Raw genomic sequence first — 70,326 nt, 5'->3', positions numbered from 1 at the left:
AGCTAGGCACTCTGTGACCGCCAAACAGAACAGGGGGATTGGATTGTAGAGTTTAAAGAGAACAGGAAGTGAGGAAATTTTTAATAATCTTGCTCGGCTCATCTACAGGCTCGTGATAAAGTGCAACATCATGAAATAATAATATAATATAATTTTTATATAAATAGTCTATAATTATTTCTTAAGTAATATAATGTCGCAAGATGCGACATAACATGAGAAAATTCGGTTCTTTTATACCTTGTATTGGAATTGGTGTGTTATAATTGTAGCCGTAAATATAATATAATTTTTATATAAATAATCTATAACTATTTCTTAACTAGTATAATGAACGCAAGATGATACATAACAAAAAATAACATGATAAAATTCGGTTCTTTTACACCTTGTATTGGGATTGGTTTGGTGTAATTATAGCCGTAAGATCGGTGCCTCTCATTATGCTCAATCACTGTCTAAGCGAGGAAAAAAAAATTTATATAAGAAATTTTCTTGGTTCAACTTTCAAGTGGAATCTCTCAGCTGGACAAATTTTGACTCTTGTACAATTGCCTCCTCTCTTTCTTTTGCTCAATCATGTCTAAGCGAGGAAAAAAAAAGTTTCTTTTGCTCAATCTTTGGGATATTTTGCGAGTTCGTTTTGCTCAATTTTTTTTTTTCTTCGTTCACTTTATCTTGTCCTTCATACTCCCTACACAAGTCCGTATTATACTCCTAGAATTCAGATCTCGTTCACGGGAGGAGATTCTGTGCCTTGGTCCCGTGTTCGTTTAAATTCTTAGGACAACACACTATATCATAGTGCAATAAGATACATAAAAAAATTATTATTGCATAAGTAATATTCCAGGTAGTTGTTGCATAAGCGATAGTAAAATTATTACATAAGTGATGTGAAATTGCTGCATAAGCAATCGAAATGACATACAAAAAAATAGCAATCAATAAACTTTCTGATTCCTTAGATGTCGATAGAAGTTCGTTTCCACAATTTTCTAAAATTAGAAAAGATATAAACAATGGCATCAAGTTAAAAATCACAAACAAATGTGCCATTACACAATTGGGGATTCAAGTTATTTTGATGAAATTAGGGCTTCAAATTGTCTTGATGAAATTAACACGATTATTTCCAGGTAATGTATGATGAAAAAAAAAAAAAAAATGAGAAACTTTCTTGACAAGAGTTATGAGTATTCTTTATTTAGCATATATATATATATATATATTTTATATATACACATATATAGGTCTTAAACACCGCTGAAGGCTTCCACAGTGTTCTCTGCTCTGTGGCCCTCTTCTGTGTGAAAGAACTTGAGTAATTCAACTTGATCAAATGGCTTTTATCGCAAAGGGTGTTCATCATCAATTAGCTCTTCCGGGGCTTGTATCATCTTGCTAACAAACGAAAATAGTGCCATGGAGTATCTTGTGTTCTTTACCGTTCATGATCACTCGATGGTGGACACAACATATTCTGTCATTTGTTCATCCCTATGCCAGCAAAACATACATCTATTTTTATCTCCATCGAGGTAAAATTCTTTCGACAAAATAAAAAATAATCCCCAATTACCATCAGTAACGAAAATATATTCTTTGGTTAAAAACAATTTCATTATACATGTAACATTTTTTTACTTTGGTTGAAAGGAGGAGAATAGGCTTGTTTTATACATATTTTATATTTAAAATTATATTTGTTAGTACTTTATGATATTTTATTATATTATTATTATTATTTTCAAAACAGGAATGTTAGGAGGTTAGTGATTAGTTGTTAAAGGAGAGGAGGAGGGTGCGATGTTTGAACACGGACTCGGAGTAACACCGTATTTTATTTTAAATAATAAATAGATTTTTATGTCTTTTCAACGCTTTAGTAATTTTCATGTCATTAGAGGTTATATACGTCATTTTACACATTAATTGATGAAATCAAACGTCAGAGTGCATCTAAGTGCTCAGATAGTTTATAAAAGGATAATAGAAGAATTTTAGAAGTGTATTTAGCAAGCAAATTTCGTTTTTGAAATTATTTTGATTGCATAACTTTTGACTCAGGCAGAAAGTCATGTAATGGTGCAAACTCCGCAATGGAAAGAAGACTTAAAAGCCGTCAATTTGCGGCCCCATTTTGACGTTTTCACGAAAAAAATAATTAAATTGTTTATTGGTTAAATGTTTAGTAAATTAATTTTTTTTATATAAAAATAAAAAATACAATATCCGTTTATGCATTTATTATAGAGGTGACAACAAAGACAAATATTAAAAAAAAAAAAATTATTTGATTAGGAAATATATATATATATAAATAAAAAATAATTTTTCTTTTTTATTTGTGTCCAAAAAAACCTTTTAAGGCATTGTTTATGCTAGCCAAGTAATGTCTTAAGGCTCTCTGATTCAATTGTGTTAAGGGAAAAATAAAGACAAAAAATAACCAAAAAAGTTAATTTCTAACCATTTTTTCACCCAAACATGTCCTTAACCCAATTTTGGACTACTGCTATAGATTTAAAAAATAATAATAATAATTGGCAAGAGGGCCCGCCAAATGGGTCGCCCTTACGGCAACCACATAACAATTGAAAAATGTTGCCCAAATTTGACGACCACCAATGAAGTAGATTAGGTCGCCAAATTGGGACATAATAGCCTAATTTGGGCTCTATTCGATATGCTCTTAGTGGTAGTTAGGTTTAAGAAATAATTAATTTAAGCTTGATTTTTATAATTTTCAAAAGTAACAATGTTTAATCTTATGTTTATTTTATTAAGTTGAACACTTAGGGTTTTTAGAATTTTATAGCTTATAAGTGAAGGAAAATTTAGTTTTAAAAATATTTTTATTTGAGTTTTAATGATAAAATTTGTGAGGGCAACAGAGACCTCTAGATTGCTACTCTTACTTAGGGATTTGATAGATGAATAATGAAATATTTATAAATTTAATGCTAGTAGAATCTGATACCTTAATGTTTTTCTCCGTTGATTTCAACAACGTTACTATTATTTTATTTTTGCATGTTTATAATTAGGATTAAATGCTGTCTCACACCTTTAAGTTTGAACTTATTGCTCTCATATTAAATTTCAGTCATTTTTACTCTCACAATTATTAAAAGTATGAAAAGATATTTTTACTATTATACCCTTAATTTTATTAACTCTCGTACTTATGTCAATGCAGACATATGCAGGTAAAATATGAAATGACAATATTACCTATTATTAATTTAATTGTCTGCTTCCAAAACCAAAACCAAATCAAACAAAGTAAAAATAAAATCAGGTTGCTACGTGACCTAATACGGGAATCGGCTGCCATGGATCTTTTGACGCCGAGTTGAGATGAGGCGATCAAGGAGCGATTTTCTCACTGCAGTTCTGTCCTACATCACCAACACCACCATGCCGCGCATCATCGCCGGTAAGTTCAGTGCACCGCCGGACTCCATCGTCTCCGGTAAGTTCCGTTCTTCACCACCGATTGGTGTCCCTGTTCAAATCGTGCATCACCGAACAGACTCTTTACCCGTCGTTCAGATCGTGCGCGGCCGACTTGTTTACTCGCCGTCGTTTAGTATTGGGGCTAAATCGGACGCATTGAAAAAAATATTGGTTTGCATTTTTTTTTTTCCGACCAGTTTAGGAATCGAAGTGCGCGAAACAAAAACCGACCCTGAAATTATACTCACAAACAGTCCAAAGCAAAAAAATCCATGGATCAATCTAAACCATTCCAATCAATTTTTGAAAAAGACAGAGTCCAGTGGAGACATTCTAGACCATACAACCAGCTTGATGGACTATAATAGTTTGTGTGCAAGAAGAAATTCATTAGATAGTCACATGTTAGTCACATTAATGACTGGTATTGTGAAGCTTGTGCTATAGTGGGATCACTCCTACTTCTATTTCAATTGTCGGCGTTGAATCACAATGTGTGTGTATATATACGTATATACATATATGTGTATATAAAGGGAGTTAGGAGATTTGAGAGTCTGAGAAGATAGCAAATGGAGAGGAGGATGAAAGGAGATAAATGCAGAATGGCGGCGGTGGTGGTATATGTCATGTGGTGGGGGTGAGTGGTGGTGATATATATATATATACACACACACATATATGTGAATATATATATATATATATATATATATATATAGGGTGGGGTGATCGGTGGTCGTCTGGATGTCTCCTCTTCTTCTTCGATGTCTAGATGTCGCCGCTTCTTCTCCGCCATTGAATCCATTGCCGACGATGGTGACGGTTGTGTTGGGGAGAGTTGAGGGATGTTAATTTTTATGGCTTCGTCGGGCTCCGTCCTGTCCCGCCCTGTTAATAACGGATATGGGAATATTTTTTATACCGTTAAGGCAGGCATAGATACAAATTTTGTACCCATCGTAGGTCAAGAGGCGGGTAAATGATCAGTACACATATCCTAGGGGCCTCGCCCCGCTAAGCATATAATTATATTTAATATATATATATAATATTAATAATTTATTTTAGCGGTTTACACAGTTACCATTTCTTACAATCCTAATTTGGGATGTAAACTTGGTATTAAATTTGTTTTTGTTTTAGTTATGGTAGAAGTGTTAGCACATAAAAGAGGTGTAATTCACAAAAAAACACCACAAAGCCATCATCTATACATGCTTTTCACATAGACAAGTCATAACCCTAAGACATGAATTTTCAATTTTCTCTAAACATCACTTACACCTCATTGAAGCAATTAATTCTCAAATTTAGCATGTCTAGCACAAAAAAAAAAAAAAAAAAAGCATAACTCACAATGGAACAAGAAGAGAGTGGATTAAGATGCCCCTACCTCAAAAATCAGCAAATCCTAGAAAATGGGTCCTAAATTTCGAAGTTCAAAGGGTGCACCAAATCTAGAATTGTTGGTATGGATGCGTAGAGCTCGACACAAGCTTCGTTTTGCCTCAAACGGCACCCAAATCTACCAAGAGATGATGAATTAATCAAAGATTCAAGTTGCAAAGGAAAAAGAAAAAGAAAAAGGTAGAGAGATAGAGCACTGGCCGAGAGAGAGGATTCAGCGGGGAGAGAGAATGAGCATAAAAAAAAAGTCTCTAAACCATATGTTTGAGTGGGTGGTGGGTCCCGCCGATTTTCTTTTCTTTTCCCTTTTCTTTTTGTTTCAAAATACTCCACATATAAACAAAATGCACCACATACATATATAAGACACAAACATTACATTCTCTCCAACTTATAAGGATTTCGTCCCCGAAATCAAGACATACCTGAGGAAGAAAACAACGCTGGGTACTTGGACCGAACCTCCTGTTTGAGCTCCCAAGTAGCTTCCTCGACTCCGTGGTGTCTCCAAAGGACTTTCACCATTGGTATCGTCTTGTTCCTCAACACCTTCTGTTGTGTGTCAAGAATTTGAACTGGTCCTTCCTCGTAGGAAACATCCTCATCAATGTCCACATCTACCCAACTCAAAATGTGAGATGGATCCGGTTCGTACTTCCGTAACATCGATACATGAAAAACATTGTGGACCCTATCCAACTATAGTGGCAAAGCAAGCCTGTAGGCGACCTCTCCTACTCGGTCCAAAATCTCAAACGGTCCAATAAATCGTGGCGACAACTTGCCACTTTTTCCGAATCTCATAAATCCCTTCCGTGGAGAAACCCGTAGAAAAACGTGGTCTCCCACCTCAAAAGATAACGGTCGTCTTCGCTTATCCGCATAGCTCTTCTATCGGCTCTGGGCTGTAAGTAACCTCTGTCTTATCAACTTAATCTTCTCAGTAGTCTCGAGTATAATGTCGGGTCCTAAGGCGGCTGTCTCACCTACCTCAGTCCAACAAACAGGAGACCTATAAGGTCTACCATACAACGCCTCAAATGGAGCCATCTGGATGCTCACCTGATAACTGTTGTAGTAGGCAAACTCAATAAGTGGAAGGTGATCCTCCCAACTACCTCCCAAATCAAGTACACATGCCCGAAGCATATCCCTCCAAAATCTGGATAGCACGCTCTAACTGACCGTCTGTCTGTGGATGGAATGCCGTACTAAGATGTAACGCTGAACCAAACGCTGCTTGAAGTCCTTCCCAGAACTTCGAAGTGAACTTAGCATCCCTATCTGAGAAAATGGTTACTGGAACTCCATGCAACCTTACAATTTCCTTCACATAAAGAACACCAAGCTTCTCTGCATCATCTGTTGCCTTAATAGGCAAAAAGTGAGCCGTCTTGGTCAATCTGTCAATGATGACCCATACGGCCTCATTGCCCCTTCTTGACCTTGGAAAACCTGTCACAAAATCCATAGCAATATGCTCCCATTTCCATTGCGCTACAGGTAATGGTTGCAACAAACCTGCTGGCCTCTGATGCTCAGCCTTCACCTGCTGACAGGTAAGGCATCTAGCCATAAACTATGCAACATCATTCTTCATCCCGCTCCACCAATACTGACGTCTCAAATTGTGATACATTTTAGTACCACCTGGATGAACTACAAAGCGGGAAGTGCGAAACTCCCGTAGGACGTCCTCACGACAACATGTGGGAACCACCAACAAACCCCTGAACCGTAGACCCCCATCTGCATGCAAGGCCCAATCTTTCACTGTCTCACCACTAGAGATCAAAGCGTGGATGGCATCTAAGTCCGGGTCCTGTCTCTGTGACTCAATCACTCGTACAACAAGAGTAGGCTGAGCCACAAGACTGAACAAGAATGCTGGCTTACTGTCAACATCGTCATCAAAACACTGTAATCCCATCTCTGCTAGATCTTCAAGCATCTTCCACTTCCGAATAACTAAACTGGCCAAAGTTCCACGAGATTTCCAGCTTAAGGCATCCGCTACCACATTCGCCTTGCCCGGATGATACTGCAAGTCAAAATTGTAGTCCTCCAAGAATTCGACCCATCGCCTCTGTCTGTTGTTCAAGTCCTTTTGGGAGAAAAGGTACTTGAGACTTTTGTGATCTGAAAATACCTCGAATCTCTCACCATACAAATAGTGTCTCTAACACTTCAAGGCAAACACAACTGCCACTAACTCTAGATCATGAGTAGGGTAGTTAAGCTCGTGAGTCTTCAACTGTCGAGACCCATAAGCCACTACTCTACCATCCTGCATCAACACACATCCCAACCCGTCACGTGAAACATCACAATAGATCACATAACCCAAGCCACGCTCAGGTATCACCAACACTGGAGTTGTAGTCAATCTCGTCTTCAACTCCTGAAAAGATGAATCACAGGCCTCATTCCAGACAAACTTGACCCCTTTCCAGGTCAAACGGGTCATAGGAGCTGCCAAACGGGAGAAATCCTTTACAAATCTCCGATAGTCACCCGCTAAACCAAGGGAACTGTGGATCTCAAACACATTTTTGGGTCGCTCCCAAGTCAAAACTGCTTCAACCTTTGATGGATCAACTGATACTCCACCTTCTGAAACAACATGCCCCAAAAACTTCACCTCCTATAGCCAAAACTCACATTTCTCGTATTTGGCATACAATCGGTGCTCCCGCAAAATCTGTAAAACAATACTCAAATGGACCTCGTGATTTTCCCGAGTCCGTGAGTACACAAGATTGTCATCCACGAAAACTACCACAAACTGGTCCAAGTAATCGTGAAAGACGCGGTTCATCAAGTCCATGAATGCCACTGGCGCATTAGTTAAGCCAAAAGGCATAATAAGGAACTCATAGTATCCATACCGTGTACGGAATGCTGTCTTCGGGATATCCACATCCCTAACCCGCAACTGATAATAGCCAGACCTCAAGTCAATATTCGAGAAACAACTGGCTCCCCTCAACTGATTAAATAAATCATCTATCCTTGGCAAAGGATACTTGTTCTTGATGGTGGCATGATTCAACTTCCGATAATCAATGCACAACCTCAACGAACCATCTTTCTTCTTAGCAAACAAGACCGGTGCGCCCCACGGTGACACACTCGGTCGGATGAAACCTTTCATCCTCAAATCATCAAGCTGCCTCTTCAATTCTTCCAATTCAACTGGTGCCATACGATACGGTGCCATAGAAATCGGCGCAGTACCATGCATCAAATCAATAGTGAACTCCACTTCTCGGTGTGGAGGCAACTCTGTCAAATCTTCTGGAAAAACATCCAAGAAGTCACAAACAATCGCCAGATAAACTTCTCCCACGACATCATCTTCTTCGGCTAGAAGACTAGCTAAGAAATAATCACAATGACTTCGTCCACAAACTCCATAAAACGATGAAATGTGGGAATCACTCCGATCTCCCACGAAAAAGAAACAGTCTCCCTCGGGAGTGCATGTAATGTTGTGAGATATATATATATATATATATATATATATATATATATATATATATATAATGCTAAAAGAAAAAGAAATAAAGCAAGTGGGCCCCACCCATGTTTTAAAACACACAAAAAGTGTATAAGGCATTAATGACCCACGACCCAACTGTTTTCTCTCTCTTTCTCTGCTGCATCTTTCCCCTCTCGGCATCTCACTGCTTCTTTTTCTTTTTGCAATCTCAAAGCTTGATCTAACTTTAAACTTTTGGATTTTGGTAGAACATTGTGAAGCAAAGTTGTTAAGCTCGTCAAGGCCTTCAATTTGATAGGAGCCAATCATCATTTGGTGCACTCTAGGGAGTTCAAAATTCTAGGGTTCTTGGGCTTGGATTTGGGGATTTTGGGAGTTTTTACTTCCATTGAGGTAGGGGTGTTCTAATCTACAATTTCTTAGTTTTTTTGTGAATTTTTCCCCTTAAATTTGATCCTATGCATGCTAATTTTGATTATCTAGTTTGTGGTTGAAGTATGTTTAATTAAAATGCTAAATATGTTCCATGTGTTATTTGAATTCATATATATGACTAGATTTATTACGGTGATTGAGCATGTTTGGTGTTGACATATTGTATGTCCTAAGATTATGTATTTTTTAATTTATTTATTGCTTTGAAAGAAAATGATGCTATGGTCAATAAATAAATAAAAGAAATGATTGCTTAGAAATTTCTATTAAATTGTGATAATGATGTAAATGAAATGTGTGAGAGCCTATGGTTGAATTGATAAATCGAAACATGCACATTCATGCATTCATTGGGAAAGAGAAAGGAAAAATATATATATATATATTTTTTGAACAAATGAAATTATTTTGGGGAAAATATTTTTTTAAAGGAGTTTGCGAAAACCGGATGCCTAGGAGGCGCCTAGTGGTCCGTGGTGTTAGTGTAGTCTAGAAGGGATCATGGTTGAGCTAACTAGGCCGGATGCGATGCCTTGGAGGTGCCTTGTAGTCGTGGATAGTTAGTCAACCCTCCATTCGTGACGCCTTGGAGGTGCCTTGGGTCGGATTACACTAACGGTTTTGGAAGTTGAAACGGAAATGTTTCGGAAAATGGGGAGTAACGTTTGCATATTGCACTTTATGACATTGTGGTAAGCTTGTGATTGGGTGGTATTTGTTACATACTTGTTATTGTATTTGAGAGTGTGTGTTTCCTTATACTATGATCCCTTTCACTTTTTATCTATTCCTTGTATGGATTCACGGGGATATAAGAAGTGTGTCTTAGACACTTCCTACTGAGCTTATGCTCACCCCATTATTTCTAACATTTTTCAGGACATGGAAAAGAGGTGGCGGACGACGATCCACTACGATTTTAGACGAGCACGGAGACCTATTTTATTTATTTATTTATTTTGCTATCTTTTGTATTAAAACTCTTTAATATTTTGTAAATGTAATATTAACTAACTCGTAAAACTTTAGTTTAATTAGTATAATGTTGTAAGCCATGGACTTTTAAATTCTAACTACGCTTTTTGGACTGTAACTTGATGTAACCAACGTATGTTCCTTGTTGGATGAGATGGAGGAATGGGATTTTGTATGTATGTAGTCACTTTGGAGATATGATATAATATATGTATATTGCGTTGGGACAGGATATGTTAGATTTAAGGCCCAGTGAGGCCATTGTAATTATTTTTTTTGTATTTCAACAAGTTGTTTAGAGACAATTTCTGCGGAGGTCATGCCGAAATTTTTTATAGATTTTTATTATTATTTTGGTATCCCATTTGGGTCGTTACAAATTTGGTATCAGAGCAATGGTTCGAATATCATTAGGACGACGGGTAGAGGCCTACCTAGGATTGCATGGGGAGTTGAGTTATTTGCTTACTTGCTTAATTGTTTACGTGATGGCATGCTTATATGCTTATGTGTTAAGGTGCTTAATTATTTGAATTACATGCTTATTTGTTTAACTGCTTATATGACTACGTGCTAAGTGCTTAATGTTGTTGTATATGATTAGCATGATCATGTTTATCATTAGTTGGGTATTCTGGGACTATGAAAGGTGCTTATGTGTTTCCATTCTTGTCAAGTCATTCGTGTGAGGACTTCGTTCTCGTGCGTATTTTAGTGTCATCATTTTTGATCTGTTTCCTTTTTCTTATAGCGTCATGGCAACACGAAGGGATCCCGGGGAAAGTTCTAGCTCCAATCCCGTGGAAAGGAATCAGAAGCAAGTTGAGGAAGATATCTTGTTGCGTGATTTGGTCCTACCAAGAGGGGGACAAGCGAGGGGGACTGTTGATCCACCTTTTCAGATGAATAGGGAACAAATTAGGTTAGCCATTCAAGAGGCTATTTTTGATGCATATCGACCGACAGGCGCGTCATCGTCACAGTTTGTGCCACCACCGGCTCCACCACCACCTCCGAAGACAAATGAGCTAGATGATACTCTTTCTCACATTGCCAGGTTCGTGAAGTTGATGCCAACCTTGTTTGAGGGTGGTCCAGATCCGCTTGTTGCGGACAGTTTCCTGGATAGGGTGGAGAAGCATATTAATGCCATGAATTTGGCAACGGACAAGTTGAAGATCACATTGGCGACTTACAATTTTGTGGGCGATGCTGAGATTTGGTGGAAGACCGTTTCTCACACCCATAATCTGGATACTATGACATATGCTACATTCAAGAAGTTGTATTATGAGAAGTACTTTCCAGCGCCAAAGCGGAGGGAACTAAAGAAGGAGTTTGATGGGTTAAAGTAAGGAAGTATGACAGTTATAGAGTATGAAAACAAGTTTAAACAAAATGCACCACATACATATATAAGACACAAACATTACACATACGCTAATTAAAATAATATCTATTAATTAATTACCATATTGACCAAGTCAAAATCCAAGCGATGGAAACCATACATCTCATAAACATTCTCAATTTAGGAATCGAAGTGCGCGAAACAATAAAGCTCTAGAGGCAGATGATCATTGCCAGAAGGATGAGTCAGGCAGGCCAAGACTAAGTGACTTGCAAGGTAAAACAAAGCAATTATTGTATGGTTTGTCTTTGGCTTTACTTATGTGCTGGAGGGCTTATAAAGCATAGTTAGTAAAATATGATACCAAAAAAAAAAAGGCCAGTAACATGAACTGATACTAGCTCTGTCATATTTTGTTCATATTAAAATGGGATATGCTTCCTACCCAAAAAAAGGCATAGAATATGAATGGCATCGGGCAACATTAGTAGATGATAACGAGATTGTAACACAAGGACATATATACGATAGGAACATGTTGTCCAAGTTTCACACGAAAAGTTTAAAGAATTTTTTTGAAACATTGTTCGACTTTTATTTAATTGAGTTTTCGGTAAACTCTGGCACGCCTGCAATTTAGAGTGAAGGAAGCCTTCAGAAGCCAACAATTTTAAATATAGTTTAGGTAAATAATGGGGTTGATCGATTTGGTGGTGCCATTAGAAACTATGACAAATTTACCTTTGTCTAGCACAACTGTAGACATATCATGCTGATAACCAAGGCATATTTAGCAATATTGTTTACATTACTAACTATTTATTGGTTGGAATCTAGGAATTTACACCACCATATGTCTCCGTTCTTCCAAAATTCAAATGTAGAAAATCTAAAGCTTTAACAAACTATAGCATTGACTTTATTTCTGTTTTCATATAATAGGAATTTAGGTAAAAAGAAATGAAAGAACCTTACAAATTAATAAGATGACTAAAAAAAAAGCACTGCGATTTAAAGTGCTTATAATATTCTTAAACATCCTATCCATAAAAATTAGAACCACTTCCTCAAGATGATCATATCTGATGCTTTCTGTACTCAAATGCTGAGAGGAAGAGGCTGATTTGGAGTAATTCCCTATCGTCGTTGGAAATTGAACGCCTTTATGGATATAGCAAAGATGAAAGCAAAAAGAACTGCAAGACCAACATGAACGCCTGCTACCACACCTACAAAATCCTCTTTGAATCCGTAGTATCTATCCAAGTATTGTTTCACTGTTTCTATTTCAACTGTGCCTGTATCGATTGGATCCTTTATATCTCCAAACTGAGACGCAACCAATCCATACAAGGTCCAAGCAACGGGACATGCCCAATAGTACCATCTCCACCATATAGGAATCTTCTGTTATTGGCAAGGGAAATGAGACTAGTCAGTGTCTTGTTCTCACTACTAGTATGTTTATGTATCACAAAGAATAATGAGATTGCCAGAACTTACAGGTCGCGGGATTATAAATCCTGAAAAGAGGTTCCACAATCCATAAAATGCAGCAGCAACGATGGCCGAGACGTGTTGGTTTGGAGTCACAGCCACGGTCATCATGCCGTAGAAGGTGAAGTACAATAGTGTGAAGTACATGAAGAATAAGTACCAAAAGAATTTGGCAACTGTCCATTCAAACCCAATCATTGCATAAACTATAAGACCATATACGGCAGCTTGTGCAAATATATAAGGAAGCTCAATAAGAACCTGCAACGGAAGAAGAAACTTCATTAAGAAACATGCGCATATAATTTAATAATGCATAAGTTTATGGCAAGAGAATAATTGTCACCTGAGCAAAGGCATATGGTAATGCTGAGTACATTCCAGCAGCTCTTTCTCTGTAAAAGACTGTTCGTTCAACAGCCACCACTGGCTGCACCGATGAGGCATTTTGGATCCCAAGGAAGAGAACGGCAGCATACATAGAACCCATAGAATTGATCAGATCTTGAGTCCTTGACCTGAAATGTACAATATTAAAATTAAATTGAAATGGAAATAAGAGGAGTTCGAAGTTGTACAACTGAGTTTCAATTCTCTATTTGTGACTCACCTCTTGGATCCAAGGTCCCAGAAAATCGTCCCAAACATCAATGCAATGAAGGTTGTGAAAAGAAATCTCACTGCAGTATATGGCGGGTTGCGCCAGTATGACCAATGTTGTTTCCACAGGCAAGCCATACATTGTTCGAAGAAAGGCTGTGAATATTGAGTGGGAAAATAAAGATCCTTTGAACCAGGAGGAGGTGTGCTTAATTCTTTGATCAGGGCTTTGTTCCTCCTGAAATTTAGTTCATACAAAATTAGAAGATCTAACCACAAACTTGAGATGTGCAAAACATTCTTCAAAAAGAATTAAGCATGCATGTATAAATATCTCAATCTCATCATGCATATTTATATTAGCTGAACCTGAACAATTCTGAATTTTTGTAGACTTCCGTAAAATCGATCCCCAAAACTGTTTCCTGTGCTGAAGCAGTTACTTCCAACATCCAAGTTGCTGGATTATAACCATCTTTAATTTTACTTACTCCCTCAGTTCCCTGGTTAAAATAGTATGTCATTTGTCAGCAAGTTATTTTTAACCAATTAAAGGCTATTGGTATAATGTACTACTCCTTGTAGTTATTGATTCTTCATTTCATCTAACCTCGAAGTACTTGATTAGATGACAAGAATGGTGACCCAATGGCCCCACATATATCTCTTGTCCTCCTCGCTTCATTAGGAAAAGCTGAAATCCAATGATTTGTGTTTCAATAGCTTGTAAATAGAAGGCAATTCACAGAGAATGCTAACTGTTATAGTAGAGTAACAGTTCTTACCTCATCAAAGGCTTCAAATATGTCAATGCTTGGCTGATGGATGGTGCATACAACTGTTCTTCCCGTGTCTACGGTGTTCCTGACTGTTCTCATCACAATAGCAGCAGCTCTTGCATCCAGCCCTGAAGTTGGCTCATCCATAAATATTATGGAGGGGTTTGCCACTAGCTCAACTGCAATGGTTAGTCTCTTGCGTTGCTCGGTTGAGAGACCACTCACACCTGGCAAACCAACTAGTGCTCCCCTTAATGGGGCCAGTTCCACAAGTTCCATGACCTCCTCAACGAACATCTGCAATAATATACGATTAGATTTACATTAGAGATTTTTTCTTCATCCATTCTCCATCAACTTAACTCCTAAAATATTTGAGAAACTGTGAGAATGAATTTTTATTTCTTCATTTAGGAGAGTCCTCAGATATGCCTACCTTTCTTGTTTCAGAATTGACATCAGGAGATAACCTCAGCCAAGCTGAGTAAATCAATGACTCGTGGACAGTAACATGAGGAGAGTGGATATCGTTTTGCTCGCAGTATCCAGAAATCCGAGCGAATGTGTCCTGTTTTTTTGGATACCCAGAAATTTTAATGTCACCCTCAATGTATCCACCAGTTTTCCTGCCAGCCAGCACATCCATCAAAGTTGTTTTACCGGCACCACTAACACCCATTAGTGCTGTGAGAACCCCAGGCCTGAAAGCTCCACTAACACTGTTCAGAAGCACCAATCTATCTTCAGCACCCTCATTTTTCATTTCCTACAAGTCATATTTAAACAATTAGTGTCATGTTTTTTTGGCTGTTTTTATAAGAAAAGTAATTTTCTCAATTCATAACATACAACACATCAGTTAAGCTTATAGTTACCTGTGGCATGTCAACAGAGTATTTAATGTCATCAAAGGTGAGGGAATGTTGTTCGAATGGAAGAATCATTCCTCTTTTTCTGTTCTGATTGGCATCAACAATGGCATCTGTCCTCTGGGATGAGGAGCCAGATGAGATACTTCTCCTCCTAATTTGATCTCTCTCTGCATATTAATTAAAATCTTATTAGAATATAAATAATATATATAGATTTCAGAGTATGAATAGCATAGTGTAACACAATATCTTAACATAAAAGCTTCATCACCTTCAGGCGCAGTTCGTCCAAGAGAGCTGTTTCCTTGGGATGATAACTGAATGGCTCTTCTACTTTGATCACCTTCAGCATTGCTTGGTTCTTCTTCAGGTATAACAGCTTTAGCCTTATCAAAAGCTGCACAATTTTAAACTATGCTGTTAGTGAATTCACAGCTTTAAAAAGTCTTGAAGTGGAAAAGTAGAAATTACTCACGGTTTAGATAAGTGAGAGCCAGACTGTAACAGAAGTTGAATACCAAGACAAATCCAAACAATGCCCCGACCCCCAGCCAGTACCAGTATGCATCAGGAAAGAACCCTCGAGACTTCATAACTGTGACTCCTAGTGGCTCTGTTGCATTCGTGGGAACCTTTGACATGAAAGTGAATTCAAGCATCAGCTGATTTTGATAGAGCCACAAGCATGAATTGAGCTTGCAAGGACAGAATAGTCATAAACTTACCTTTTTCCAACTATGGCCAGTGAACTCATTTACTAAAATTGCATTCTGCCCATACATCAATGGTGACATCCAATAACCCCATATCCACCAACTCTTCACATCATCTATGGCATCAAATAAAGTAGAAAGAAGCATTATCCAATGTTTCAAGTATGAGAAAAATAGTTCTAAAATATAATTTTCGCAATTTATACCTCTTGATATCATAAAGCCACCCAATGTAAAAAGTAAGAGCAATGCAAATGATCCAAATGTATTTGCAACAATCATGTTCCTGCCCGTTGCTGCAATAAATCGGAACAATCCAGAAGTAGTCTGACTGATAACTAAGAGGAGCAGGTACTGTTTGAAAAATCTGCACAGATGACATTAGAAATTGTAATCATTCGGAGCAAAATAGACATGTAAAACAAATCTAACGAGTTTTTGAGATATTCATTCTCTCTTAGATTCTTACCTGCCGACATTTGGATCAAAACCGATGACATAGTAAGTCATAAACACCCAAACAGCAACCTCTATGAATGTAATGGGGATCTTGAGTATCCATGTGGGAAGAGCATATGCCCACGGGGGATAAAAGAGAAGGCTCCTTTGCTTGTAGAAGACAGGAAGCTTCGCAATAGTCATGGCAATCTCCGACATCCCATTAAACATGACCATAACCAGAGTAAAAAACAAAGCACCAGTGTATATCGCTCCATCAGTTTCATCTTCTTTGTGCATCTCAGTTCGGAAGAAGATTGTCATTGCAACAAATGCCATTATAGAAAGCTAGAGGGAGAGATAAAATTCTTATTAGAATCTACATTTACAAAATTGAGACCAAAATCATAAATTTATGTGTAGCAAAATACATACTTGTGTGATCTTGAATATATAGACAAATGAGTTTCTCTTCATCAGCAGGTATTCTCTTGAGCTGCACGCTTTCAGGAGCTCTTTCTTGCTAACACCATACTTACTAGTTGTCAAAGAAGCTGGGTGGCTTTTGGTCTTGTCAAATGGGGTCGCAAGCTCATCTCCTACTTTCCGTCCAACATGGAATGACTGGAATGCCTCAGCAAATTCGCGTTCTGTTACAAAACTGTATGGCTGATCTTTGTGTGCCCAATACTGCTGCTGATCTTTCTTTGATGTCACCTGTGACAAATTTATATTTGGTAAGACTAGAAACGAGACACAAAAACATATAAGATTCATTTGTGCTTTTTTTTTTTAAAGAAGCAAAACAATCATAACAAAACAGAAACGAATTAAGATGAATGGAAACTTACTTCTTGCAAGAAGTCAGCCACGCCTTTCCTCTCGGGGCATTTGAAACCCATGGATTCAAAAAACTCGAGCACTTCCTCACGGGGACCTTGATAGACAATGTGGCCAGCAGATAGGAGAATAATGTCATCAAACAGATCATAAGTCTCAGGTGCTGGCTGCAGGAGAGAGATGAGAGCAGTTCCTTTGAGAATGTGAACATACTGCCTGAGTGACTTCACAATTTGGAAAGTTGTCGAACTGTCCAAACCCGTAGAAATCTCATCCATGAAAAGTGCCTTCGCTGGTCCAACCAGCATCTCACCTATAATAGATTAGGAGGAAATTTTGTGACATTAAAATCAAAGAAAAATTTAAGAAAATAAAATTCTTTTTTAATGGAATTTTTGAAATTTGAGTTTGCTTTACCAGTTGTAACACGCTTCCTCTGTCCTCCGGAGATACCCCTTAACATTTCATCTCCGACTAGGGTATCTGCACAGACTTCCAGTCCCAAAATCTGTAATTTAAGAGGAAATGAATTGAATTAACTTCCTGCGTGGTATGTTACCTTTAGAATATACATATCTGTCTCTGTGTGTGTGTATTGTGGTTATATTACCTTTAGATTATAATCTGTGACCACACTTGCCTCCTGGCCTTCTGTTGCTGCTGCCTGAATAAGCATAAAAAAGAATGATTTTCTTTTTTCTTTTTTTCTTTTCACAATAAGTAAAAACAAGTTTCATAAACTAAACTCTGGCACTGAAGGTTGATTCTGGTTGAGACTAAACTGAACATGTAATTGAAAGTAATAACTAGTCATGCTTGAAACTTACTGAAACAAAACAAAAGAAAAAATAAAATAAACTAGTCTACTACCATTAAGGATTGGAATGTAAAATCCACAGAGGGTCTAATTGTATAAAAGCTAGTACCAGCATTACTTACTTTCTTAAGAAAAATTTCAAAGTAGCTCCTTTCTTACCTTCATGTAGATGTCGATATCAGGATCAGGCTTGATATTTGCTGCTTTCTCTCTTCTTGACAACTCTGCTAGCATGTCTGCATTTATTTTCGAAAAAAATAATCAACATTCCTAATCTCGCTAAATTTTTTAAGTATACATTCAGATGCAAAAAGAAAAAAAAGGAAATGAACATTTTGTTAACTAACCATATCGGTCTCCAACCCCCTGGCATCTAGCAGAGAATGCCAAGGTTTCTCTCACAGTCATTTCTCCTATATGGACATCATTTTGACTGATATAGGCTGCAGTTCTCTGAGGTACAAACTCTTGCATGCCATGACCATTGTACGTCACCCTTCCAGAAAACTAGTGTTGTTCCAAACGACAAATTTTAGTTCAACTTTCACATTGAAATTTAAACTAGTAATTAGATGAATATGTTTTTAACCTTGAATTGAGAACCCATGAAAGAATTAATCCAGTGAGATTTGTTTAATTACCTTTAGTTCAGGATCAAGTTTTCCGGCTAAAGCTAACAACAGTGTGGTCTTACCGGAACTAGGAGGACCTAAGAGTAATGTCATTCTGCAAAAACCACATTAACCATCAACATGAGAAATGATACTCCATATCTAATCAGAATTCATTTCTTGAATAGGACCGAGCCCGATTCTCACCTGCATGGCTTGATGATTCCGCTAACATCATGGAGGATTGATAGCTTCCTCTTTCTGCTTGGAAGTATATGGAGATAATTCACAAACCCCTTTAGGACATGTAACAAAATTAGAATGAAGAAGCACTTGGCAAAAAACAGAATCAATGAAAACAATAAAATGAGCTAGTGATTATGTTGCTGATTGTAATTACCTCCAGTATGTTAGCAACGAAGTTAATGAAAGTGGGCAAAGCTCTGCCTCCTGCATAAGCTTCTGCATCAACTTTTAGATGCTCAAATCTGACTTCAATTGTGGGCATATCAAGTCCAACTCTGAGAAAGCCATGCAAAAGTAACTGAACTCATTATTCAAAATCCAGAAATATTGCATTTTTTTAAGGAGTGAAGGAGACAAGAGTTTAATTTATTTAGGATATATATATATATATATATGCTTTTAAACTAGCATGACAATAATAGTGCAACAAGACAACAAGTCAAAAATTACAAGCGCAATAATGTTGCATATTCAAATAGTATGTCACAATTTAGAAAAAGGTTGCAATAAAGAAAAATTTATAAACATAAATTAAAGACATTAAGGATCTATTTGGTAATCGTTTCTATTTTGCATATTCAATTTCATATGAAGCGAAAGGAATACTATTTTGTTTAATTATGATTTATTTTGAAAAAAAAAAAAACATGTTGGGATGATTTTTAAAAAGATGTTAGTTACATTATATTAATTTTTTTAAAAATAAATTTCCGTAAAGATTGTATTCATTACCGAGAAACTCAAATAATCATTTATCTCTACGGTATCGAATCCTCACCATCCCCTTTGGAAAGTAAAGGAGATACCATTACGTTGCAAAACCTTTAGTTATATGATAAATGTTATGTTTTTCACTAATTTGACAGCAAAAACACAAAACAAACCGCCATCAAAGTCTAAGTTTATATAATTGTAGTAATAATAAATTTAAAGAACAAGAATATGAATAATAATAAATAAAAAAAACACATATACATCAAGAAGATATTTTTAGAAGAGAGGAAAAAAAAAAAAGAATAAAATAAAATCAAAAAGAAGAAAATAAAATGAAAAGATAAAAAAGAGAGAACTTGAAAGGGAAAAAATTAGGGCTTGATTGATGACGGGGGAAAGTATTTTTTTTTTTTTGAAGAATAAGAAGAGTAAATAGGAAAAGATATGAAGATTTTAGAGAAATTTTTAGACAGGAGCATTTTGTAAAGTCAAACAAAATTTAGGTAGAGGCAACAACTCGTGCATATGGTGTGAACAAGTAAAGGGGTGTATACAAAAAAAACAAGAAAGTAAAGGGGTGTATACAGACAGCGTCGGACCCCACATAAAGTGAGAGTGAACTCAAACATCCCTTGTGCACAACAGAAGATCATAAGCAAAAAGTCTGCTATATATATACATACATTCATACATATATATATATATGTGAAACAAAAATGAAAAAAAAAAATAAAAATCGGGAGATTTGTTACCTATCAATTCGATTCTTGAGCTTCAACAAGAACTTCTCATTATCTTCATCTGCAATTTTGATCAACCTCTCCATTAAGTGCTGCCTTTCATTGAGTCCGAGATTGTTAATATCGACTTCATTGGTTGCACCCTGTGAACCAAATAGAAGCCCTTTCCTCAACCGATTGTAAGTGGGAAGTTTCTCAATGGCAGCCCATTTCAGAGCTTCTTCGTCATCTTCATCCCGCGAAGATCGCGAGAAAACTTCCACAGTACTGTTCCTCAGTATACTGTTTGTTCTCAAGCTTGATCTCAAGCTACTACTTGCTTTATAAAGATCACTACCATCCATCGTCACACATACAAAATACAACTCACAAAACAAAACCAAGAATTTTTCTTCAAGATTTAAGCCAAGAAATGTAACTTTCTACAATAATAATTGTAATGCTATATATATATATATATATATATATATCTCCTCTGCATGCACAAAAGCTGTGTCTTTTCCTTTTGTTAGACAGTTCCAATTATTTGGGCTACGTCAAGGCATAGATATATATAGAGAGAGAGGAGGTACAGATGCAACAAAGAAGGTTGGATTTTTGATGTCTAGAATCTGTGTGGAAATTGGCGGGGAAGTTTCATTATTGAAAAGTAATATATGTATAACGTGATGCCAACCTTTTTTTGACACTTCAAATTTCTCTAAGCAGCCTCCCCAAATTCTTGTTTACCAAAGGCAATGGGATTGAATTGAATGTTTTTTTTTTTTATACAATATGGTATGAAATGACAAAAGTGTTCACGTTCCCAACTGTCTTACATACAATCCCAACAGTCATTAATGACGATGGTGCGCAAGCGAGCTCATTTATATGGTGTTACTAGAAGGTCAACATTTCAATATGGTAATTGGGTGGTGGCTGGAAATTAATTAGACAAATTATTTTACATTATATTATACCAAAAATTAAAGTTTATACATTCCTTTTTTTCTCAATTTAAGTGTTGCTTACGAGGAGTAGTAATTTTTAAGGATATGCATTGTCTTCCTAAAAAGTTATTAATTTTAAACTCAAATGACATATATGAAAAGATGTGAAATATATTGTTTGAAAAAAGAAAAATGAATTATTATTTGAGGACAAAAAAAGGAAGTATGACAATTATTTTGAGACACATGGAATATCATTTATTCTCAATATCTATATTATTATTGAATAATAGCAACCACCAAAGATTTAATGTTAGTATGATGAGAGTTCCAAGTTTAGAAAATAAGGCACTTCATCTTACATGTGGACGCTCCTAGAACTGATCTAAAATTTAAATATTTATCTTTTTCTTATAAATGATAATGACACATTTTGGATACTTTCAAGACACGGGGGAGTAATTTTGTATTTATTCTTTTTAGAATAATGAAATTTAATACAATTTAAAATATATTATGTGTTAATTAAAAAAATAATATAATATTTAAGTTAACGAAAATGTAATTTTAAGTTTCAAATTAGTAATTTCAAACATGATAGTAAGGATTAAATGAGAAAATTATTATTAATAGAATAATATATTATATTATAACTTTGCGACGTATTCTTGTTATATCTATATCCTATTGTTTAAAGATTTGTCATACCTGGATCGTTTTCTTTATTTTTTTTTTTCCCTTGAAATATGGAGTACTTAAATTGATCTATTCCAATTCAACGCATTTTTTATTATCTTAAATCATGTTTAGTCAACAAATATAATTTCTTTTGTTTTGAAATACTATACTTTTTTGATATTTTCAATGTAAATAAAATAATCAAATAGTTTAAAATAAATGTTTATCGGGTCAATTGAGACCTGTTAACTCTCAAATTTGAACCGTAACTAGCACATATTCGAAAGTCAGAGTACAAAACCAACTTGTAAACATTGATAAATATTTCTGGAAACATGCAAAAGAAAGAAAAAAAAAAAAAAGTCAAATAATATAGTATCTGGTATGTTGGAATGGAATTAATACATAGTACGATTTAAGATCCAGACACATACCAAACACCAAACCATACTGTTCACACTCTGAAAACTCAACCAGCGTATCACGCTCACACACGAAACACACAATTTTTTTTTTTTTTTTGTTCTCTCTCTCTCTCTCTCTCTCACACACATTTATAGTGTCGGCACAACATGTCTCACTTTAATTATCACATATATTATACAAGGGTGAAGTGCACTAAAAAAAGAATCACATGTCCAAAGTCTTCTATATTTTTCAAATTGAGTAGATAAGGATTTTTTTTTTATTTTTTATTTTTATAATAGGGTTATATATATATAATTAATGCCCTAAATCAATTTCTTTTATACTTTGTAATTTGTAATTCATTCACTCTCTTACATGTTAATTGCATGTATAATTAAATCAATATCTAGTAAGCTAAAAAAGTGAATAGTTTTTATTTTATATGTCATTTTCCTTATTACAAATTAAATAGAAAGAATTAACGGACCAGTGATCTAGCGGTATTAACCTCTTTGTGAGAGTAGGGGTTCAAATCTCATAAGAGACAAGTGTGTGTAAGTACCAACTAGAAAAAATTAAATAAATTGGGACAGTAGGGTTCAAATCTCATAAGAGACAAGTGTGTGTAAGTACCAATTAGGAAAAATAAAATAAATAGAAAGAGTAATTTCTAAACAAACATTATTAGTATGATATTAATATAATTATTGTAAGAAGATTTAATTTACTCCCTCTGTCCCCATGTTATGTTTTTCTTTTATGTCTGTCCCAAAATAATAGCTTACTTTCTTTTTTCAAACAATATATTTCATATCTTTCCATATATGTCATTTGAGTTTAAAATTTCAAACTTGAATATTCAAAACCTAATAATATATTTATTTTTTGTCTGTACCAAAATAATAGTTTTTCAAACAATATACTTCACATCTTTCGATATATATCATTTGAGTTTAAAATTAACTTGAAAATTCAAAACTTAACAATATATTTCACATCGTTCCATATATGTCATTTGAGTTTAAAATTTTAAACTTGAATATTCAAAATTTAAAAGAACAAGCTAATATTTTTTAAACAAACAATGCATGTCTCACCTATCCCTTTCGAAAGGAAGGAATAGTAATTTTGCTTTAAGCCTCAGTGTGCCCCCACATTCATTGTGTCAAGTATGCAGTACAGGTTTGTTGTCAAAGTCATGCAATATTTCATGAATGGACTAGTTTTCGTATAATTTATAAAAATTCATCTTACATCCTAATTTTTCAAATCTTCCACCATTGTGGCGTGATGAGAAAGATTTCTTAAGGATTTTAATCTTTTGGCCTTATTTGACCAATCTTTTTAAAATTAATTCGACTGAATTTTACCAAATTAGTTAGGAGAAATAGAAATCTCATGCTGAACTCTAAATCTGAATTTAGCCTTATATTTTGAATATAAAAATCCTTTTTCTTTTTCGGTAGATAAGTCAAGCACACGGGTCAATTATTGGATGGCTGACACTTAAATCCTAATGAGAGGGGAGAAAGAGATTACCACTTTAAGATTTTTTTTTCAAAGCTAATTCTCTATTATTATTATTTTTCAATTAGATATTTTCAATTTGAGTTCAATTATTATTTTCTCTAATAAGATAAGTTAAGATAGGGTTGAGAGTACAGTTAAGAACATATAGAGTGTGTCATCCAAATGCCGCTTTAATGGTTAATGGAAGAAAAGTTTTAAAGTTGCCAACAAGCGACAAACGACCAGTGTGAGAGAGAGCTTGTAAGAGAGAGAGAGAGCTGTGGCCCTAGTCGGCAAATGTGCCAAGTTAATGGTCGGTTTCAACGGTCGGCAACTACCAACTGTCTAATGATTATTTGGCACATGTGCCATGTTCACATGTTTTGTGGAATTTTCTTTGGAGAAAATTAAAGCATATTTTTCTTCACGTTTCTCGGGAGAAAAAAAAGTGTCATCGACACGAAAATGAATTTGACAATCAAACAACAGAAATTATAAAGAATTCAACGAAACTGACAACATGAATATAATGATTAAAAATTTAAAGTGATTAAAATATTCTCAAACATCCTCCAATACACAAAACTTGGAACCACTTCCTCAAGATGATCATGTCTGATGCATTCTGTACTCAAATGGCTGACACGAAGTGGGTGATTTGGAGTAATTCTCTATCGTCGTTGGAAATTGAACGCCTTAATGGCTAAAGCAAAGATGAAAGCAAAAAGAACTGCAAGACCAACGACCACGCCTGCTACTGCACCTAAGAAGTCATGTTCGAATCCGTAGTATCTATCCAAGTACTGTTTCACTGTTTCACCAGTGGTTGTGTCAATCACATCCTTCATATCTCCAAACTGCGACGTAACCAATCCATACAAGGTCCAAGCAACGGGACATGCCCAATAGTACCATCTCCACCATACAGGAATCCTCTGTAATTGGCAAGGGAAATGAGACTAGTTAGTGTCTTGTTCTCACTACTTGTATATTTATGTATCACAAAGAATAATGAGATTGGCAGAACTTACAGGTCGTGGGATTATAAATCCTGAAAAGAGGTTCCACAGTCCATAAAATGCAGCAGCAATGATGGAAGCGACATGTTGGTTTGGAGTCACAGCCACAGTCATCATGCCATAGAAGGTGAAGTACAATAGTGTGAAGTACATGAAGAATAAGTACCAAAAGAATTTGGCAACTGTCCATTCAAATCCAATCATTGCATAAACTATAACACCATATACCATAGCTTGTACAAATATATAAGGAAGCTCAATAAGAACCTGCAATGGAAGAAGAAACTTCATTAAGAAACATGAGCATATAATTTAATAATACATGAGTTTATGGCAAGAGAATTATTGTCACCTGAGCAAAGGCATATGGTAATGCTGAGTACATTCCAGCAGCTCTCTCTCTGTAAAAGACTGTTCTTTCAACAGCCACCACTGGCTGCACCGATGAGGCATTTTGGATCCCTAGGAAGACAACGGCAGCATACATAGAGCCCATAGCATTACTCAGATCTTGAGTCCTTGACCTGAAATGTACAACATTAAATTTAAATTGAAATGGAGATAAGAGGAGTTCGAAGTTGTAAAACTTAGTTTCGATTTTCTATTTTTGGCTCACTTTTTGGATCCAAGGTCCCAGAAAATGGTCCCAAACATCAATGCAATGCCGGTTGTGAAGAGCAATCTCACTGCAGTATATGGTGGGTTGCGCCAGTATGACCAATGTTGTTTCCACAGGCAAGCCATACATTGGATGAAGAAAGGTTGTGAATATTGAGTGTGGAAATAAAGATCCTCTGAACCAGGACGAGGTGTGCTTAATTCTTTGATTAGGGCTTTGTTCCTCCTGAAATGTGTAGTTCATACATCATTAGAAGATCTAACCACAAACTTAAGATGTGCAAAACATTCTTCATAAAGAAGCATGCATGTATAAATATGTCAATCTCATCATGCATTTTTATATTAAACGAACCTATACAATTCTGAATTTTTGTAGACATCCGTGAAATCCATCCCCAGAGCTGTTTCCTGTGCTGAAGCAGTAACTTCCAACATCCAAGTTGCTGGATTATAACCATCTTTAATTTTACTTACTCCCTCAGTTCCCTAGTTAAAGAGAATGTCATTTGTCAGCAAGTTATTTCTAGCCAATTAAAGGCTATTAGTATAATGTACTACTGCTTGTAGTTATTGATTCTTCATTTCATCTCACCTCGAAGTACTTGATTAGATGACAAGAATGGTGACCCAATGGCCCCACATATATCTCTTGACCTCCTCGCTTCATTAGGAAAAGCTGAAATCCAATGATTTGTGTTTCAATAGCTTGTAAATAGAAGGCAATTCATAGAGAATGCTAACTGCTATAGTAAAGTAACAGTTCTTACCTCATCAAAGGCTTCAAATATGTCAATGCTTGGCTGATGGATGGTGCATACAACTGTTCTTCCCGTGTCTACAGTGTTCCTGACTGTTCTCATCACAATAGCAGCAGCTCTTGCATCCAGCCCTGAAGTTGGCTCATCCATAAATATTATGGAGGGGTTTGCCACCAGCTCAACTGCAATGGTTAGTCTCTTGCGCTGCTCGGTTGAGAGACCACTCACACCTGGCAAACCAACTAGTGCTCCCCTTATTGGGGCCAGTTCCACAAGTTCCATGACCTCCTCAACGAACATCTGCAAAAATTTATGATTAGATTTACATTAGAGATTTTTTCTTCATCCATTCTCCACCTACTTAACTGCTAAAATATTTGAGCAATTGTAAGAATGAATTTTTATTCCTTCATTTAGAAAAGTCCTCAGATATGCCTACCTTTCTTGTTTCAGAATTGACATTAGAAGATAACCTCAGCCAAGCTGAGTAAAGCAGTGACTCGTGGACAGTAACATGAGGAGAGTGGATATCGTTTTGCTCGCAGTATCCAGAAATCCGAGCAAATGTGTCTTGTCTTTTTGGATACCCAGAAACTGTAATGTCACCCTCAATGTATCCACCAGTTTTCCTGCCAGCCAGCACATCCATCAAAGTTGTTTTACCGGCACCACTAACACCCATTAGTGCTGTGAGAACCCCAGGCCTGAAAGCTCCACTAACACTGTTCAGAAGCACCAATCTATCTTCAGCACCCTCATTTTTCATTTCCTACAAGTCATATTTAAACAATTAGTGTCATGTTTTTTTGGCTGTTTTTATAAGAAAAGTAATTTTCTCAATTCATAACATACAACACATCAGTTAAGCTTATAGTTACCTGTGGCATGTCAACAGAGTATTTAATGTCATCAAAGGTGAGGGAATGTTGTTCGAACGGAAGAATCATTCCTCTTTTTCTGTTCTGATTGGCATTGACAATGGCATCGGTCTTCTGGGATGAGGAGCCAGATGAGATACTTCTCCTCCTAATTTGATCTCTCTCTGCATATTAATTAAAGTCTTATTAGAATATAAATAATAGGATAAAGTACAGCAACACCCCCTGAGGTTTAGTAAAAGGACACTCAGATGAAACTTAGTCTGTTTTGGGACAATAACACCCCCTGATGATATTTGCAAACCAAACAGAGCCTTAAAACATGTGAAACGTCAACATTACCCCTCACTATTTTATTAATTTTAATTAAAAAATATTAAAATAATTAAAGACCAAATTACCCTCAACAAAAAAATGGACCGGGGAAGAGAGACCAATGCAGAGTGCACGTTGAGATTCAACAAAAATGGCAGCAACAATAACTTCCGGGAAAAAAAAAAAAAAAAAAAGCCCGCAACAATGGGTACTCTGCTACCAAACTACCAACAAAACAAAACCCTAGATTGTTTTATCACCGCCCTTGACCCAAAGTCTGATCCTCCCACAATTTTCCAATTATGAAAACCCCAATCTTCTGCAACTCACAACAGAGAGCTTCGTCATGGAGAGAGGACCCAGATACAAAGCGTACGCCGATTTGAGAGAATCGAAGCTTAGAATGAAGAACTTGAGACAACAACAGCCTCAGGAACAGGAATTCAATCTTTCACCACCAAAGAAACAGGTGAGATTTCAGAAGAATTTTTTGGCGACCCCGATTGGGTAAAAAGGGTCCTCTATTCTCACGCAATCGGTGCCCTAATTATGGTGATTCCGACGACGAACTACGAAAAATGGATCGGCGAAGAGAGACCCAGTTCGGTGAGCTTACCTAACGCCGGAGTACACAAGTCACGCGTTAGGCTAAACGGCGGTGGTGGCAATAGTTGTTTGACGAGGGCGGCGGTGAGTGCTCTCGCCGCTTAGTTGATTCTCTGTGTCTCCGGCAACGACATCAAGACGACGCTCAAAATTGGAGCCTGGTTTTGATCTAACCCACGACGGCGCTCAAAATTGGAGCCATCAGTTCGACGAGGCTTCAAATTACAAGACCCAGTTCTGTCCAGCAAGCCCCAAATCCGGTGAAGCCTAGTTCAGACCGACGGACCCCAAGCACGAACAGTTGCCGCGACCCAGAAGCTTACCCATCATCTCCGGCGAAACTCATCTGTGTATATATATATGTTCACCAAAAGTTGAAAAGAACAAGTGCCTGTATGTTCTTTTCTATTTTTTATTTTCATAAATAGTTACCTAATTTTTTATTTTCAATTATCATTGATATCAGTAAGGCACTTGTTCTACTTTTGGAGGGTTATGACAAACAGTTCACCATCGCCGCCTGTTTATACATACATACATACATACATATATATATATATATATATATATATATATATATATGTGTGTGTGTGTGTGTGTGTGCATGTGTGGGGATGGGTTTCTGAGGTTAGAATCGTCATTTTATAGTCAATATAAAAGTTAAAGGGCAAAAATGTCAATTCATTACCATTGGGGTGTCTTTGGCAAACGTATCAAACTTGAGGGGGTGTCTTTGTCCCAAAATAGGCTAAGTTTCATATGTGTGTCCTTTTGACAAACTTCAAGGGGTGTTTCTGTACTTTACCTTAAATAATATAGATTTAGAGTATGAATAGCATAGTGTAACACAATATCTTAACATAAAAGCTTCATCACCTTCAGGTGCAGTTCGTCCAAGAGAGCTGTTTCCACGGGATGATAACTGAATGGCTCTTCTACTTTGATCACCTTCGGCATTGCTTGGTTCTTCGTCTGGTATAACAGCTTTAGCCTTATCGAAAGCTGCACAATTTTAAACTAAGCTGTTAGTGAATTCGCAGCTTTAAAAAGCCTTGAAGTGGAAAAGTAGAAATTACTCACGGTTTAGATAAGTGAGAGCCAGACTGTAACAGAAGTTGAATACCAAGACAAATCCAAACAATGCCCCGAGTCCCAGCCAGTACCAGTATGCATCAGGAAAGAACCCTCGAGACTTCATAACCGTGACTCCTAGTGGCTCTGTTGCATTCAGGAGAACCTTTGACATGAAAGTGAATTCAAACATCAGCCGATTTTGATCGAGCCACAAGCATGAATTGAGCTTACAAGGACAGAATAGTCATAAACTAACCTTTTTCCAACTATTGCCAAGGAACTCATTTACTAAAATTGCATTCTGCCCATACATCAATGGTGACATCCAATAACCCCATATCCACCAACTCTTCACATCATCTATGGCATCAAATAAAGTAGAAAGAAGCATTATCCAATGTTTCAAGTATGAGAAAAATAGTTCTAAAATATAATTTTCGCAATTTATACCTCTTGATATCATAAAGCCACCCAATGTAAAAAGTATGAGCAATGCAAATGTTCCAAATGTATTTGCAACAATCATGTTCCGGCCCAATGCTCCAATAAATCGGAACAATCCAGAAGCAGTCTGACTGATAACTAAGAGGAGCAGATACTGTTTAAACAATCTGCACAGATGACATTAGAAATTGTTATCATTTGAGCAAAATCGACACGTAAAACAAATCTAACAATTTTTTGAGATATCCATTTTCTCTTAGATTCTTACCTGCCGACATTTGGATCAAAACCGATGACATAGTAAGTCATAAACACCCAAACAGCAACCTCTATGAATGTAATGGGGATCTTGAGTATCCATGTGGGAAGAGCATATGCCCATGGGGGAAAAAAGAGAAGGCCCCTCTGCTTGTAGAAGACAGGAAGCTTCGCAATAGTCATGGCAATCTCCGACATTCCATTAAACATGACCATAACCAAAGCAAAAAACAAAGCACCAAAGTATATCCCTCCATCAGTTACAGTATCCTTGTGCATCTCAGTTCGAAAGAAGACTGTCATTGAAATAAATGCCATCATAGAAAGCTACAGGGAGAAATAAAAGTTCTTGTTAGTATTTACACAGAAAAAATTGAGACCAAAATCATAAATTTATATGTAGCAATACTTACTTGTGTGACCTTGAATATATAGACAAATGAGTTTCTCTTCATCAGCAGGTATTCTCTTGAGCTGCACGCTTTCAGGAGCTCTTTCTTGCTAACACCATACTTACTAGTTGTCAAAGAAGCTGGGTGGCTTTTGGTCTGGTCAAATGGGGTTGCAAGCTCATCTCCTACTTTCCGTCCAACATGGAATGACTGGAATGCCTCAGCAAATTCGCGGTCTGTTACAAAACTGTAAGGTTCATCTTTGCGTGCCCAGTACTGCTGCTGATCTTTCTTTGATGTCACCTGTGACAAATTTATCTTTGGTAAGACTAGAAATGAGAATCAAAACACATATAAAATTCATCTGCTTTCCCTTTTTAAGAAGAAAAACAATCATAACAAAACAGAAACGAATTAAGATGAATGCAAACTTACTTCTTGCAAGAAGTCAGCCACGCCTTTCCTCTCGGGGCATTTGAAACCCATGGATTCAAAAAACTCGAGCACTTCCTCACGGGGACCTTGATAGACAATGTGGCCAGCTGATAGGAGAATAATGTCATCAAACAGATCGTAAGTCTCAGGTGCTGGCTGCAGGAGAGAGATGACAGCAGTTCCTTTGAGAATGTGAACATATTGCCTGAGTGACTTCACAATTTGGAAAGTTGTCGAACTGTCCAAACCCGTAGAAATCTCATCCATGAAAAGTGCCTTTGCTGGTCCAACCAGCATCTCACCTATAATGTATTAGAAGGAAATTTTTGTGACATTAAATTCAAAGAAAAATAAAAGAAAAGAAAATTCTTCTTTGCTGATTTTTTTTTTGAAAACTGAGTTGCTTTACCAGTTGTAACACGCTTCCTCTGTCCTCCAGAGATACCCCTTAACATTTCATCTCCAACTAGGGTATCCGCACAGACTTCAAGTCCCAAAACCTGTATTTTAAGAGAAAATGAATTAAATTAATTTTCTGCATGTTATGTAACCTTTAGAATATATATATACTGTGGTTATATTACCTTTAGAGTATAATCTGTGACCACACTTGCTTCCTGGCCTTCTGTTGCTGCTGCCTGAATAAGCAGAAAAAATAATTATTTTATTTTATTTTTCTTTTCTCAATAAGAAAAGCAAGTTTTATAAACAAAACTCTGGCATTGGAGGATGATTCTAGTTGAGACTAAACTGAACATGTAATTGAACAGTAAGCACTAGCCAGGCTAGAAACTTAATAAAAGAAAAATAAAATAAAAAGAGCCTCAACTACCATGAAGGATGGAATATAAATTTCACAGAGGGTGGTCTCAGGCTGTAGAAACTCCATGTCAAATAGAACCCAATATATAAATTTAAACACCCAGGGGTATGCTTGTATAAAAGCTAGTACCAGCATCGCTTACTTTATTAAGAAATTTTCAAAGTACTCTTACCTTCATGTAGATATCAATATCAGGATCAGGCTTGATATTTGCTGCTTTCTCTCTTCTTGATAACTCTGCTAGCATGTCTGCATTTGTGTTCAAAAAGAATAATCAACACACCTAATCTTGCTAAAAATTGTAAGTCTACAGTTAGATGCATAAACGAAAAAACTAAACAATTTGTTCACTAACCATATCGGTCTCCAACCCCCTGGCATCTAGCAGAGAATGCCAAGGTTTCTCTCACAGTCATTTCTCCTATATGGAGATCATTTTGACTGATATAGGCAGCAGTTCTCTGGGGTACAAACTCATGCATGCCATGCCCATTGTAAGTCACCCTTCCAGAAAACTAGTGTCGTTAAAAAGGAAAAATGTCAGTTTCACATTGATAGTGATACTAGTAATTAGATGGAGCCCAAGAATTGTGCACACAGGAAAGAATTAATTGAAGCTGCAGTGATATTTCTTTAATTACCTTTAGTTCAGGATCGAGTTTTCCAGCTAAAGATAACAATAGTGTGGTCTTTCCGGAACTTGGAGGACCTAAGAGTAATGTCATTCTGCAAAAACCACATTAACTATCAACATCAGAAATGAAATCAGAAAGAGAATCAATCTAATCAGAATTCATTTCATGGATAAGGTCGAGCCCGGTTCTCACCTGCACGGCTTGATGATTCCACTAACATCATGAAGGATAGATAGAGTCCTCTTTCTACTTGGAAGTATATGGAGATAGTTCACAAACCCCTTTTGGGCATACAACAAAATTAGAATAAAGAACCACTTGGCAAATACAGAATTGAAAACAATAATCAGTAGAATAAAAGCCAGTGATCCATGCATATTGCCTATTATTACCTCCAGTATATTAGCAATGAAGTTAACGAAAGAGGGCAAAGCTCTGCTTCCTGCATAAGCTTCTGCATCAACTTTTAGATTCTCAAATCTGACTTCAATTGTGGGCAAATCAAGTCCAACTCTGAGAAATCCCATGAAAAAGTAACAAAACTCATTATTCAAAATCCAGAAAATTTGCATTTTGTTAATGAGTGACGGAGACAATAATTTATTTATTTAGAGGCATACTGAACAAGATAAAATATTTTTTTTCCCCAACTAACATGACAAATAATAGTGCAACCGTGCAACAAGACAACAAGCCAAAAATTAGAAGCGCAATAACGTTGATGTTCAAATAGTATATCATAATTTAGAAATTGTAATAAAGAAAAATTCAAATACATAAATCACGGACGGTAAGGATCCATTTGGCAACCGTTTCTATTGTGGATATTCAATTTCATATGAAGTAGAAGCAAATACTATTTCGTTTAATTATGATTTATTTCGAAATAGAAACATGTTTGATAACTGTTTGTTGCACAATGTTTCATTACAAAAACTGGTAAATTAAAATGACCTCTCAAAAGTTTGTCCTAATTACACATGGCATCAAATTGCTCCATTATAACACATACCCCAAAATTTCGCCAGTCAGAAAAATTGGTCGCAGATACCAAAATGCCGACCAAGTAAGAGGAAAAGACACTCTTGACCTTATAGATTGCCATCAAATTACAAACAAAAAGTATTATTTTCAGGGACGAAAATACCCTTCCCTTTCATAACAATCCCAAGAACAACACCCAACACTTTCATGGTGGCTTCCATGATTCTTTCCTACTCTTCCTCTGGTTACTTAATTCCCAAAGTAAAAACTGAAACTTCATGTATTATATGAAAAATAGATCAACTGCAGACCCGTTCTCTCTTCCTTCTCTTATCTCCCTCTCCACCCACCACCACCACCACCACCAAGTGCTAAAATTAAGACTAAAAATCAGTCTCTACAACCAAAATTTCACTCCATACCACTGATAATCTGATATACACTCTCCCTCCTTGTCTGGGTTTGTGCAAATCTAAAATCGTAGTTTCTCCAATTACCAGCACGAAACAGCAAAACAATGTCTGCAAAAAGCTCTCGCCCGCGAGGTGGGCTCCATAATCTTCATTGGCCACTATTATTTTGACCCAACAACAGTTTTAGAGAGAGAGGAGGCGTGTGTGCATATATATATGTGTGTGCGCGCGCGCGCGCGCGTCTATATATCTTTGTTCACAAGAGAGGTGTGTATATATATTTATAACTTTTGAGAGGTACCATTGTACTCTGTTCACTTCGTGAAACCTCTGACCCTTAGTAATTTCTTATCAGCATTGTCTACATATATATATCTGTTTATATATCAAAATATGTCGCCTTTAACGCCCATGTAAATCGCAATTCAGATCTTCAGTTATGAAATTATGCGTAGAGATGTAATCAATGTCGGATCTGATCAGCAGTAGTGAACATTTTTAGAATTTCAAGTGTTAATTTGTTCAAACCTATGTGGTGGTGTTAATGTTATGCTCATTTGGGTAATGAAAATTCCAGAAATTTCTCTGTAACATATCAGCAAAAACAACATGTGCAATAACAAGAGTGAGAGTAATAGACTAACACCAAGTACCTCCCAGACTGTGGAACTTACTGCTAGTTTGTTTACAGTGACATGCATGAAAACCTGCAAATACAACCTTTTTTGTCTTCAAATATATAGAAGAATCAATAAAAGGATAGAAAAGTAGAACAATGGGTATATTATGCCCAAATCTAATTGTGGGTAGTGGCAATAATTGGCTTGGAGAGGAGAGAGAAAAGGAAAGGCGAAGAGAAGGGAAGAAATAGAGGGGTTCAGTGGTAGTGCAGGTGGAAGACGGTGGGGGTTGGTGGTGGTGGTGGTGGAAATGGTGGAGGTGGGGGCGATTGATAGCGGATATGAAAGCCATAGAACTGAAGGAAGAAGAGAGAAGAGAGAAATGGTTGTGGCGGTGGCCATGGTGAGAGGTTGTGGCGGTGGGTAAGGAGCGTATTGGGACTCCGGGTAATTTCCATATATTTAGATTTTTTTTTTTTTTTTTTTTTTTTCTTTTCATCAATAAAAAATGGGGATAAAATGATAAAATCACTTGACATTTAACTCAATTTTGCCCCATCGCCCGTGTAGGGCATAATTATTTTGCCTTTTTTATTATGATTGCTTAACTGTAATAGCAAAAATAAGTGAAAACATGGTAAGTATTTTTTTTTTCCTGAGTTTATTTCTGTTTTTCATTAGTTTGGTAACAAAAACAGAAATTGCAGTAATAATAAATGTATAGGACAACAAAGCGTAAAAAAACAAACAGGCAAAAAAAAATAAATACATCATACATGACCCACGACGAAGATATTTTAAGAAGAGAAAAAGAAAAACAAAAAGAAGAAGTCAAAATGATGGATAAGATAGTGTGGATCCCACTTTATGTGAGGCGGCTCATAACAGTGTGAAGAAGGTATAAATGGTGTGGACCCATTTTATGTGAGGCGATTTTCCTATAACACAGTGTTATCAAAATCTCCAAATCCGTCCGTCTTCGCAAGCAAAAACTAGTATATACATATCTTCGCAAGCAAAAACTAGTATATACACATATATATATATCTATATATATATATAAAATACAAAAATGAAAAAATAAAAAAAATGAGGAGAAATCTTCTTACCTATCAATTCGATTCTTGAGCTTGAACAAGAACTTCTCATTATCTTCATCTGCAATTTTGATCAACCTCTCCAACAAATGCTTCCTTTCATTAAGTCCGAGATCGTTAACATCCACTTCATTGGCTGCACCCTGTGAACCAAATAGCAGCCCTTTCTTCAACCGATTGTAAGTGGGAAGTTTCTCAATGGCAGCCCATTTCAGAGCTTCTTCATCATCTTCTTCCCGCGTAGATCGCGAGAAAACTTCCACAGTACTGTTCCTCCATACTGACGAACTGCTTGCTCTCAAGCTTGCTCTCAAGCTTCCTCTGAAGCTCAAGCTTCCTCTCAAGCTATTGCTTGCTTTATAAATGTCACCACCATCCATCGCGGACACAAATCCGACTTACAACATAAAATCCACAATTTTTCTTCAAGATTTAAGAGCCAAAACAAGTGAATTTCTACAAAAATAGGATAAAATAAAATACTCAAAATTCAGATTTGGGATTTTCTTTTCTACTCTTAGAAAAGAGATCGAGAACCTATTTGTAAATGATATATGTTTCTCTCTTGTGCATGTACCAAAGCTCTATATTTTGCTTTTGTTAGACAGTACTTCCAGTTTTTTTTTGTCTACCTCAAAGACAAATTATATATATAGACAGATCGATAGAGATAAGATACAGATGAACAATAAAAGGATGGTCCAAAATCTGTGAGGAAAGTGGCGGGCAAGTTGCATGATTAAAATAGTAACCCTCAATATATTTTCTTTTGACGCTTTGAAATTTCTTTTAGCAGCCCCCGAGATTCTTGTTTACTAGGCAATGAATGTTGTAGACCCGGGTTGAATTCGGATCGGATTTGGCCTGATCCGATCCAAACTCAATAAGTATTTTATTCTAATTTAATAATTTGACAATTTTTTTTTAATTGAATTCATACACGATTGGTTAACAATCAAATATCCAATCGGATAAAAGTAAAAAGAAAAAAACATTAATGTCAAAAGAGAATAAAAAACAATGATTGGAAAAAAAAATAATAGATAAATAAAATATGAAAGAAAAAGGAAAAAAGAAAAAGGAGATCATTTACTCTTTGTTAATAAATAAATATTATGATATATTAGGAAATTTATTAGTATATAGGTGAGAACGCCGCACTATTGTACATATAACAATACAATTACTTTTTTTTCTTTTTTTGTTACATCTAATATAAATCTAATAGAAGTATTGTATATATAATATAAATATATAAATTTAATTGGATCGAATTATTATTGATTCAAATCAACATAAATTCATATCTGATTTGTTAAGAAATCGGATTATCGAATTCAAATTATAATCGAATTATCGAATTTTTTGTTTAATTCATATTCGAATAATCGGATTGGATTCAGATCAAAATTCGATCAATTGACTGGTCTACAATGGTCTTGAATTGAACGCACAATCTTTCTTTCTTTTCTTTTTTTTTTGGTTTATGGTGTGATATGCAAATTGTCCACATTCCATAGTATATAACAATATAGCATGGTATCAGAAAAAATGTCCACATTAACTTGTCTTACTTCGTTACATGGTGTTACTAGAAGGTCAATAAATATCTCTGGAAACGTGCAAAAGAAAGACGAAGAAAAGTGTTTAGTATCTGGAAGGTTGGAATGGGATTAATACATAGTTGATAGTACAATTTAAGACCCAGGCTACCAAACACGAAACCGTAGGATTCACATTCTGGAAACTCAACCCGAAGTATATTCTTAATGGACCGGGTCAGATTTTTTATTATTGTTTGTTAAAAAATTAAAATAAAACCTATTAATAACTCATCTTTGGTGCTTAATTAAATTAATATATGCACTCTAATCAACCATGAAAAATCAGATATTTTACTTTATTGCCAATCAAGGCAGCTCAACTACAAGGCAATCTAAGGACTCCAATGCCATAATAGACTCATAAAATTGATACCATGATATTACTTGTACATTTATTTTAATGTATTAATTATACTTCGTGTATTGTATTGATTAATAAATAAATACAAAATAAATATAAGCATTCTTCTTGTGACGTTCGGATTTTTTCGATATCTTTCGGGTATTTTTTATTTTATTTTATTTTATTTTATTTGCACACGGGGATGTGTGTCACAATGTTCCGGGGAATTGTTTGGGATATTTCTTTAAGTTTACAACCCTTAAAAACTCATTTAGGCTAATTTTGGACAATTTTTGTTTTCGTGCCTATGAGGCGCCGGGTGGACCCCACGGCAAATTTATGTGTTCAGGAAATTTCTCGACATCACTATATTCCTCGTTTACGCTGTTATTACCCTTTTTGCACTACGTTGTGTCGTTTGCGAGTGTTCGAAACTTAAACGGATTATTTTAAGCAATTAAATGGGAGACAAGAACCACAAGTTTAACCTTTATATAAAAAAGAGGACTTTGTTTCTTTTAGCCACAAAAAAAATCATTTCACTCTCTCACCAGCGTGGCCTCTCCTTTTCTTCTTCCTTTGTTTTTCTTTTCTTGTTGTTTTCATTTTACATGATTCAAGCGTGGATTTCTTCTAACTCGGGTGAGATTTTGGCGACGCCGTAGAAGGGAAGTTTGATGAGCGCAACGAGTGCTATGCGCCTATTATCCGGATTTTCAATTGGAGTATTTTGGGAATTTTGGGTGAAAGTGGAGTTCATATTTTGGAGATGTCGTAGAAGGATTATTCAGTCTCTTTTACCTCCTCTTTCATCCCATGGTCAGGCACGGACCCAGCAGGTGACCAGGGGGGCAGATTCCCCCCCTGGATTTTTAATATTTTCATTTTATACCCTAATTTTTTAAAATTTTATGAAAATGCCCCCCTAAAATTACAATTCGCCCCCACTGGATTCTTTTTTTTAGCATTTTATACATCAAATTTTGATAATTTATGAAGATGTCCCCACTAGAATTATAATTTGCCCCACTGATTTTTTTTTTTTTTTTTCATTTTATACTTTAGAATTTTTAAAATTTATGAAAAAAAAAACCCTATTAAAATTACAAAAATGAACCCATCATATAATTTTGTACCCACAAATTAAAAAGCCGCCCCCCCCCTCACAAAATTTTCTGGGTCCGTCACTGCCCATGGTGCCGGTTTCGCAAGGGAAGCACTTTGGTTTCGGTGGGATTAGAATTTTCATCCTAATTTGAGGTAAGGATATCTAATTTATGGAGTCCTTAGTTATTTGTGAGTTCTTATGTGTTGATTTCTTATTTTGGCATACTATGAATATCATGTTATAGTCATTTTATTGATTGTGTGAAAATCTAAGTAAATGACATGCCTCATATGATGTTAGTTCTGTATATTGTATGTCACCTATGTAGAAATGTGACAGCCATGATTTATATATATATTTTGTGCCAATACTATGCTAAATGATGATGTGAAGAAATTGCAAGCATGATTTAGTTAAGGGAATTGTTTTTAAATTGTGTGTGTAAATAACAACTCATGATAAAAGTGATAGAATTGATAAAGTTGTGTAATTCATGAATAGAATGGAATTTTTATTAAATTTAGGCATGCTTGGAAATTGATATTAATTTTGTGAATTAGAGTGTTGAACCATGTGTTGTATATGTAAGATTATTTATTAATTGTGTGGCCCACATAATTTGGACATGTGATATTTTTCTTTAATTAGTGGTTAAGTAAATAGATATCAGATTAATATTATATTATTTGGTCAACTTATTAATTACCTTTTTGATAATTAATTTTTGGGGAATTGTTTTCCTATTTATTCCTTACTTTGATGGAAAGTGGAATTATGGTTAAAAGGAAAAGTGGTCATCTTTCTACCTTTATAAAAGTAAATATATCCCTTCAATTATGTACGTTAATGAAAACAATACGTATAATGTTTATGTGTGCAAAAAGTCAAGAGAGAGAAATCGGTTTTCACGCTTTAGCTATTGCAATTTATCACGTTGTTCATTCCGCAGAAAAGATTTCGACGTTAGACTTAATCTTTACGATATTTGCAATCACAGATCAAATTTTTTATATCTAACTATATTTATTCATGCATTATAGGTATGTGAGAATAATGAAGTTCTAAGATTTGGGATTCATGTTTATTTGTGATGAATAGTTTGCACGAATGAATTATAATTTACATGTGGTATCAGAGCTTACGGTTTATGAACTCATTATTTTTCATTAATGTTGCATAAGTTTAAATTAAAATTAAAAAATTTAATTTTTTAGATTCGGCATCTATATATACATACATATATAGTAGCGTTCTCAAGGAATTGTTTGTGCGTGATATATTTTAATCAATTTGTGGCATCAAACAATTAATCAAAATTGTGTGCCTCGATTTCCGAACTTAAATGAATTACTGAAAGTTGAATAATGATACGTAGTTTACATGATAGTTTCTATATATGTAAAATAGATGCATAAATATGGGTATTGATTTATGATCAGTGTGGGTGCATGATATATTAGTATGATGGATCGGTGAATTTATTTTGGTTTACATGCATCGATTTTCGACCCTGTATTTTGATTTCCATAAATTGATTTATTAGCCTCGTTAAATTGCCTAATAGTTGAATTATATATATGTGTTTAATTCTTGATTTCCGTGCATGGTCTAATATAACTTAATAACAGAGTCACATTTAGTACTTGACACGAAATTATAGAATACTCATATATGTCAAATTAATGATTATGTAAGTTAAGTTTATGATTTGCATGATTAAATAGTTTTATAGATTGATTTCTTTAATTAGAAATCTGAATTTCTAGAGTAATATGTGAGTTTAGATATTTGATCTTATTAGACATGCAAATAAATTATTATTTTGTACTCATACTTACATACATGATGAATAATCAATTTAGGATTGATTCAATTATGTAATTAGAGTCCGGAAATAAAATAATATATTTTATTATGCATATAAAATAAAAAATGATATTTTCTTTAAAATTTTGGACTATTAAGTTTTTGGGACTGAAGTTGCCTAAACTTGGATCGATCAGTATAAGTATGTGTGTATAATGTTTAATGGATAAATTAATGATGATTTAGTAACTAGCTAATTTAATATTCATGTTATGTGAGGGTTAATAGCTACCAAAGTGGTTTAACCATAATGATTGATGAATATTAAATTTAGTTGTAAATATAATTAATGATATATTAGTCACTACCTAAATTAATATTCATATTATGTAAAAGTTGGTAGCTGTCAAAGTGGCCTAATCATAATAGTTGATGAATATTAATTTTAATAGTAGACATAATTGCAATATTTCATGAATAATTGATGCTTATGATTTTTTGTAATATTCATGAATATTAAGTTTATTTAATTATGAGAAATAATTTCTCAAAGAGAATTGATTTTCAAGTTATTAAATAAAAATTAAGGGGTTATATGTATTTTTTAATTAGGTAAAATATAGGATATCCAAAGGTAACTTATTTGTTTAATTAAATAATATATCACTAATTAAGGTATATATATAAATACATGTAAGCATCATTATTAGTATTTTATAATTGTCACCCAAAGGGGTACTATAGTTATACATTGTATTTATATTCTAAGAATATATACGTGTTGTTAACTCAAGGCATTATTATTGTAAGTATTTTATCTTATTATGTTTCTTTTTTACATCCCTTAATTCGCATGCTACATCTGTTTTGATTCTCAAAAGGACTGACTTCTCATAATGGAATGAGTAAGTTAAGTTCAAAATTTAGGTGTGCTAAATCTTAATTTAGCATTTTAAATTGAGAAACCTACTGTTATTACTAATAAAGACAGTGATGAAGAAAAGTTTCTCCATAAAGCTTGGGAGAAATCGAACAGATTAAACATTATGGTTATGTGAATAATTGTTTCCTATAGTGATAGTGCTAAGGAATATTTGACTAGAAAAATGTTTTCGTATTGTAGATAAATATCTAAAATGAAAATTATTAATTTATATCACTACTATGCATTTTTGTTGGTACTCTTACCATGTATGAGTATGTTCTTAAGATGACTAATGTTGCTACAAAATTGAGAATCTTATGGATGATGGTGAATGAGAATTTTCTTATTCAATTTATTTTCAATTTTTTATCTATTCAGTATGGGTAATTTCGAATTAACACTATTAAGACAAGTAGAAAGTGAAAGAATTGACCATTATGTTAATTTAAGAGGAGACAAAACTTAAGCAGCAGATAATCATTATGTTTATCTCATGACTCAATAAGTTAGAAAGAAATTTGGGAATAAGCCTGAAAAAGTATTAAATGAGCAAACCCCAAAATTAAAAGGTTTAGGTCAATCTACTAAAAGAAATGAATGTAATAATATAAAAGTGTCATTTATGTATTGAATACTTTTAGAAAGATTACATAAAATATAAAGAATAATTCAAAAAGAAAGATAAGTCTTTTAACTTTTGTATATTTCAAATCACTTATTGATATTCCTTCTAATATATGATAGGTTGACTTAAGTACTAATATTTATATTTCTAATAGATGTAAGGATTTCTTATGGCCTAAACCACAAATTCAAATTAGAATTTCTTATTTATGATAATTGGGAAAAAGTTTTGTTGAAACCATTAAGACATTTTTTTTAGTCTTAGACAATGAGTTTTTTTTAAATTGCTTTAAACTCTTTATATTTCTTCAATATCCCAGAATTTGATTTTATTTCAAAAACTTTATGTTAATGATTTTTCCTTTAAATTTGATAATGATGTTTATTCAATAAATTATAATTTGTAAGTTATGGTATTATTGTTGATGATTTTTGTAAATTTAAATTTGATAGTTTATTTATTAAAACCCTTTTGACCTTGCATCATAATGTTAAAATTAAACGTAGCTCAATTAATGAAATTTCATTTATCTTGTGGCATAAAAGACTGGATAATATTTAGTGAAAGATTAGGAAAATTAGTAAATGATTTGATTCTTCTGTATCTAAACTTTATTGATTTTGGTGTGTATAAATTATATTAAGGGTAAACAAATCAAACACACAAAGAAATGAGCCACAAGAAGTACAGAGTTTTTTGAAATTATTTATATAGACATTTGTAGATCTTCTGATGTTCCATCTTTTGGTGGAGAAAAGTATTTTATCGTCTTTATAGTTAATATTTTCACATTATGGATATATCTATTTATTACATGAAAAATCTCAAGCAGTGGATACTCTTGAAGTATACATAAATGAGGTTAAAAAACAACTAGATAGAAAAGTGAAAATCATAAGGTCATATAAAGGTGGTGAATATTATGGAAAGTATGATGAAACGGGTTAATACTCTAACCATTTACTAAACTCCTTGAAATGCATGACATTTGTGCTCAATACACTATGACATGTATGCCACAACAGAATCATGTAGTTGAAAGCCGTAATCGTACTCTTATGGATATGGTTAGGAGTATGTTAAGTAATTCCTCGTTACCCATAATGTTGTGGATGTTAAGTAATCTAAGAGGTACAAGTTTTATTATCCTAAATATAGTATGATAATTATTGAAACCGGTAATGTCAGATTCATGGAGAATGGTGAATTAGTGGGAGTGATAAAAATAAGAATGTGATCATTTCAGAAGTTAGGGTACAAATCTCTTTACTTATAACTTTTAAATAAATAATTGTTCCTTCAGTTGTTGAACCGTATAACAACGAAAAATAATTGAATGATTAACAACTCTATGATGAGATTGTCATCAATGAATAGATTGTAAAAGAATCACAAGGAATAACATTAAGACGATCTTAAAAAGGAGATCTACTATTCTGGATGACTATGTGGTATATCTGCAAGAATTTGATTTTGATTGATTTTTGAATGGGAGTTTAGAAAGAAGAAGTTTATATGGAACAACTTGAAGGCTTTACATTAGAGAGTAAAGAATACATGGTCTGTAAACTTAAGATGTCAATATATGAACTTAAACAAACTTCCTAATAATGGTATATTAAGTTCAATTATACCATTATTTCTTTTGGTTTTAAGTAAAACACTGTTGATCAGTGTACATACTATAAGATTAGTGGGAATAAGTTTATATTTCTGATTCTATATATATTGATGATATTTTATTTGGTAGTAGTGATCTTAGTTTATTATATGAAACTAAAAGTTATCTATAAGAACTTTGAAATGAAATATATGGATGAGGTATCTTACGTGATAGAAATAGATCACGTGAATTTTTAGGATTGTCTCAGAAAGTATATATTGAAAGAGTTCTAGAAAGATTTGGTATGGAACATTGTTCAACCAGTATTGCTCCATACATAAAAATGGATCAATTCAGCCTAATGCAATTCCAAAGAATGAGTTAACTAGAAGGTAAATAAACGAAAAATATTTCTTATGCATATATTGTGGAGTTTGATGTATATACAAGTTGGTAGGGGATAAAAGATTATATGCTCACACTTAGGAAGACATTTTTATGAATATGTGGATACTTATTAATTTACAATTGGTTATTTGTTCCTTTTGGCTGGAGGAATAATATTATGAAAAAATGTAAAGTAATTTATTATTACTTTGTCTATTATGAATTTTAAATTTGTAGCATGCTTTGAGGCTACAATTTATGGTTGCAGAATTTATTTCAGGACTTGAAGTTATGGGTACCATTTTCATATTGATGAAAATTTATACTACAATTGTTAATTTTCTTGTATGAAAAATGATAAGTATTCTGAAGTTAAAATACTTTATCATTACAGAAGATATTTAGACATAACGAGTATCTATTGAACATATAAGCACATAACTTATAATTGCAATCCATTAACCAATGGACTACCACCCAAGATATTTATGGAACATGTTGAAAGAATGGGTCTTGAATGTAATCAATGATGATTAATTTTTAATTGTGGATTGCTTAACGATGCTTATATATATATTTGATATTTTGCGCTCATTAAATGTGTTTCTGATATTTCCTATTAATTAATGTACATATACGTATTGCTTTAATAAATGGTAATAGGAATAGTCTTGAAAAAGACATTATTATTAGATTATTGTTGATACTTCTCATTTATAGACTATGTTGAATAGGTTACTAGTGTTATGGTACATGGAAGGAATTATGTCATTTAGTAATATATAACCGCCATGACTCGCATTGGTAATTTATTTATCATAGTATTTATGATGACTAACTTAAGAACTCAATCTGATTTATGGTGTACATTAATGACTATTTTACTAAACCACTACAGAAGTTATTATATGAACAAAGTGGGAAAATGTAAGATTATTTATTAATTGTGTGGCCCACATGATTTGGACATATGATATATTTCATTAATTAGTGGTTAAGTAAATAGATATCAGTTAATATTATATTATTTGGTCAACTTATTAATTATCTTTTTTGATAATTAATTATTGGAGAAGTATTTTCCTATATATTCCTTACTTTGATGGAATGTGGAATTACGGTTACTAAAAGGAAAACTGGTCATTTCTCTGGCTTTATAAAAGTGCATATATCCCATCAATTATGTACGTTAATGAAAACAACACGTATAATGTTTATGTATGCAAAAAGTCAAGAGAGAGAAATCGGTTTCCACGCTTTGGCTATTGCAGTTTATCATGTTGTTCGTTCCGCAGAAGGATCTCGACATTGGACTTGATCTCTATGACATTTGCAATCACAGATCGAGGTATTTATATCTAACTATAGTTATTTATGCATTATAGGTATGTGAGAATAATGAAGTTCTAAAATTTGGGATTCATGTTTATTTGTGATAAATAGTTTGCACGAATAAATTATAGTTTACAGTAAAAACATATTAATGTAATATCATTTTGATGATAATTAATGGCATGCATTATTCTTGAGGCTAGTTAGGAGTTTAGTCATTTTAAGTTGGAAAGCGAGCATTCATTGAGGTATTGCTCACACATTGGGTAGGAAATATGCGAGTGAAAAGGGTAATACGAGAATGATGAAATTCAAGTTAAGGAATGTTGTGTTTGGACGGAAGACAAGCAATAGTCTTATTTCAGAGATTTTTTTAGTTAGACCCCAAATGGTTAGATGAGCGATGGTCTCACGCAAGGGATAGTTAGTCAGTGTTCCAAATGGTGGACAAGCGGTAGACTTATACCATTTGGAGTTAGAGGCCTCTAGTGTGGTTTTGTGTAATGAGGTGGATTGGTTGTGTGATGTTTCCGATTTTCACCATTTTCTTCTTCTTTTTTCGGAATTTTTATCGTTGCAAGGGCATTTTTATCTTTTACCGTTTTACGTTCCGGACACTACGGAGTGCGCCGGTTGTGTCCAAGAGATTATTTGGGACATTTCATAGAGTCCAGAACTCTTTGAAATACAAGGGTGACTATTTTCACATTTTTTAGTTTTTCAGGCCGGACGGTCCCGTGTGGGACCCGCTACCGGAACTGTTGCTTACAGGGAATTTAATTGGGTCCAATTGCATTCCATGCATTTTATTTAATGTGTTGCATATGGGTTTTATATGGTTATGTGTATATATGTTTTTGTGGTGTAAATTAAAGGTAAAAGAAAAAGGAAAATTATAAAACAAAAAAAAAAAAAAAAAAAGAAAAGAAAAAAAGTGGGACCCACCTTAGTCTTTTAAAATGGATTAGAGACCACATATGGTCTCATTTCTCTCTCACTCCCGTATCCCTTTCTCTCGCCCCATTTATTCTATTTTTACTTTTTCTTTTTTAATCAAATTTTTAAAGTTTGATTTCTCCTTCAATCTTTGGAATTTTTAAGTGTCGTTTGCGGCAAATCGAAACCTACGACGAGATCTTCAAATCCATACTAGCAATTTCAACTTTTGGCCACTCTAGGAAGTCCGAAAATTGAGACCCATTTTGAGGGTTTTTGGATAATCTTGAGGTATGGATTCTTAATCCACAACTTTTTGCTCCTTTGTGAGATTTTCTATGTGTTTTGTTATATAGCATGCTCAATTGTGTTGAATCCTCCTTTAAATGACTTAATTGTGTATTTAAAACATGTAATTATGTGAATTAATTGATATGGTATGTGAAAGCATGTTTTAATTTTATGAAAAATTGTTTATGCTTATATGAGTCTTGTGTATGTAATATGATAATTGTATATCATGTGATAATTAACCATATGTGTATTGCCTATTTGAATTGTATAAGATGACATGCTTAAGTTAAATTTATATACTTGAATTTTATGTGAAGCTAAATGATCCTATGTGTTATTAAATGTATGTAACATGTTGTTGATAATTATGTGGTTTAAATGTGAATATGTGAAGAATTATGGTATGGAAAAACATGATGCATTCATCCATAGCATTGGGTAAGAAAAATGGGAAAGAAATGTTTTGAAATGAAAAAGAGGTGTTGGGAAAAAGATTTGAGAATTTTTTTTTGTAAAAACCCGGACGCTAAGGGGGTAACGAGGGTCCATGGCGTTAATGTAGCCTAAAAGGAATTAGGGAGATCGCCTTAGCGTGATTGAACTATCTGGGCCCCAAATGACGTCGTGGGGGTACCAAGGGTCAAGGACTGTAGCCAATCCTTTTCTCGTCGCTGAGGGGTTACCGAAGGGGGTTACATTAACGATTTGAAAAGTGAAGAATGGAAGTGATTTTAAGTATGGGGAGCGACATTCATGACATCACATATCATGGTATGGCATTATTATTATAAAATTAGATTTAATGTTGTATTCTTTCTCAGCATAGTATGATCCCTATTCTCTATTTCTATTCATTGCTTGGATTTACGGGGTCACAAGAGATGTGTCTTAGGCACCACCTACTGAGCAATTTGCTCACCCCTCATATTTAATATTTTTCAGGACACGGATGGCAAGTGGCGGACGACGCTCCTCCATAGGGTTTGATGGGTTAGTAAACCGTTTTGACATGCTTTGTAGCTATAATCTCATTTTATTATTTATTTATTTATTATTTCTTATTTTTTTATAAATCCGGAATGACACGTATAATATGTATTGAAGTAGGAAAGAATGGTATTATCTTTAGTTGACCTCGGGTTCGGTTAAGGACCCGGCTAATGGTTCGAACCTACAAGTTCGGGTCATTACAAATTTGGTATCAGAGTTTTAGGTTCGAATATCTTTCGGACGACGGGTAGTGGCTTACCTAGATGGGGTAGAGAGTTGACTTGCATCGTTTATATGCCTATATGTTAAAGTGTTTAACTGTTTAAGAAGCATGTTTACTTATTACCTGTTTAAATGTTTATTGTTTTAAAAGGTATGCCTATTTGCTAAGTGTATACGTGTTTAAATTGTGATATATGTAAATAAAGTGTTTATGTTAATTGCAAGCATGCTATTTATGATGGGGCGAAAAATATGAGATATACGATGGTGGCGAGAAGTAGGCATGATCAGTGCAATTTTCTTTTATATTAATGTGACAAGTAATGAGCATGGTATTATGGTTTCGTCCATTTTGTATACGTGCATATCTATATTTTTATGTGTTTATGCGATCGAGCATGGGATGGTTGTGTGAGTTTTGACCTGAGTTGACGAGGAGCTCGGTTATTCCAGGGTGGTTGGGTGTCAGTTCTTATCGAACGGATGGCTTGGTCTTTTAGCTCGTGGATTGAGCTATTTGGTATGTAGCTATTTTCATCCTCTTGTTGCATTTAGTGTGGTGCTTAGAGCACGACTTCGAACGGGTTGTATTTCAAGGCATCGTGACTGTGTCGTGTGTGAGTTTCATGTTTTAGTGTGTGGGTTCTGGTGACCATGGAGGTCAGGTGTGCGAGTGAGGGCTTTGGTATGCCCATAAGAGGTTGGTGTTAGTGACTTGGGTCACGATTTAGTGTGGAAGTTCTTATCGAACCGTTCGTGGTAGGTGTGACTGAGATAGTTTAAGTCACGAATGTAGTCTACGAGTTGTAGATATGTATCTTGTGGTACGGTCTAAGGAAGTGTGTTGGACCTGATTGTCGTGGGGACTTGTTGGATCTTGTAGGTCTAGGGTGATGTAGGACCGATTGCAGATGTGGATCATTTCGTGGTCTTGTAAGAGTCTGTTTTAGAGATTGGTCTGTCAAGGGGTGATCCTCGTTTCGGAGAGTTATAGGAGTGTGCTAAGGGTAATTGACTCTCGGTGAGTCGATTGCATGGCCGGTCGGAGAGCGGAGTTCTGGGTTGGTACGGCTATTTAGAGAGTCCTAAGGTGGTGCATAGTGGTTAGTTTTAGTCGTATAGAGTAGGATTGTACTATAAGGCAGGTTATTTGAAGTCATTGAAGTGCTCGGTTGTTGCGGATGAAGTGATCGATAGTAAGTGTGTGTTACCAAATGGACTGTATATTAAACGTTGGAAGTTGCGGGCTGGGGTTGTATTTCAAATTATGTCTGACGTATCAGGAGATAGTGCTTAGTGTTTGAGGATTCAGAAAGATAGACTGATGATAAGAATGATTGGGACAATGTTGATCTTGTAGGTTTAATTAGTAGGCCATTTGACTTTTATCGGGGCCAAAGGTGTTCTGAGGAATAGTGCAAAGAAGAAATGATGATGTTGAACCTAGTGTGTGAAGTTTCCTTGGTTAGGCACGTAGATCGCATTAGAAAGAGTGGTTTAAGTAGTCGGTTAGGCGTTTGTGAATGATTGCATCATTGATAATTTTAAGGAGACAATTGGCTGTTGAGCATTCCGGATCTTGTACTCATTCTTGTTCGAGGATTTGTCGGCAAGGCATTACCATATGGAGATTATTTTCTAGTGGTAAATAATGGTTATTATGGGGAGTATCGAGAGTTATGTTTGTTCTTTTGTTACGATGATATTATCTTAAAGATGTTCAAAGAAAAACTCCTTTAGTAGTGACTTGATGATCCGATGGGATAAGAGGTTTGAACTGTTGTTGGAATGAGTGACAGTGAAGGTGTAATAGTGTGGTGTTTAGTGCTGATGAGCGGGACAATTTGAAGTATGATCCGAATGTGGCTTGGAGATTATGAGTTGTTTGTTGTGTGCTAACAGATATGTGATGGGATTGTGCTCTAGTTGAGATGATTGCAGACGATTTAGTCCTTAGAGCCAGTGAGAGCGGTGTTGCCATGTAGGCATCTTTTTCTTTTGAATAGTTAGTGGGTTGTTGTGATTGAGGTCACGGGTCTTGTATGCATGGTGATTTAGTCCTTAGAGCCAGTGAGAGCGGTGTTGCCATGCAGTGTCGCTTTTAAAGGGTAGAGGTGGAACGGGTGATCATGTGTCGTTGTATTACATAAAGTTTCTCATTGGGAGATTATTGGGTAGGATGGGACGCGGTGTCCAACATGCAATGATGGTTCCTAGTGCTAGTATGTTGAGGGTGTTAGTGTTTTTATCTGATTGGTTTTGGTTAGCATAGTGTTGCGGAAAAGAGTGTGCGAGGTTTCTGTGTAGATTGTGTACAATGGTCCGTTGGTGGCGATGTCGCTTAGGTTGGTAATCATGGTCCCGTATGTGTTCCCAGTTGGTTCTTCTCCTTGTGTATAAGGAGTTCAATTTATCTTAGATGCGATTGGGTGTCTATGGTTGGACAAATGATGAGTAGCGTGTGACAGGTTGTCGGGTGCATTCAGGTGCGAGTCGGTAGTCTCTTATGAGAGCAGGGTTCATTACCTTTTCAATTTGTTCTAGTCCTGGCAAGGACGTCGTTAGTCGTGAGACTTGTTCTCCATCTAGGAGTTGTGCTCGTCCGTGGGCGGACAAATTTGTGAGCGGTTTGTTACACTGCTAGAGTTCATCGATTAAGATCCTGATTGAAAGGGTCGACTCACTCCCATGGAGGGAGGTGGAGTCTTTGGTTTTTGTAGTGTTTGTTTTAAGAATAGTTTTGACTAGTAGGATGTGAGGTACGAGTTGCCGAATAGGAATTGTGTTTCCGGTGTCTGGTACAACCGGTGATGGTTAGGGATGTGCCGTGAATTTTAAGTTTGAGGATGGTTAGGTAATGTGATGTGAATCATGTCTCGGATGTTTCTATAGATATTTGATTTGACCAGTATCTTGAGGACATGTGATAGTATTGTTTGGGTGTTGTGCAGCTAGAAAGTGATTATGGGGTTTCATTGAAGAATAATAAAAATGGTTAACTGTGGTTTTGAGGTTTCAGGCATGAGATAGTCGTATTGTGTGTTTTAACGAGGTCAAAATTGAATCGAATAGTGTTATGGAGTTGTTTACCTGATATGGGTATTATGAGAAAATTAGAAAGCTTTGATATTGGTCGATGATTGAAACATAATTGGGGTTCTGAGAATAGGTATATAATTGTTTAGTTGTTGAGGTTTCGTATATCGATGGATGGATAGTGAATGAATCTCATTATTGTTTTGTGGACTATGTGAAATTGTGTTTGAGGTGTGGACCTGAGGACAGGAACGACGTATGTGTTGAGATCGGATCGATGATGAGAATGGCTTGGCCAACCATTTCTCCTGAGTCAGTCCATCTTTAGCACGATGTCGGATTAAAGGTCAAGGATTATTCCGATTTGTTAGTGACGGTGAGAGAATGGTTTTGCGCGTTGTGTCGGTATGATAGTGTGAATTCAGGTGGTTGATCTCGGGTGATGAGGTGTGTTAGGTAACACCAAGTGTCCGATAAAGGGTTTGTGGTACAATCATTGATTATTAAAGACCTTGTTTTGAGGATTTGTGTTCTGGGTACAGGATGACGCGTTTTACTAATTTGGTGACTAATGTTTATGTAGTCATTGGGGGACTCATTATTTAATCATCTTGAAGTTGTTAAATACAATGATTGTCATATAGTGCAATTAGTAATTATTGGTACGATTATGTGGTGGTGTAGCTACGTACTAGATAGCAAGTGTTCGGTCTATCAGGGACGTGTAGATTAGAGTTGAGATGGATTGAGAGATGGATGGAATTTCTTGTTTGGGGTTTAGTGTGTCCCTTAGAGGATGAGTTGGGTCGGACGTTGTTATGTCCGGTGGTCTGGCGACCATTCATTTCTCGAATTTTGGAACCTTTTATGACTGTGCAGAGTAAACTGATGTTCGTTTTGAGTTAGGCGTAGAGCCTAATTGGTCTTATGTCATAATAAGGTGAGAGATGGGTACCGTATTTGGTTTTAATGACAGTCGTATATGATTGCCTGGTGACGTCCGGTGTCAAAGGCAATAAAGTTGGTGAATTCATGGTCTTAGGTTTTGTGAGGTTTATCAGGAAGGTGTGTGGCTATGAGCTTCCTTAAAGGAGGCTCTTTTTCACCATTTTCTTTTTCTTTTTTCGGAATTTTTGTTGTTGCAAGGGGATTTTTGTTTTTTGTCGTTTTGCGTTCCGGACACTACGGAGTGCGCCGGTTGTGTCCAAGAGATTGTTTGGGACATTTCATAGAGTTCAAGATTCTTTGAAATGCAAGGGTGACCATTTTCATATTTTTCAGTTTTTCGTGCCGGACGATCCCGTGTGGGACCCGCTACCGGAATTGTTGCTTACGGGGAATTTAGTTGGGTCCAATTGCATTCCATGCATTTTATTTAATGTGTTGCATGTGGGTTTTATATGGTTATGTGTATATATTTTTGTGGTGTAAATTAAAGGTAAAAGAAAGAAAAAATTATTAAATAAAAAAAAAGTGGACCCACCTTAGTCTTTTAAAATGGATTAGAGACCACATATGGTTTCATCTCTCACACACACCCGTATCCCTCTCTCTCGCCCCCTTCATTCTGTTTTTTCTTTTTCTTTTTCAATCAAATTTTTAAAGTTTAATTTCTCCTTCAATCTTTGGAATTTTTAAATGCCGTTTGCGGCAAATTGAATCCCACGACGAGATCTTCAAATCCATACCAGCAATTTCAGCTTTTGGCCACTCTAGGAAGTCCAAAAATTGAGACCCATTTTGAGGATTTTTGCATAATCTTGAGGTAGGGGTTCTTAATCCACAACTTCTTGCTCCTTTGTGAGATTTTCTATGCGTTTTGTTATATAGCATGCTTAATTGTGTTGAATCCTTCTTTAAATGACTGAATTGTGTATTTAAAGCATGCAATTATGTGAATTAATTAATGTGGTATGTAAAAGCATGTTTTAATTTTATAAAAAATTGTTTATGCTTATATGAGTTTTGTGTATGTAATATGATAATTGTATATCATGTAATAATTAACCATATGTGTATTACCTATTTGGATTATATAAGATGACATGCTTAAGTTGAATTTATATACTTGAATTTTATGTGAAGCTACATGTTCCTATGTGTTATTAAATGTATGTGACATGTTGTTGATTACTGGGTTGAAAAAAAAAAAAAAAAATGCTCTAGGTGATTTTATTCCATACCTTATGTATTTAAATTACCGTAATTAAAATCTGAAAGCAAGGTACATGTATTACACAAATTTCTCTTAAGTGTGATATGTGGTTTAAACGTGAATATGTGAAGAATTATGTTATGGAAAAGCATGATGCATTTATGCATAGCATTGGGCAAGAAAAATGAGAAAGAAATGTTTTGAAATGAAAAAGGGGTGTTGGGAAAAAGATTTGAGAAAAGAATTTTGTGAAAACCCGGACGCCAAGGGGGTACTGAGGGTCCGTGGCATTAATGTGGCCTAGAGGGAACTAGGGAGATCACCCTAGCGTGGTTAAGCTATCTTGGCCCCAAATGAAGCCGCTGAGGTACCAAGGGTCAGGGACTGTAGCAAATCCTTCTCTCGTCGCTGAGGGGTTACCGAAGGGGTTTACATTAACGGTTTGAAAAGTGAAGAATGGAAGTGATTTTAAGTATGGGGAGCGACATTCATGACATCACATATCATGGCACGACATTGTTATTATGAAATTGGATTTGATGTTGTATTCTTTCCCGACATAGTATGATCCATATTATCTATTTTTATTCATTACTTGGATTCAGGGGTCATAAGAAGTGTATCTTAGGCACCACCTACTGAGTAATTTGCTCACCCTTATATTTAATATTTTTTAGGACACGGATGGCAAGTGGCGAAAGACGCTCCTCCACAGAGTTTAATGGGTTAGTAGACCGTTTTGACATACTTTGTAACTATAATCTCATTTTATTATTTATTTATTTATTATTATTTATTATTTTTATAAATTCGGAATGACACGTATAATATGTATTGACGTAGGAAAGAATGATGTTGTCTCTACTTGATCTCGGGTTTGGTTAAGGACCCGGCTAACGGTTCAGACTTATGGGTTCGGGTCGTTACAGGTTGGGATAGTGTACTTGTGTGTAGGATGAGATAAATGGATTGGTTCAGGAGGAGTCATGACATAAGCATTGATTGCATTCATATTTTTGTGATGGGCTTGTGTGCATGTAGTTAAATTAGTACTTATATATTGTTTGTAATGCCATAGTTAGTTGATTTCGTTATTTTCCCATAATAACATGATTCTCCTATCTTTTTCTCTCTTTCCTTATGTGTTTACTCACGGGTCTTTAGGAGCCATGTTTTAGGCATACTTTACTAAGCAGTGGTGCTCACCCCTTATTTTAAACATTTTCAGGTTTTAGAATCGAGATTGAGGATGAGATGTTCTTACGAGCTTAGACATAGGCATGGAGTTCATTTTGCTCATGTTTTGTAACCTTGACTATTTTTGTAACGCATGGCATGAATTTGCATTATTTTGTAATCATGTCAAGGAAATGTAAAACCATTGCTTTTTTGATTTATATTGTCAAGCATGTTTTTATTTTGAGTAAATAGAAATGAATGTTTCAAATGATGAAGGGTAAAGTGCATATAATTTTCTTCCTCAAATCAGCCACTTCTCAGAATTCTCAATTTAATTATTACATATATTATGTAAGGGTAAAGTGCACTAAAAAAGAACCCTTATTATACATAAAATGTCCAAAAAAATTCTCATGTGTTCAAAAAATTCTTCTATATTTTTTAAATTGAGCAGATAAGGATATTTTTCATTTTGAAGACTAAAATATTTAAAATATCCTTAAAACAAAATAATAATAAAATAAAAAATACTTATATGCACAATTTTATTAAGAGTATTTTGGAATATATATATATATATATATAATGCCCTAAATCAATTTCTTTTAGACTTTGTAAATTGTAATTTATTGACTCTCTTACATGTTAATTGCATGTATAATTAAATCAATATCTATTAAGCTAGAAACTTGAATAGTGTTTTTGTATTTTATTTACCTTATTACAAATTAAATAGAAAGAGTAATTTCTAAACAAACATTATTAGTGATTTTGCTTTAAGCCGCAAGGTGCCCCCACATTCGTTTTGTCAAGTATGCAGTAAAAGTTTGTTGTCAAAGTCATGCAATATTTCATGAATGGACTAGTTTTCCAATAATTTATAAAAATTCATCCTACATCCTAATTTTTCAAATCTTCCACCATTGCGGCGTGATGAGAAACATAACTCTAAATCTGAATTTGGCCATATATTTTCAATTGTTATTTCCTCGAATAAGATAAGGAAGGGGACTTAATTCGAATGATATGATATCTCTTTTTCAAGTTGGAATAATGTTTGATGGAAGAAAATTATAATGTTTGTGTAGAAGAATGGCAGAGAGAGGTAGGTTGAATTTGGGGGTTGGGAGGTAGATATGGGTGTAGAGGAAGGTGGGTATTATATTAATGTTTGGAGTAGCGCTAAACATAGTCGCGTAATATTTGATTGGTTGAAAAATCTAATTATAGAAGATGTAATTAATGTCACTTTCTTTTTTTTTTTTAAACTATAAAACTTTAACATTTAAGACAAAATTATCCTTTTATATTTTTTGTTTTTGTATATCCTACTTGTATGTGTGTGTATATACTTACCTACCTTATTCTTTTCTCTCGCTTTTTTTTCAATTGTTATTAACTATATATATACACACACACACATGCTCACTGTGTGAAAATTCTCCCTCTTCTTTAGATAAAGAGAGAGAAAAAATTATGTGATGTGAATTGATTGCTTCTTTCTTTTCTTTTTCTTTTTTTTCAATTCTTTCATTTTTTAGGAAACCATACTTCTCTTATTTCATATATTAACTAAAACTCAAATTTTATAATATTACTTCAATTAAAATTCAATCTCATACCATTATTTCAATTACGTAAAATCCACTAAAAAATCCATCAAGGTGGAACATATATATATATATATATATATATATATATATAAAAGACAAGTGAACAAAAAAAGAAAGAAAGTAAAGAACAAAGAAAAACTATATATATCCAATCAGGAGAGAAAGACAAAAAAAAATAAAGACAATTGTTAAAAAAAGAAGGTTATTAGGAATAAAGAAAGAGGAAATAATTTAAAAAGATAATTTGGTCTTAAGGTTGAAGTTTTATAATTCCAAAAAAATAGGAAAGAGACATTAATCACAACTTATTTTTTAACCAATCAAATACGCGATTGTGAATAGCACTCCTAATGTTTGATGGAAGAAAATTTTTAAAATTGCCTACTGTACCATGATTCTGCTGAGCACTTGACCAGAGGGCACCTTAAGACAATTTGGGAGAAAGAATGACCTCTTCTACTTTTTCACTTTCTTCAAATATGTTCTGTGGAATTTTCTTTGGAGAAAATAAAGTTCCAAAGGACCACTCAGAAATTAAAGTATCTTTTTCAAGACACGAAAATGAATTTGACAATCAAACAACAGAAATTATAAACAAGTCATCGCAACTGACAACATGAATATGATGATTAAATAAGAATGTAGGCAAAAATAAATGGAACAACTTCACAAATATGTCGAAAAATAAATGAAACAACTTCACAAATATGTCGATTAAATAAGCACACTGCTATTAAAGTGCTTATAATATTCTCAAACATCCTATACACAAAAATTAGAACCACTTCTTCAAGATGATCATATCAGAATGCTGAGAGGAAGTGACTGATTTGGAGTAATTCCTTATCGTCGTTGGAAATTGAACGCCTTAATGGCTAAAGCAAAGATGAAAGCGAAAAGAACTGCAAGACCAACTATCACGCCCGCTACTGCACCTAAGAAGTCATGTTTGAATCCGTAGTATCTATCCAAGTATTGTTCCACTGTTTCTAATTCAACTGTGCCTGTATCGATTGGATCCTTTATATCTCCAAACTGCGACGCAACCAATCCATACAAGGTCCAAGCAACGGGACATGCCCAATAGTACCATCTCCACCATATAGGAATCCTCTGTTATTGGCAAGGAAAATGAGACTAGTTAGTGTCTTGTTCTCACTACTTGTATATTTATGTATCACAAAGAATATCACAAAGAAAAATGAGATTGCCAGAACTTACAGGTCGCGGGATTATAAACCCTGAAAAGAGGTTCCACAATCCATAAAATGCAGCAGCAATGATGGCAGCGACGTGTTGGTTTGGAGTTACAGCCACAGTCATCATGCCATAGTAGGTGAAGTACAATAGCGTGAAGTACATGAAGAACAAGTACCAAAAGAATTTGACAACTGTCCATTCAAATCCAATCATTGCATAAACTATAAGACCATATACCACAGCTTGTGAAAATATATAAGGAAGCTCAATAAGAACCTGCAAGGGAAGAAGAAACTTCATTAACAAACATGAGCATAAGTTTAATACATGCGTTTATGGCAAGAGAAATATTGTCACCTGAGCAAAGGCGTATGGTAATGCTGAGTACATTCCAGCAGCTCTTTCTCTGTAAAAGACTGTTCGTTCAACAGCCACCACTGGCTGCACCGATGAGGCATTTTGGATCCCTAGGAAGAGAACGGCAGCATACATAGAACCCATAGCATTGGTCAGATCTTGTGTCCTTGACCTGAAATGTACAACATTGAAATTAGATTAAAATGGAGATAAGAGGAGTTTGAAGTTGTAAAACCGAGTATCGATTCTCTATTTTTGGCTCACCTTTTGGATCCAAGGTCCCAGAAAATTGTCCCAAACATCAATGCTATGAAGGTTGTGAAGAGAAATCTCACTGCAGTATATGGTGGGTTGCGCCAGTATGACCAATGTTGTTTCCACAGGCAAGCCATACATTGGACGAAGAAAGGCTGTGAATATTGAGTGGGAAAATAAAGGTCCTTAGAACCAGGACGAGGGGTGCTTAATTCTTTGATCAGGGCTTTGTTCCTCCTGAAATGTGTAGTTCATACATCAGAAGAAGATCTAACCACGAATTTGATATGTATAAAAAGGCTATTCAAACTTTCTTCAAAAAGTAGCATCGTGCATATTTATATTAGCCAAACCTGTACAATTCTGAATTTTTGTAGACTTCCGTGAAATCGATCCCCAGAACTGTTTCCTGTGCTGAAGCAGTAACTTCCAACATCCAAGTTGCTGGATTATAACCATCTTTAATTTTACTTACTCCCTCAACTCCCTAATTAAAGAGTATGTCACTTGTCAGCAAGTTACTTATAAACAATTAGGGCTATTAGTTTAATGTATTACTGCTTGCAGTTACGGATTCTTCATTTCATCTCACCTCAAAGTACTTGATTAGATGGCGAGAATGGTGACCCAATGGCCCCACATATATCTCTTGTCCTCCTCGCTTCATTAGGAAAAGCTGAAATCCAATGATTTATATTTCAATAGCAGCTTATAAATTGAAGGAAATTCATAGCGAATGCTAACTGTTATAGTAAAGTAACAGTTCTTACCTCATCAAAGGCTTCAAATATGTCAATGCTTGGCTGATGGATGGTGCATACAACTGTTCTTCCCGTGTCTACAGTGTTCCTGACTGTTCTCATCACAATTGCAGCAGCTCTTGCATCCAGCCCTGATGTTGGCTCATCCATAAATATTATGGAGGGGTTTGCCACCAGCTCAACTGCGATGGTTAGTCTCTTGCGCTGCTCGGTTGACAGACCATTCACACCTGGCAAACCAACTAGTGCTCCCTTTAATGGGGCTAGTTCCACAAGTTCCATGACCTCGTCTACGAACATCTGCAAAAATTGTTACGATTAGATTTACATGAGTGATTTTTTGTTCATCCATTCTTCACAACCTGGAACTTTTGCAAGGTTATTGATTGGCGCTTTTAGGATGAAATCAAGAGATGACTGCTCCTGATAATGTTTCAGTGACATAAGAAACATATTTTGTAAATTTTTTTTTTTTTTTAAAAAAAATGAAAAGAAAAGAAGGCACCTTCAGTGCAACTTAACTGCTAAAAGATTTGAGCAATTTTTAGCATGAATTTTTATTTCTTCATTTTCTTAGATTATGAGTGATTCAGTAAGTAAATGGATGGCTTTAGCAACATCATATGTGGTAATTGAGAAAAGATACTGTCAGTTCATCAACTGGTACACCAACGAAAATGCTCCAACGCTCAGTAATGCCCACGATTTCTTAAACTTTGATCACTAGTGGACAGGCAAAGCAGACAAAAAGTCCAAATTAATTTTTTTTAGTATAGAGCAGCAGAAGTTGCACGAGTTGGCAGGACTTGGGGTTAAATTCAAGTTTATTTTCGACCAACATTAGACTTCTGACTTATTTTTAAATTCAAATATCAAACAAATCTCAAAATAGAAAATTCTTCAGATATGCCAACCTTTCTTGTTTCAGAATTGACATCTGTAGATAACCGCAGCCAAGCTGAGTAAATCAATGACTCATGGATAGTAACATGAGGAGAGTGAATGTCGTTTTGCTCGCAGTACCCAGAAATCCGAGCGAATGTCTCTTGTCTTTTTGGATGCCCAGAAATTGTAATATTTCCATCAATGTATCCGCCAGTTTTCCTGCCAGCCAGCACATCCATCAGAGTTGTTTTACCGGCACCACTAACACCCATTAGTGCTGTGAGAACCCCAGGCCTGAAAGCTCCACTAACATTGTTTAGAAGCACCAATTTGTCTTCAGGGGCACCCTGATTTTTCATTTCCTGCAAATCACATTTAAGCAATTAGTGTCATGTTTTTTTTGGCTGTTTTTATAAGAAAAAGTAAATATCTCAAGTAATAACATACAACACGTCAGTTAAGCTTTTAGTTACCTGTGGCATGTCGACAGAGTATTTGATTTCATCAAAGGTGATGGAAAGTTGTTCGAATGGAAGGATCATTCCTCTTTTTCTGTTCTGATTGGCCTCGACAATGGCATCAGTCGTCCGGGATGAGGAGCCAGATGAGATACTTCTCCTCCTAATTTGATCTCTCTCTGCTTTTAATTCAAATCTTATTAGAACATAAATAATATAGATTTCAGAGTATGAATAGCATAAAGTAAAACAATCTTAACATAAAAGCCTCATCACCTTCAGATGCAGTTCGGCCAACAGAGATGTTCCCTCGGGATGATAACTGAATGGCTCGTCTGCTTTGATCACCTTCAGCATTGCTTTGATCTTCGTCTGGTATAACAGCTTGAGGCTTCTCAAAAGCTGCACAATTTTAAAATATGCTGTTAGTGAACTCACAGCTTTAAAAGTCTTGAAGCGCAAAAGTAGAAATCACTTACGGTCTAGATAAGCAAGAGCCAGAGCGAAACAGAAGTTTAATAACACGACAAATCCAAACAATGCCCCTGCTCCGAGCCAGTACCAGTATGCATCAGGAAAGAACCCTCGAGACTTCATAACCGTGACTCCTAGTGTCTCTGTAGCATTTGGGAGCATCTTTGACATGGAAGTTCAAACATCAGCTTATTTCGATCGAGACACAAGCATAAATTGAGCTTGCAAGGACAGAATATGCATAAACTTACCTTTTTCCAACTATTGCCACGGAATTCATTTACTAAAATTGCATTCTGCCCATACATCAATGGTGACATCCAATAACCCCATATCCACCAACCCTTCACATCATCTATCGCATCAAATAAAGTAGAGAGAAGCATTATCCAATGTTTCAAGTATGAAAATAAATTGTTCTAAAATCTAATTTTCGAATTTTATACCTCTTGATAGGATAAAGCCACCCAGTGCAAAAAGTGTGAGCAATGCAAATGTTCCAAATGTATTTGCCACAATCATGTTCCTGCCTGTTGCCGCAATAGTTCGGAACAATCCAGAAGCTGTCTGACTGATAAGTAAGAGGAGCAGGTACTGTTTAAACAATCTGCATAGAGGACATTAGAATTTTTATCATTTGGAGCAAAATAAACTTGTAAAACAAATCTAACAAGTTTTTGAGATATTCTTTTTCTCTTAGATTCTTACCTGCTAACATTTGGATCATACCCGATGACATAGTAAGTTATAAACACCCAAACAGCAACCTCTATGAATGTAATGGGGATCTTGAGGATCCATGTGGGAAGAGCATATGCCCATGGGGGATAAAAGAGAAGGTCCCTTTGCTTGTAGAAGATAGGAAGCTTCGCAATAGTCATGGCAAGCTCTGAAAATCCATTAAACATAACCATAATAACAGTAAAAAACATAGCACCAAGGTAAATCCCTCCATCAGTTACACTATCCTTGTGCATCTCAGTTCGAAAGAAGACTGTCATTGCAATAAATGCCATCATAGTAAGCTACAGGGAGAAATAAAAGTTCTTGTTAGTATTTACACACAAAAAATTGAGACCAAAATCATAAATTTATATGTAGCAATACTTACTTGTGTGATCTTGAATATATAGACAAATGAGTTTCTCTTCATCAACAAGTATTCTCTTGAGCTGCACGCTTTCAGGAGCTCTTTCTTGCTAACACCATACTTACTAGTTGTCAAAGAAGCTGGGTGGCTTTTGGTCTTGTCAAATGGGGTCGCAAGCTCATCTCCTACTTTCCGTCCAACATGGAATGACTGGAATGCCTCAGCAAATTCACGGTCTGTTATAAAACTGTAAGGTTCATCTTTGCGTGCCCAATACTGCTGCTGATCTTTCTTTGATGTCACCTGTGACAAATTTATTTTTGGTAAGACTAGAAATGAGACTCAAAACACATATAAGATTCATCTGTGATTTTTTTTCCATTTTAAGAAGAAAACAATCATAACAAAACAGAAACGAATTAAGATGGATGAACACTTACTTCTTGCAAGAAGTCAGCTACGCCTTTCCTCTCGGGGCATTTGAAACCCATGGATTCAAAAAACTCGAGCACTTCCTCACGGGGACCTTGATAGACAATGTGGCCAGCAGATAGGAGAATAATGTCATCAAACAGATCATAAGTCTCAGGTGCTGGCTGCAGGAGAGAGATGAGAGCAGTTCCTTTGAGAATGTGAACATATTGCCTGAGTGACTTCACAATTTGGAAAGTTGTCGAACTGTCCAAACCCGTAGAAATCTCATCCATGAAAAGTGCCTTTGCTGGTCCAACCAGCATCTCACCTATATAATGTATTAGTAGGAAATTTTTGTGACATTAAACTCAAAGAAAAATGAAAGTAAATAAAAACTTCTTCGCTGATTTTTTTAAAAAAATTGAGTTGTTTACCAGTTGTAACACGCTTCCTCTGTCCTCCAGAGATACCCCTTAACATTTCATCTCCAACTAGGGTATCTGCACAGACTTCAAGTCCCAAAACCTGTATTTTAAGAGGAAATGAGTTGAATTAATTTTCTGCATGTTATGTAACCTTTAGAATATACACACACACACACACACACACACACACACACATTGTAAAGCATAAAACGGAAGCGAAGAGATAAATAAAACAAGTAAAACACAAAGATATTACGTGGTTCAGCCACTAGGCCTACATCCATGGCACAAAGAGCCCAAAGGGCTACATCACGATTATAATACTCTCTCAATTCATATACAATACAATGGTGGAGACCCTTTATATAGGAAAAGAAATTATGAGAACGGAAAGAATTAGAAAATAGGAAACAAGGAGGATTTTTCTCCACTGATTCCTCTATAACACCAAATCTTCAATAATAGGAAATAACATCAATTACTGAAAGATTTTCCTCCACTAATTTCTCCATTAAATCTTCAAAACTCCGCCTCAAGTTAGAGCATGAATGCCCAACTTGCCATCGAGATGAGGAGTAGCAACAAGTGTGAATGATGAAGAGAGAAGACGAAGAACAATGATACCGAACACACCAGCAGCACAAACAAGTCAAACAAAAATTACCGAAGACACGGCAAAGACGAAGACAATGCTACCGAACACACCGGCAACCCAAAAAGTCAAACAAAAATTGCCGGAGAGACAAACCGGCAGCCAAACAAATCAACACAAACTGCCGGAGACACGGCAAAGGCGAAGAATAGTACTACCGAACACACCGGCAGTCCAAGCAAGTCACAAATAGCACCGAGAAACCCTTAGCAACATTTCAGATGCTAAGGGAATACCCCAAAATAGGATCCGAACCTAGGAAGAGAAATTAGGCTTTGATACCATGTTGTAAAGCATAAAATAGAAGCGAAGAGATAAATAAAACAAGTAAAACACATAGATATTTCGTGGTTCAGCCACTATGGCCTACATCCACGGCACAAAGAGCCCAAAAGGCTACATCACTATTATAATACTCTCTCAATTCATATACAATACAATGGTGGAGACTCCTTTATATAGGAGAAGAAATAATGAGAATGGAAAGAATTAGAAAATAGGAAACAAGGAGGATTTTTCTCCACAGATTCCTCTATAACACCAAATCTTCAATAATAGGAAACAACATCAATTACTGAAAGATTTTCCTCCACTGATTGGTCCATTAAATCTTCAAATATATATATATATATATATATATTGTGGCTATATTACCTTTAGAGTATAATCTGTGACCACACTTGCCTCCTGCCCTTCTGTTGCTGCAGCCTGAATAAGCAGGAAAAAAGTATTATTTTATTTTATTTTTATTTTCTCAATAAGAAAAGCAAGTTTTATAAACTAAACTCTGGCATTGAAGGTTGATTCTAGTTGAGACTAAACTGAACATGTAATTGAAAAAAAAAGAAAAAAAAGAAAAAACAACTACCATGAAGGATGGAATGTAAAATTCACAGAGGGTGGAATCAGGCTGTAGAAACTCCATGTCAAATACTACCTAATATATAAATTAAAACACCCAGGGTTCTACTTGTATAAAAGCAAGTACCAGCATCGCTTACTTTCTTAAGAAATTTTCAAAGTATTCTTACCTTCATGTAGATATCGATATCAGGATCAGGCTTGATATTTGCTGCTTTCTCTCTTCTTGATAACTCGGCTAGCATGTCTGCATTTGTGTTCAAAAAGAATAATCAACACACCTAATCTTGCTAAAAATTGCAAGTCTACATTTAGATGCATAAAAGAAAAAACTGAACAATTTGTTCCCTAACCATATCGATCTCCAACCCCCTGGCATCTAGCAGAGAACGCCAAGGTTTCTCTCACAGTCATTTCTCCTATATGGAGATCATTTTGACTGATATAGGCTGCAGTTCTCTGGGGTACAAACTCATGCATGCCATGCCCATTGTATGTCACCCTTCCAGAAAACTAGTGTTGTTCAAAAGGACAAATGTCAGTTTCACATTGATAGTGATACTAGTAATTAGATGGAACCCAAGAATTGTGCACACATGAAAGAATTAATTGAAGCTGCAGTGATATTTCTTTAATTACCTGTAGTTCAGGATCAAGTTTTCCAGCTAAAGCTAACAACAGTGTGGTCTTTCCGGAACTAGGAGGACCTAAGAGTAATGTCATTCTGCAAAAACCACATTAACTATCAACATCAGAAGTGATTACCCAGACATTTCATGGATAGGGTCGAGCCCGGCTCTCACCTGCACGGCTTGATGATTCCGCTAACATCACGAAGGATAGATAGAGTCCTCTTTCTACTTGGAAGTATATGGAGATAGTTCACAAACCCCTTTTGGACATACAACAAAATTAGAATAAAGAACCACTTGGCAAATACAGAATTGAAAACAATTTAATCAGTAGAACAACAGCTAGTGATCCATGCATATGGCCTATTGTTACCTCCAGTATGTTAGCAATGAAGTTAATGAAAGTGGGCAAAGCTCTGCCTCCTGCATAAGCTTCTGCATCAACTTTTAGATGCTCAAATCTGACTTCAATTGTGGGCAAATCAAGTCCAACTCTGAGAAATCCCATGAAAAAGTAACAAAACTCATTTTTAAAATCCAGAATATTTGCATTTTGTTAATGAGTGACGGAGACAATAATTTAATTTATTTAGGAGCATATTCAACATGATAAAATATTTTTTCCCCCAACTAACATGACAAATAATAGTGCAACTATGCAACAAGACAACAAGCCAAAAATTAGAAGCGCAATAACGTTGCAGATTCAAAAAGTATGTCATAATTTAGAAAAAAGTTGCAATAAAGAAAAATTTAAAAACATAAATCACGGACGGTAAGTATCCATTTGGCAAACGTTTCTATTGTGCATATTCAATTACATATGAAGCAGAAGCAATACTATTTTGTTTAAATATGATTTATTTCGAAATAGAAACATGTTTGCTAACTGTTTGTACACAATGTTTCATTAAAAAAAAAAAATAGTAAATTAAAATGACCTCACAGAAGTTTGCCCTAATTACACATGGCATCAAATTGCTCCATTATAACACATACCCCAAAATTTGGCCAGTCAGAAAAATTGTTGCAGAGACCAAAATGCCTACCAACTAAGAGGAAAAGACGCTACTAACCTTAGATTGCCATCTAATTACAAACAAAAAGTATTATTTTCAGGTACGAAAATACCCTTCACTTTCATAACAATCCCAATAACAAGACCCAACACTTTCATGGTGGCTTCCATGATTCTTTCCTAATCTTCCTCTGGTTACTTAATTACCAAAGTAAAAATTGAAACTTTATGTATTGTATGAAAAATAGATCCACTGCAGATCCCTTCTCTCTTCCTCTCTTATCTCCCTCTCCACCCACCACCACCACCACCACCAAGTGCTAAATTAAGACTAAAAATCAGTCTCTGCAACCAAAATTTCACTCCATACCACTGATAACCTGCCATATACACACACTCTCCCCTCCTAATCTGGGTTTGTGCAAATCTAACATCGTAGTTTCTTCCTTACTAAGCAGACCAATTACCAACACCAAACAATAGCTGCGAAAAGCTCTCGCGGCGACGTGGTCTCCCTAATCTTCATTGTCCACTATTATTTTGACCAACAACAGTTTTAGAGAGAGAGAGAGGAGGCGTGTGTGTGTGGGGTAAAACGAGATGTGTGTACACACACATATATATATCAAAATATGTTGCCTTTCCATGTAAATCGCAATTCAGATATTCAGTTATGAAATTATGTGTTAATTTGTTCAAACCTATGTGGTGGTGTTATGCTTATTTGGGTAATGAAAATTCCAGAAATTTCTCTGTAACATATCAGCAAAAAACAACATGTGCAATAACAAGGGTGAGAGTAATAGACTAATACCAAGTACCTCCCAGACTGTGGAACTTACTGCTAGTTTGTTTACAGTGACATGCATGAAAACCTGCCTCAAATGTCAAAATACAACATTTTTTGTCTTCAAATATATAGAAAAATCAATAAAAGGATAGAGAAGTAACACTGGGTATATTCTGCCCAAATCTAATTGTCGGTAGAGGCAATAATAGGCTTGGAGAGGAGAGAGAGAAAGACGAACAGAGGGGAAGAAATAGAGGAGTTCAATGGTAGTGGAGGTGGAAGACGGTGGGGGTTGGTGGGGGTGGCGGCGATTGATAGTGGATATGAAAGCCAAAGAACTTAAGGAAGAAGAGAGAGGAGAGAGATGGTTGTGGCGGTGGCGGTGGCCATGGTGAGAGGTGGTGGTGGTGGTGGCGGCGGCGGCGGCGGCCATGGCGAGAGGGCAGCGTGGGTAAGGACCGTATTGTGGTGGAGACAACGGGTAATTTCCATACATTCAGATTTTTTTTTTTTTCTTTCTTTTCAGCAATAAAAAATGGGGATAAAATCACTTAACATTTAACTCAAGTTTGCCCCATCGCAGCTAATGCAGTGTATAATAAGGGCAAAAATATAATAGTTACCATATATTGCCTTTTTAAACAGGGTTGAATGCTTTCACACCTGCATATTTAAGTTTATAGCTCTCTAGGATTAAACCTCAGCTAAAATTATTATCACATTCTTATTCAATTTGGTTTAATTTGCTCTGACACGTTATATATTTCAATTATTCTAAACTGTTTTTTATATCATTACTCACCAAAACCTACGATGTTACATGGGTACAAATAAATAAATAAATAAATAATACATATTTAAGAAGTGAGCCAGGTGGTGTAATAACATGTGAGGAGTATAAAAGTCAAAGCAAATTAAGGGTAAAAATATACTTAAAATAATGGAGACCAAACGCTAATTTAAGCATCTTTAAAAAAAGTGTCAGAGCAAATTAAATTAAAGAGTGTCAGAGCAAATTAAATTAAAGATGATGGGTGCGATAGTAATTTTGGCTGAAGTTTAATTTAAGAGCAATAAATTAAAATCAGTAAAGTATCAGAGCATTTAACCCTTTTAAATAAATTTTTCTTATGATTATTTAACTACAATAACAAAAACAAGTGAAAACATGGTAACTATTTTTTTCCCTTAGTTCATTTATGTTTCTCAGTAACAAAAACACAACAAATATAGTTGTCAAACAAACTCTAAGTTTCTAAAATTGTAGTAATAATAAATGTAATGGACAAGAATACGTACAAAAAAAGAAAAAAAAAAAAAAACACAAAAAACACAGAAAAGACATACATCATGCATGACCCACTAAGAAGATATTTTAATAAGAGAAAAAGAAGAACAAAGAAAAATATCAAAAAGAAGACAAAAATGATGAAAAGATAAATGGAAAAAAAAAAATATTAATTAATTAAAATGAGGAGAAATCTTACGTATCAATTCGATTCTTGAGCTTCAACAAGAACTTCTCATTATCTTCGTCTGCAATTTTGATCAACCTCTCCAACAAATGCTTCCTTTCATTAAGTCCGAGATCGTTAATATCGACTTCATTGGCTGCACCTTGTGAACCCAATAGAAGTCCTTTCTTCAACCGATTGTAAGTGGGAAGTTTCTCGATGGCAGCCCATTTCAAAGCTTCTTCATCATCTTCTTCGCGCGAAGATCGCGAGAAAACTTCCACAGTACTGTTCCTCCATACTGACGAACTGTTTGCTCTCAAGCTTCCTCTCAAGCTATTGCTTGCTTTATAAATGTCACCACCATCCATCGGGACACAAATCCGACTCACAACACAAAATCAACAAATTTCCTTCAAGATTTAAGAGCCAAGACAAGTGAATTTCTACAAAAATTCAGATTTGGGTTTTTCTTTTTCTTCTCTCAGAAAAGAGAGAAGCTGATATATGTTTCTCTCTTGTGCATGTACCAAAGCTATATCTTATCCTTTTGTTAGACACTACTTCCAGTTTTTTTTTTGGCTACCTCAAAGACAAATTATATAGTATATATATATATATAGAGAGAGAGAGAGAGAGAGAGAGATGGGATACAGATGAAGAGAGGATTGGGTTTTTAATGCTTTTAGTGCCGGGCAAGTTGCATAATTAGAATAGACTCCCTTAAATGTCTCTACACTATTGGACTTGGAATTGGCAACCTTTTTTTGACACTTTGAAATTTCTTTGCAGCCTCCCGAAATTTTTGTTTACTAAGGCAATAATGGGCTTGAATTCAACACCCATCTTCTTTTTTTGTTATATAGTGTGATATGATTAAATTGCCCACATCCCATATTATATGACTATAATACTATATGGTTTGGTGTGACAAAAAATTTCCACTTCCCAACCGTCTTATATGGAGTACTGGAAGTTCGAGACTTCAATATGGTAATATATATATATATATATATGGTCAGAAGACTCAGAGCATAGGTCTCTTACACACGCGTAATCCCTGTACCTTGATCGGATCAAATAAGAAAAAAATACTTTAGATGATCGAGGAGATTCTTTCTCATTAGATTATCACCTTAAAATTTAGAATACAAAGTAAGAAACTTATATCTTATCTAATATTATTCCTAAGATGAGGTTGAGAATAGTAATAAAATTGTCCAAGTATGTTGCATCCTGAGTGTGGTGTGTGTAACTTGGAATACTTAAATTGACCTAATTCAGTTCAATTTAATTTTTTTTTTTTTTTTTTTATCTTAAATCATGTTATGTCTACATGTATTTTACTTTATTTTAAATTGATTTTTTTAAATATTTTCAATGTGTACCAAATATCAAAAATAAAAATAAAAAAAATTTATTGGATCAAGTTAGCCAGTAATCTTCCAAGTACTTATTATTCCTTCGGTTTCAAAATAAGTGTATAACTTTTTAAGACAATAATTTTTATTATTTTGTTGCATTAGTATATTACTAAATTTATTTTTAGTTGGTCCATACTGATGTAATGTTTTACTTCTTATAAGTTTAGTAATGTTATAAAAATAATAATATATTATCTTATCAAATGAAACACTTATTTTGAGATAAAAAAAAAAACAGACAATTATTTTTAAACTTTTCACTTTCTGCTTTAAAATAACAGAAGGTACCAACTTGTAAAATAATACAAAACATCTGATGGGTGGGAATGGAATTAATAAACTTTAAAAGGGTTCACATTATGGAAACTCAACCCGAAGTATCTTCTTCATGGACCGGGTCAGATATTTTATTTTTTATTATATAGTGTGATATGACTAAATTGCCCACATCCCATAGTATATGACTATATGGTATGGTATGACAAAAAATTTCCACTTTCCAACTGTCTTATACGGTGTTACTAGAAGGTCGAGACGTTAATATGGTAATATATATATATATATATTTATATTTATATATATAGTCAGAAGACTCAGAGCATAGGTCTCTTCTATATATACACACGTAATCCCTCTATCATGATCGGGTCAAATAAGAAAAATAACCTGAGATGATCGAGGCGGTTCTTTCTCATTAGATTATCACCTTAAAATTTAGAATAGAAGTACATGAATATAAGAAACTTATATCTTATCTAATATTATTTCTAAGATGCGGTTGAAAATCTAGTAATAAAATTGTCCAAGTATGTTGCAACCTGAGTATGGTGTGTGTGACTTGGAATACTTAAATTGACCTAATTCAGTTCAATTTAAATTTTTTTTTTTTTTATCTTAAATCATGTTATGTCTACCTGTATTTTACTTTATTTTAAAATGCTTTTTGTTATAGATATTTTCAATGTGTACCAAATAACAAAAATAAAAATAAAAAAAGTTTATTGTGTTAAGTTAGACGGTAACCGTCTAATTACTTATTATTCCTTCCGTTTCAAAATAAATGTATAATTTTTTTGATTGAAATTGATGCTGAGGTGTGGAGTCGTCGATAGCATGTTTGTAGCCTAGGGGGGCCCGAAGGAGACCTACCTAAGGGAGTTTCTGGTGTCAACCAAACAAAAAAATAAATAAATAAGTGTGTAACTTTTTAAGACAATAATTTTTATTATTTTATTGCATTAGTAAATTACTAAATTTATTTTTAGTTGGTCCATACTGATGTAATGTTTTACTTTTTATAAGTTTAGTAATATTATAAAAATAATAATAGATTAACTTATCAAATGGAACACTTATTTTGTAATAAATAAAAATAAAAAAAATAAACAATTATTTTGAAACTTTTTTTAAACTTTCACTTTCTGCTTTAAAATAACAGAAGCTACCAGAAGGTCTCAAACTTTTTTGGATGACCAAAGTTGTTCCATCTGAATGGAAGAAGAGCCGGCACAAAACCAACTTGTAATCAAGGATAAATATTTCTAGAAACATACCCAAAAAAAAAAAGTAAAATAATATAAAATATCTGATGGGTGGGAATGGAATTAATAAACTTTAAAAGGGTTCACATTATGGAAACTCAACCCGAAGTATCTTCTTCATGGACCGGGTCAGATATTTTTTTTGGTACGTGCTTAATTAAATTAAATTATTAAAGTCGTTTTTGTGAAGGTAAATGCAGTACAAATTTCTGTCAACATCATGCAATGCTTCGTAAATGACTAGTCTTTTCAGATAATATATAAAAATTGATTCGCTACTTTTTCAAATCTCCACCATTCTGGCGTTAGCAGAATGATGGCTTTATAGTTTTTTATTCTTTTGGCCGCCTTTGACCAATCATTTTTTCTGAATAATTGGCTGAATTTTACCAAATTAGTTATTAAATAAAATAAAATAAAAAAGAGAGAAAGATAACATAAATCTGAATTTGGCCATATATTTCAAATATAAAACTCTTTTTTGATTTTCTATGATGAGCGGTCGGGCACATGCAGGCTTATATATGGTCCTATTGAGTATTGACATTCAAATAGATATTACTTGTTGTAAGTCTTCGTTAT

The 70,326-nt window shown here is 35.0% G+C and overlaps 3 protein-coding genes across 8 annotated transcripts; all 3 read right to left on the bottom strand.

The window, feature by feature from the left end:
• Positions 1-12,015: 12,015 nt before the first annotated feature.
• Positions 12,016-20,774, bottom strand: LOC132284826 (pleiotropic drug resistance protein 1-like). 3 transcript variants are annotated; one of them, XM_059786962.1, is made up of 24 exons: positions 20,012-20,772; positions 18,700-18,820; positions 18,507-18,595; positions 18,330-18,414; positions 18,036-18,195; positions 17,848-17,924; positions 17,482-17,535; positions 17,289-17,379; positions 16,883-17,184; positions 16,467-16,748; positions 16,063-16,379; positions 15,800-15,960; positions 15,606-15,709; positions 15,356-15,512; positions 15,152-15,277; positions 14,884-15,047; positions 14,445-14,774; positions 14,015-14,305; positions 13,840-13,923; positions 13,599-13,732; positions 13,240-13,467; positions 12,976-13,147; positions 12,636-12,890; positions 12,016-12,539 (listed from the first exon to the last, which is right to left on the bottom strand). In XM_059786962.1, the coding sequence occupies exons 1-24, from the start codon at positions 20,341-20,343 to the stop codon at positions 12,270-12,272; spliced, it is 4,386 nt and encodes a 1,461-aa protein (XP_059642945.1). In that variant the 5' UTR covers positions 20,344-20,772; the 3' UTR covers positions 12,016-12,269. The 3 variants fall into 3 exon arrangements, with proteins under 3 accessions (XP_059642945.1, XP_059642944.1, XP_059642946.1); XM_059786961.1 differs by having other exon boundaries at positions 15,606-15,960; positions 20,012-20,774; XM_059786963.1 differs by lacking the exon at positions 20,012-20,772 and adding an exon at positions 19,278-19,853 and having other exon boundaries at positions 15,606-15,960.
• Positions 20,775-24,015: 3,241 nt separating this feature from the next.
• Positions 24,016-35,649, bottom strand: LOC132284824 (pleiotropic drug resistance protein 1-like). Of its 3 annotated transcripts, XM_059786959.1 has the most exons (24): positions 34,908-35,648; positions 32,174-32,294; positions 31,974-32,062; positions 31,788-31,872; positions 31,502-31,661; positions 31,319-31,395; positions 30,908-30,961; positions 30,733-30,823; positions 30,324-30,625; positions 29,910-30,191; positions 29,507-29,823; positions 29,245-29,405; positions 29,051-29,154; positions 28,801-28,957; positions 28,597-28,722; positions 26,800-26,963; positions 26,361-26,690; positions 25,931-26,221; positions 25,756-25,839; positions 25,516-25,649; positions 25,159-25,386; positions 24,895-25,066; positions 24,555-24,809; positions 24,016-24,458 (listed from the first exon to the last, which is right to left on the bottom strand). In XM_059786959.1, exons 1-24 carry the CDS (start codon positions 35,273-35,275, stop codon positions 24,195-24,197), a joined length of 4,416 nt encoding a protein of 1,471 aa, XP_059642942.1. In that variant the 5' UTR covers positions 35,276-35,648; the 3' UTR covers positions 24,016-24,194. The 3 variants fall into 3 exon arrangements, with proteins under 3 accessions (XP_059642942.1, XP_059642941.1, XP_059642943.1); XM_059786958.1 differs by having other exon boundaries at positions 31,974-32,294; positions 34,908-35,649; XM_059786960.1 differs by having other exon boundaries at positions 29,051-29,405; positions 34,908-35,649.
• Positions 35,650-55,641: 19,992 nt separating this feature from the next.
• LOC132283865 (pleiotropic drug resistance protein 1-like) lies at positions 55,642-67,489 on the bottom strand. Of its 2 annotated transcripts, none has more exons than XM_059785900.1 (24): positions 66,813-67,489; positions 63,891-64,011; positions 63,689-63,777; positions 63,525-63,609; positions 63,239-63,398; positions 63,056-63,132; positions 62,679-62,732; positions 61,382-61,472; positions 60,974-61,275; positions 60,555-60,836; positions 60,152-60,468; positions 59,890-60,050; positions 59,695-59,798; positions 59,449-59,605; positions 59,246-59,371; positions 58,985-59,151; positions 58,541-58,873; positions 57,636-57,926; positions 57,458-57,541; positions 57,219-57,352; positions 56,875-57,102; positions 56,611-56,782; positions 56,275-56,529; positions 55,642-56,166 (listed from the first exon to the last, which is right to left on the bottom strand). In XM_059785900.1, exons 1-24 carry the CDS (start codon positions 67,148-67,150, stop codon positions 55,897-55,899), a joined length of 4,398 nt encoding a protein of 1,465 aa, XP_059641883.1. In that variant the 5' UTR covers positions 67,151-67,489; the 3' UTR covers positions 55,642-55,896. The 2 variants fall into 2 exon arrangements, with proteins under 2 accessions (XP_059641883.1, XP_059641884.1); XM_059785901.1 differs by having other exon boundaries at positions 58,985-59,148; positions 66,813-67,488.
• Positions 67,490-70,326: the final 2,837 nt, after the last annotated feature.

This window comes from Cornus florida, unplaced genomic scaffold (genome assembly GCF_030987335.1).
Source record: "Cornus florida cultivar Cherokee Brave unplaced genomic scaffold, ASM3098733v1 CherokeeBrave_3.0.0_Hap2_Chr11, whole genome shotgun sequence".
Classification (NCBI taxonomy): domain Eukaryota; kingdom Viridiplantae; phylum Streptophyta; class Magnoliopsida; order Cornales; family Cornaceae; genus Cornus; species Cornus florida.
This window is presented reverse-complemented; position numbering and strand designations above follow the sequence as displayed.

What these genes read in the sequence shown, in the direction of transcription:
- LOC132283865 (XM_059785900.1), bottom strand. Translation starts at nt 67,150, where the DNA reads ATGGATGGTGGTGACATTTATAAAGCAAGCAATAGCTTGAGAGGAAGC. An exon ending in CTCAAGAATCGAATTGATAC is followed by an intron (nt 64,012 to 66,812) that starts GTAAGATTTCTC and finishes GGGATTTCTCAG; the next exon opens with AGTTGGACTTGATTTGCCCA. An exon ending in AAAAATTCAGAATTGTACAG is followed by an intron (nt 57,103 to 57,218) that starts GTTTGGCTAATA and finishes TACACATTTCAG; the next exon opens with GAGGAACAAAGCCCTGATCA.
- LOC132284824 (XM_059786958.1), bottom strand. Translation starts at nt 35,275, where the DNA reads ATGGATGGTGGTGACATTTATAAAGCAAGCAATAGCTTGAGAGGAAGC. An exon ending in AAAAATTCAGAATTGTATAG is followed by an intron (nt 25,387 to 25,515) that starts GTTCGTTTAATA and finishes TACACATTTCAG; the next exon opens with GAGGAACAAAGCCCTAATCA. An exon ending in GATTTATAATCCCACGACCT is followed by an intron (nt 24,459 to 24,554) that starts GTAAGTTCTGCC and finishes TGCCAATTACAG; the next exon opens with AGGATTCCTGTATGGTGGAG.
- LOC132284826 (XM_059786961.1), bottom strand. Translation starts at nt 20,343, where the DNA reads ATGGATGGTAGTGATCTTTATAAAGCAAGTAGTAGCTTGAGATCAAGC. An exon ending in TGGACGAACTGCGCCTGAAG is followed by an intron (nt 15,048 to 15,151) that starts GTGATGAAGCTT and finishes ATTAATATGCAG; the next exon opens with AGAGAGATCAAATTAGGAGG. An exon ending in TATTTGAAGCCTTTGATGAG is followed by an intron (nt 13,924 to 14,014) that starts GTAAGAACTGTT and finishes ATTGGATTTCAG; the next exon opens with CTTTTCCTAATGAAGCGAGG.